Genomic DNA, 72089 nt, shown 5'->3' on the forward strand with positions numbered 1-72089 from the left:
TGACTTTCTTCTCACAAGGAAGCATGCATCCAGGTAAATTCTTTGTGCCTGGAAGCAAGCTTGTAGTACTGTGGCAGAAGATCCTCCAATACTGTTGAATATGAGAATGGGCAGATTATTAAAAACTTCTATGCCTCTGTTTCCTTATCTATAAAATGGGGATATAATGAGGTTATCTAGAAGATTTGACTGCACTAAATAAAGTGATAAGCACAGTGCTTAGAAGATAATAAGCTTCAATGTTGGTTATTATTATTACTACTCCTTAGAGTTCAGGCATAAAATTCTGCTCTAGCCCAGTTTACTAAGAATTCGGTAGTGGATTATTAAGAATTAGCCTAGTTATTATCCTAGCAATTCCTTGATTCCTCATTTGTTATTATTCAAGAGTGTAAACAACACGTCACTTGAGATCTTGATATACAGGAAAATAATTGTCCTGGCAGTATTTTGTGTTCCTAGGTTTCTTAAACAAATATTAACTATCAGTTCCTCAAATACTAAGACTCCAATTGAAGCATATGTACAATAGGGCTATAAAGCTTTATGACCTGGATTCTACTAAAATTCTAAGCTACGGCACCTAAAAATTTCTTTTTTAATAGTTTTTTTTTTTTAATTTCCTTAAAGATTTTATTTATTCACTTATTTTCCAGAGAGAGAGAGCGAGAGCACAAGCAGTGGGAGTGGCAGGTGGATGGAGAAGCAGGTTCCCCGCTGAGCAAGGATCCCAATGTTGGACTTGATCCCAGGATCCAGGGATCATGAACCAAGCTGAAGGCAGATGCTTAACTGAGTGAGTCACCCAGGCATCCCAATATCTTATTTTTTAAATTGAGGTATAATTGCGTAACATTATATCAGTTGCAGGTGTACAACATAATGATGCCATATTTGTATGTATTGTGAAATGATCGCTACTGTAAATAGAGTTAACATCCATTATCATACATTTATGTGGGTTTTTTTGGTGATACAGACTTTTAAGATTTATTGTCTTAGTAAATTTCAAATATGCAATACAGTATTATTAACTATAGTCACCATGCTATACATTACATCACCATGACTTAACTATTCTGTAACAGGAAGTTTATCCTTGGATCCCCTTCACCCATTTCTCCCACCCTCTACTCTGCACCTCTGACAACCACAAATCTATAATCTGTGTCAATGGGCTCGTTTTTGTTGGTGGTGTTTTTATTTTTTTTTTTAATTTTTTTTTTTTTTTGACAGAGAGAGAGAGATCACAAGTAGGCAGAGAGGCAGGCAGAGAGAGAGAGGGAAGCAGGCTCCCCGCTGAACAGAGAGCCTGATGCGGCGCTTGATCCCAGGACCCTGAGATCATGACCTGAGCCGAAGGCAGGGGCTTAACCCACTGAGCCACCCAAGCACCCCAGTGTTGTTGTTTTTAATTTTGCATATAAGCGAGATCATACAGCATTTGTCTTTCCCTGTTTAACTTATTTCACTTAGCATAATGCCCTCAAGTTTCAACCATATTGTCACAAATGGCAAGATTTCATTCCTTTTTACGACTGAATAGCATTACGTTGTTGTGTATGTGTGATATAGGTGGATGGATGGATGGATGGATGGTCCATTCATTCAATGATAGAAACCCAATTTTTTCTATATCTTAGTTATTGAAAACAATGCTGTAATGAACATGAGGTGCTAAATATTCAAATTAGCATTTTTATTTTCTTTAGATAAATACCCAGAAAGGGAATTGCTGGACCATAAGGTAGTTCTAGTTCTAATTTTTTGAGGAACCTTCATACTGTCTTCCATAGTAGCCACACCAGTTTACATTCCCATCAACAGTGTGTGAGGGTTCTCTTTTCTCCACACCTTTGCCAACGTTTGTTAATTCTTTTTTATTTTGATAATAGCTATTCTAACAGCTGTGAGGTGATATCTCACTGTGATTTTGATTTTCATTTTCCTGATTATTAGTGATATTGAGCATCTTTCCATGCACTTTCCGGCCCTCTGTGTGTCTTCTTTGAAGTGTCTATTCAGATCTTCTGTCCATTTTTTAATCGGGTTTTTCAATTTTTTGCTGTTGAGTTTTAGGAGTTCTTTATATATTTTGGATATTAACCCGTTATCAGATATCTATGATTTGCAAGTATATTCTCCCATTAAATAGGTTGCTTTTTCATTTTGTTGTTGGTTTCCTTAGCTGTGAGAAGCTGCTAAGTTCGATGTAGTCCCACTTGTTTATTTTTGCTTTTGCTGCATTTGCTTTTGGATTCAAATGGGAAAACTCATTGCCATGACTGATGTCAAGGAGCCAACCACCTGTGACTATTTTTCTAAGATTTTTATATTTTCATCTCTTACATTCAAGTCTTTAAGCTATTTTGAACTAAGTTGTGTGTATGGTATAAGATAGCATTCTAGTTTTATTCTTTTGCATGTGGCTGTCCAATTTTCCCAACATAATTTATTAAAGAAAATGTCCTTTGCCATTATACGTTCTTGGCTCCGTTGTTATAAATTAATTGACCATATAAATATGGGTTTATTTCTGGGCTATTATGTTCCATTGAACTATGTGTCTGTTTTTATGCTACTGTCATACTGTTTTGACTATTAGAGCTTTGTAATTTGGTTTGAAATCAGAGCATGTGATACCTCCAGCTTTGTTCTTTCTCAAGATTGCGTTGACTATTTGGAGTCTCTTGTGGCCCCATATGAATTTTAGGATTGTTTATTCTATTTCTGTGAAAAATGCCATTGGAAGTTTGATAGGGATTGCGCTGAATCTGTATATTGCTTTGGGTAGTGTGGAAATAGTAACAATATTGATTCTTCCAGACCATGAGCATGGAATACCTTTTCACTTATTTGTGCCTTCTTTAATTTCTTTCATTAATGTCTTATAATTTTCAGTGCACAGTTCTTTCATTTTCTTGGTTAAATTTATTCATAAGTACTTTATTCATTTTGATAAAATTGTAAATGGGATTATGCTCTTAATTTCTCTTCTGATATTTCATTATTAATGCATAGAAATGCAACAGATTTTTGTTATTGATTTTGTACCTTGCAACTTCACTGAATTCATTTATTAGTTCTGAGGTTTTTTTGATGAAGTTTTTAGAGTTTTCTATATCTGCAAATAGTAACAGTGTTACTCCTTCCTTTCCAATTTGATGTCTTTTACTTCTTTTTCTAATGGTTCTAGATAGGATTTCCAATACTATATATTGGAAAGTAGTGAAAGTGGTAATTTTTATCTTGTTCTTGATCTTAGAAGAAAAGTCTTTAGCTTTTCCCTGTTGAATGTGATATTAGTTGTGGGCTTGTCATACATGCCTTCATTATATTGAGGTACTTTTCTCTAGACCCATTTTGTAGATAGATTTTAATCATAAATGGATATTTAATGTTGTCAAATGCTTTTGCTGCATCTTTTGAGACAATCATATGATTTTTATTTTTCATCTTGTTAATGTGGTATACATATTTATGATTTGAGGATGTTGAATCATTTTTGCATCTTTGGAATGAATCCTACTTGATTATGGTGTACAATCCTTTACTGCATTATCGAATTTGGTTTGTTAGCTTTTTGTTGAGGATTTTTGTATCTGTTCTCATCAGGATTATTGGTCTGTAATTTTCTTTTCTTGTGTCTTTTTCTTGTTTTGATATGAGGGTAGTGCTAGACTTGTTAAGTGAGTTTGGGAGTGTTGCTCCTCTTCTATTTTTTGGAAAAGTTTGGGAAGGATTGATATTAATTCTTTGAATATTTGGTAGAATTTACCAGTGAAGCTGTCTGGTCTTGGATTTTTGTTTGTTGGTTGATTTTTTTAGAAGCTTCCTAACCTGTCAGTATCACCTGTCCTTTTCTGTAAAATGCATATTGACAGCAGTTAAGACAGAATCTGGAATTTGATTTACACTCACCAAGAGTAAGCTATCATCATTAACATTATCAGTTCCAGCCAGAGATTTTGACACTTTTTAAGAGATACATAGATATTTTAATTTTTACCTATTAAAACCAGAAATAAGAATCCAAAGAGCAAAACAGAGCCTCTATAACTCAGTGTTAAAAATTGTTGGTGATGAAAAAATCCATACAATGTTCACCCTACAGGCAAGTTTAACATTATACCACAGCAGAATGGATAGCCTTTCTGGGAATTCCGTGGAGTTATTGCAGAATTTTGGAATAATTTCCAAATGTATCTATACCAGGAATACCATGAAATCCATACTTGTGTCTATTTATAACACAATGAAACTGAGATACAGAACAAATTTTACAGAGGTCCTTTCATACACAGTGCACTAGATAGAGAACCTCAAGCAGCCATAGGATGTCACAGAGAGAGAAGTGTTAGAGATACACTCTGAGTTTCCTTACAAAAACTCACAGCTCTGTTTTAACTTATATAAAAGAACTATGGCACTTGGCATACAGTAGCTATGCAGTAAATATTTGGTGAGTGTATAAATGGGTGAGTGAATGAAAAAAGGACTAATTTTTTAAAAGATACATTGGTGACAAATCTCACATTCACATTTCCCTGTAAGTTGTCTGAAGTGTAATAAATTTTTAGTTGCTTCAACATGTCTTTAGGGCTTCTCCTTTATTTTGGTGATTTATAACATAGAACAGCAACAAATTAATTACCAGTGGAGTATGTATAATTAAAGTTCTGTATTAATGTTCTTGAGACACGAGAATATTTTTTATCGTTGTTTCCCCTGTGTTCAAATTTATTGATCACGCTGGTTGCTGTTTTTCTGTTTTGTTTTGTTTTTTGTTTTTTTGGGTTTTTTTTAGTATGTATCAAATGTGCATGTATTTTTGCCCACCATGATTTCTTGGTCCTAAGGATCATTTCCTACATGCATATTATAATTAGGTTAATGAAATTTTTAACCAATACTTTAAGCAATGTTTGAAGTGAGTACTTACCATAACTTTGAGATTCTAATAAATCCTTTATTACTTCTCAGGGCAGAGATCCTTCAAATTTATGTAGAATATAGCTCACTCAATCAAAAATACCTTGGAGATTATACTCCACCCCACATACTGTGTTGGGAACAGCAGAAATCAAGGCAAGTCGGTCCTTGACTTTTTGGAACTTACAGGCTTCTACCCTATTATTAAGAATCTGTTTCCGAAATAACATGGACCTCCAAATTCTTGGCCATGGCCCATATATTTTTTCCATACTTTAAAGGTTTTTTTGGTCTGTAGTCATTAAAACAAATTCTAGGTAAAAAGGTTGAAAAAAAGTCTCCCAGATATATGGAAATATATCTACTCGAGTTTCAGAAACAGATGGAGCCACAAACTAGAAATGAGGAACATCTTGTTTTCTCCTTTCTGTAGTCTAGTGACGGACATCAACCTGTTATACTTAAAATAAATTTATGATGCATATTTTAAAAGTTAGACTTTGAATAAATGCTGTGACTGCATTTTTACCCCCAATACATATCTAAATCATTTTTCAGATATGTATACTTACCTATGTTTACTGTATTTATTTTCAAAGTGGAAGTAGGAGTATATTTTCAAATGTGTATTTGACCTCAAATACTGTGACTCTCCCTGTTTTCAAATATATGTTTAACTGCTTCTCATCTATATAAGTCACTCATAGCTTTTATTATATACTCATGAATATGAGATCTTATACCACTTGAGAATCCCAAACACTTTTTGGAAGACTGTGTGTATGCGTGCATATAAGGGTAAGGAGTTGATCCCATGTATAGGAAAGAAAACATGACAGCGATATGTGAAGAATTGTCATAGTCAAATTCACCTCTTGCACACGGCTGTTTCAGCAAATAGCAAGAGTCTTATTTCAAAAAAATTGAATCTCCACTCTTAGTTTTGTAATATTCGCATTAGGGTACTTCAGAAAAACAATTAATTTTATATATATATATATATATGTTATATATGCAATAAATTATATTATGCATTTTATTTTATATCTACATCTACATATATACATATATACACATATATATCTACATCTACATTATATCTACATATAATATATGTAATTAATTACTAGTGGAACATATATAATATGTAATTTTTATATATTATTTATATATAATTATATAAAATATATAACTCTATATTATATATTACATAATTTTATTATATTTTATTATAATTATAATCATTATATTAATATTTAATTGTAATATTATAACATTTAATTCAAATTAAATATATGAATGTATTTAAAGATTTTATTTATTTATTGGACAGAGAGAGAGATCACAAGTAGGCAGAGAGGCAGGCAGAGAGAGAGGAGGAAGCAGGCTCCCTGCTGAGCAGAGAGCCCGATGCAGGGCTCGATCCCAGCACCCCGGGATCATGACCTGAGCCGAAGGCAGAGGCCTAACCCACTAAGTCACCCAGGCGCCCCAAATATATGAATGTATTTAATATAAATATAAATACATTATACTATTTAATTTGAAGTATAATTATAATTATTATAAATTATAGTCATATAATTTTTATTATATATTATATATAATTATGTAATGTATTATTAAATTATATATTTTAATAAATTATATATGATTATATATGTATATATTATTTATATATATAAAATATGATTATATAATTATATATAATATATATATTATAATCAATTGGCTCATGCAATTATGGAGGCTGAGAATTCTCATGATCTATCATTTTAAGCTGAGGACCCAGGAATGTTAGAGGTATTGTTTCAGTCCAAGAACAAAGGTCCCAGAACTAAGAGAACTGACTGTGTAAATCCCAGTCATTTGTGGGGACAGGAGTCAATGTCTCGGCTCAAGCAGTCAATGAGAACAAATTCTCCCTTTTGCCTTTATTCTATTCAGGCCCTCAACTGGTTGGTTAATGCTGACCCACATTTACCACATCTACTAATTCAAATGCTAATCTTATCTGGAAATACTCTCATAGACACACCTTGAAATAATGTTTAACCAATAACTGGCCACATTGTGACCCAGTCAAGTTAACATAGAAAAGTAACAACACAACACTCCTGTTTTCTGCTTATGGTTACCTTTGTCCTTTCTTATTGTAAACACCTTCACATGGAGAAAGATGTGGCCGCCATCATCCCCAAAGGGCAAGCTATGTGATTTGAATTTCCTTAGTCTCCCATCCAAATATTCCAGGAAGGAACTAATTAACCCACCATTGGTCAAGTGCCCCAAACTCGTACAGTCCATTGGCACTTAGATTGAGTCACCTTTTTTTTTTTTTCTAAAGATTTTATTTATTTGAGACAGAGAGTGAGAGAGGAAGCATGAGCGAGGGGGAGGGGCAGAGGCAGAAGGAAACGCAGACTGCCTTCTGAAGAAGGATCCTGACATGGGGCTCAGTCCCAGGATTCTGGGATCATGACCTGAGCCGAAGGCAGATGCTTAGCTGACTGAGCCACCCAGGTGCCCCTCAGAGTGACCTTTGAAAGGATGTGAACATTTCCATAGCAACTTTTAAAATTGGGGATCTCCTCAAAAATCAAAGATAGTTAACGTAGAAGGCATATGGGGAGTACTCTCTGAAATGGGTCTCCCATATAATTTGGGAACACCTCATATTTGCGGGGCTACATCTTCATGTTTTAATGATAACCATCAATTAGTATTTCTCTCTCTTTGTTATCTATATAAATTGGACCTTGCCCCTTTCCTTTTGCTTACCCTAAACCAATCCCTTTTGAATTCCCAAGTATAGCTGAAAGCACTTGAAGAACTTTCTTGCTGTCCTATAGAGTCGTCCACCATTTCTTCTTTTTTTTGTAGCTCATCATGGTATCGTCTTCTGTTGCTTCCACTACTAAGATATGTTTTGCTATATGGGGGTATATCATCCACTTAAAACCTTCATTAACATATCCACTGTTTTTGATGAGGCTTCTAATATCAGAGGTTCTCTTTTACACAAACTGGCTTTAGCACCATAGTGTCTGGTCTCTCTATGGTTTTGCCATTCTGTTCTTTCTCCCTGCCCAGAAACCATCCCTCACTCCTCCCATCTTATTCTGATACATGGGTAGATAAGATTCAAGGCTTATTTCATTTAACCTAACAAATCACTGTTTAAGGATCTGAAACATTAAATATAAAATAACCCCATAATTTTTAATGTATTTTAAGAGGTAACTTTTTATGCTTTATTTTAATTATTTGAGCAAAATCCACTTTCAGATCCATTAAGAATTACATAATAATTTGTAATATCACACATTCATAACTAAGTAACACAGAAGGGGTCTTTCAATAACATAAGGTAAGAAAAATAAATTTACAAAATAGAAATGCACAAATAAAATCAAACCAAGAAAAATGTCAATAAAACTGTTTCATAGCAATGACACTAAGAAGTTGAAAGTACCACAAAAAATTTTAAATTATGTATCTATATAATACATTACACAGAAAGGCAAAATAAAGCTACTTACTTTAGATTTTAAGAAAGCAATCATCTTCAAATTATAAACTAGAATAACCTAGAGCGGATTGCTAAAATTCATATATCCAAACCTGATGAGTGAAGGTTCTGAGTAGGACCATACTGAGTCCTGAGCAACAGGTCCATTAGAATTTGAGAAAATGCCTTGAGGGGTGCTGCTGAGCTCAGTTTGTCTGTTCTTTTCTTTAGTATCTTTACTATAATAGTTAGGGTTAAGCAACCCCTATTATCTATGTGTAACCACACCCAGACCTAATTTCCAACACAGAATTTTATGACTATCAAAAAAAAAAAAAAAAGTAATGTTTTGAATGACTAAGTTCCAACATCAGAATAAGGATTATTGTATACTTTTCTTTTTTGATCTGCCTTATGGGAGGTGGTCATTTCTATCTTGGAGTTCTGGAAATCATCTGTCTTTGAACTATATTATGACACTTCCTAAGGAGAGTAGTTAACCATCAGAAGATACTTAGGGATATCTATTTTTAACAAATAATGAGTAGCTCTGGTTAGATCCCAGGTTTTAGCACCGCCCCCCCTAAAAAAAAAGAGTAGATGATGCTTCTCAAACTTTAATGTGAGTGCATTTTCATCCCTGTGTCTTGTTAAAATGCAGATTTGGATTCAGTGGGTCTGGGGTGGGGCCAGAGATTCTGCGTGTCTAACAAGCTCCCACGGGGTGCAGATGCTCTCTGTCCCCATCAGACTCTGAGTAACAAGGATAGAAACTATATTCATACTATATGCTTTCAAGCTTATTTACTGTATGAGATTATTCCTCTGGCTGATGTTGGGGTAAACCTTACATGAATGTAATAAATTCTTAGACAAGAAGAAACTTTTAACTATAATAAGGCTGGGAGGAAAAAAAAGCTGAAAGTTGGAAGGCTGGGAGAGTTCTACCAACTTAAAAAATATATATATATATATACACATATATATACATATATCTATATGTATAGATATATGTATATATATAAAATTAATCAGTCTACCAGAGTTAGCTTTATTTTAACTAACTAATTTGGAGAAAAATGCAAAGAAATAATGTATGATAAAGGGCATTGTATTAGTTTTCTGTGTTCATAACACGTAACTATAAACTGAGTGGCTTAAAATAATACAACTTGAGGGCGCCTCTGTGGATGGCTTAGTTGGTTAAGCGTCTGCTCAGGTGGTGATCTCAGGGTCCTGGGATCGAGCCCCACATGGAGCCCTGCCTTGGGCTCTGTGACCCACGCTCACATATGTGGAGTCTGCTTCTTCTCCCTCTGTCTCTCCCACCCCTGTCCTCCCCCCAACTCATGCTTGCGCACATGCTTGCTCTCTCTCTCTCTCTCAAATAAATAAATAAAATCTTTAAAAAAAAATGCAACTTGGTCACAATTCCCTTGGGTCTGAAATCTGGGTCTCACAAGTTTAGGGTCTCACAAGTGAAATCACTTGGTCAGCTGGGGCTACATTCCTTTCTGGAGCTTGGGAACATCTTTTATTTTATTTATTATTATTTTTTAAAGATTTTATTTTTTTAAGTAATCTCTCTACCCAATGTAGGGCTTGAATTTACAACTCCAAGATCAAAAGTCCCATGTTCTACTGACTGAGCTTCCCACATACCCCTGGGATCCTCTTTTAAACTCATCTGGTGGTTGCAGGATTTGGGTTTTTTGGCTATAGACTAAGGCCCTATTCTCTTGCTGGCTGTTGAAGGTGTGCAGGAAGGGGACACTCAGCCTGGCCCCTCCCTCAGCCTCTCCTACTCTAAATATCTCTCATTTCTGCTTTCTGTGACCGCTCAACTGAAATTTGAAGCATCCATGTGATTAGGTCAAGCCTACTTGGATCATCTTTCTTCCAATTAGACAAAAGTCAATTGATTAGTGACCTTAATTATATAAGTGATATCCCATTATATTCATAGGCTCTGTCTGCATTCAAGGACAGAGAAGTACACAGGGTATGTTCACGATGGGCTGAGAATCTTGGGGGCCAGGGTAAAATCCTGCCTATGGAGAATGTTTTTATCTAAGAAGCAATAACATAATCACCCTCTCTCTCCCCACATTTCTTTAGACCTGATTGTACTCTAATATTTTTTCATAACCTTTCAAAATTTTTTTAAAACCTTGTACAAGGATAGATTAAAGGCATTGGCTGATTTATTTCCATCGAATGTATTTCAACATATTAACAGAATTTTTAAAGTGTTACCTTTCAGCTGTGTTTTTTAAAGATTTAATTAATTAATTAATTAATTAATTAGAGAAAGAGCATGAGCCTGACTGTGAGCAGGGAGGAGGGCCTGAGGAAGAGGGAGAAGCAGGCTCCCCACTGAGCGCAGAGCCCAAGGATGACAACGTGGGGCTCAATCCTAAAAGCTCAGGATTTTGACCTGAACCAAGGCAGACACCTAACTGACGCTCCCTTTGGCTGTGTTTTTAATGCGTCAGAGATCTCTAAAGTTAGTACAGCTTTCTCTCAGATCTTTGTCTGCATAATATCCATGATGGTCAATATTTTCTGAAGTTTATAATAGAAGAAGCCAATATAAAAAGTAACAATTTACATAGTACTTTACAATTTATAAAACATTTTTAAACATATTATATCTTCGTAATAGCAATATGAAATTGGTATTGTAATTTAAAGATAAGAAAGCCAGACTCAGAGATGAAGTGAGTTTTCCAATGTCCTTCCAGAATAGTAAATGATGAGTCCAAGTAACCTAATGCCAGTTTCTACTTCCAATCCCAGTGTTCCGGATTTAGTGTTACCTTTCACCTGAAGGATCTAGACCAAAGGGATTGGGTCATTAGATATAATGACTAGAATAGTTAACGTAACTGTTAAAGGTGCCCCAAACTGCAGGGAAGCTTACACACCTAAGAGAATCTGGCCCCAGTAAGAAAAGTGTAGTGTGTGGTGATAACATACAATGAGTGCTGTGAAGTGATCATGGTATAGCTGACACAGATTGATAGTTTAAGAGCTTCGGCCAGCCACATGGTTAGGAGCAGCTATAACAGGTCAAATAAAAAGGTAATTATTATATGCACTGGGAAAAATACTGTTGTGATATACTGTATCTTAAAAGGGTTTCTAGAAAAATATAGTTTTCATTTACCCTGGAGAAGATAATGAAATGGTATTTTATAAAAGGAATAAAAGAAGAGGTTTTTTTTAAGAGAGAAGGAGTGAAAAATATATGTTGGAATTTATAATAAGCATATAAGTATATAAATAACATGTATTAGCATTTTTATAATTTTATATGTATTAGCATTTTATAATTTTAGCCATATACCCATAATTTCACTTACTTTACTACAAATAAGAACATTATGTATTACTAAAAGCCCAAAATAGCATCACTGAAAAACATGAAAAGGAAAATATATGAATTATTTATTGTAAAAATCATTTTCTAAAACATAGAACATACAGTTAGACCTAATAAACTAGACCGATACTATTTTATGCCTATTATTAAAATTTTTAGCTTTTCTTTCATCACTGATGTTTTTATGCCTTTCTTTTAACCCTTACTATTTAATACATGAAACAGATTTGAACCAATGAGTACATAAGTTTTTGTTTAAGAACAGGCCATAAAAAAGCATATTTACCTTAAAGAATACAGTATTATAGGGGTAGTTTCTAAGAATAAAATCAAGCTACAATAATTTAACCAGAAGGCATCTTACATGTTGGTATTTTATACATGAGGTTATTTAGCTTAAGCCAAATTAAAATATTGATCTGTTCTACTAATGTAAGGATAATTTCAGTCAAAGATGAACAAAAAGAACACAATGGGAATTGATTGAAAATGCTAAGATTTGTGTTCATTTAAGAGGAAAATATTGAAAACTGCTGACTATGGTGACCAGATAAGGAGAAATGAAAGAACTATAATTAGTATCTGTTCAGAAGTGGCATAAAGGATGAACGTGCTCTTCCCCATTATATCCACTAGCTACTTCCTTCATGTCGGTCAGCTTTCCACTCAGATGTGCCCTCATCTGAGGCCACACTCACCCACCTGGCTGCCCTCACTCAATAACTGTATTTGAGTTATTTTAATGGCCCTCCCTAACACTCATATCTATTTGGCCCTCACTCCCACTAGACTAGAAGCTCAACAAATATGATAACTTCATCAATTCTGTTTCTCTCTGCAGTCACTGCATTTACTAGTTACTTAGTAATACTCACTGAAAGATTCAAGGGGAATTCAATTGGTTACAAATTGCTTAATATCAAACAAAAGCTGTTCAAATGCAGCAGAGCAAAACAGGCCTGAGTGACTCTCCATTGGCATCATTAGCAAATGGTGGTGACAAGCTATCTTGTATATTTTATGCATTCTCTTCACATAATCAAATTTCGGGTTTGGGTTATTTATTTATTTATTTATTTGAGAGATAGTGAGAGCAGGGTCAGGGGCAGAGAGTCTTAAAAAGACTCCTGGCTGAGCATGGAGCCCTACTCAGGGCTAGAACCCATGATGCCAGATCAGGACCGAAGCTGAAACCAAGGTAGGAGGCTTATCTGACACTCAACCAACTGTACCACCCAGGTGCTCCCAATTTTGATTTTTATTATCACATGGTATAAAGGCAATGATAATCCAGAAACATATGTTTTGACCTGGGCTTTCATGTTGTTAAGCATTAATTTAATGGCATGTAATTTTTTGATCATTTTTTTTAAGATCTTATTTATTTATTTGAGAGAGAGCTCAAGTGAGAGACAGAGCAGGAGTGGAGGGCAGAGGGAGAGGGAGAAGCAGGCTCCCTGCTCAGCAGGGACATGGGGGCCGATCCTAGGACCCCAGGATCATGACTTGAGTTAAAGGCAGAGATGCTTAACTGACTGAGCCACCCAGGAGCCCCTTTGATAAGTTTTAATCAACAAATTAATTTACCTTACATTAATAAATTAATAATTTATTGGTATTTATTTATTATTTCAACTTGAATAAGTCTATGTTTTAGCTCTTAAAAACTAATATCAAAATCTTATAAGGAAAAGTAGTTTTAGCTTTAGGATTCTGAAACTCTCAGCTCATTACCAAGTTTTCCCAATGAAATAATTATTTTTATGGGATAGTTTTTAATAATATATACTTAGAGTACAATATCACTTGGGGGCAAAATAAACTTTTAGGTATGGTGTCATCATGTTATAAAAATACAAGGTTATTGAATAAACAGGACTTCCTACTGTGAAATTATAAAATACTTTTCTTCTATACCATTGCTTTCAAAAGTTATATCTCCCTGATCCTGGCTAAATCTTAGGTAGATGAGAGGTTTTTCATTCACATCCTGCAGTAAGCAAATAGATTTATTCTTCAGATATTATGCATCCTACCAATCTAAACAGAAGTATATTCTTTCACCTGATTTAAGGAGCATTTTACCTCCTGTGCTTAGTTCTGAGTTAGGCCAGAAACCAGAAGTGGGGACAGAGATTTTTCTGCTCTTTTCTTATATTACCACTTTTCATTAACTAGGTCCTGTTTTTAGACCTTCCTCTCTAGGGGAAAGAGAGCAGCAGGGATTTTTTTTTTTTTAGAAATGAGCAAAAATGGCAAAGTGGTTATTCCATGCCTGAGGGAAAATGCCCACATTGTTGGCTCTGACTTCCGTGTGGCAGTTTTGTTCCTTCTTCTTAACAACCCCTGTACACCCATGGATATAGTTTACCTGATGTGTCCAATGTGCTGATGCCTCTTCCAACATGGGTGCTTACAGAAACTTCTCTGTCTTTGATTTCAGGTAATTCAGCACATAATACTATATTCTTTTCAGAGTTACCTGACCTCTTCAGGAGGGCCTCTGCAAAGGATTATTCTTATAACCACCCAAATCATGCTCCCTTTCTCACATCTCCTTAGTCCATGACAGCATTCAACATTTGTTGTCCTTGCTTCACCATCAATGGAAACCAGCTCTGCCCTATGATAGCCCTTTCCTGAAGATCCATTTGCTCTAGGACTTTTTACTGAAGGTGTATCAGTCAGGGTTCTCTAGAGAAATAGAACCAGGAAGAGATATAGATGTGTGTGGGTGTGTATAATATATAATACTTACTATACATAATACATAATATCTTCCAGGAAACCTCAATTTCTTGCTCTTTGGGCCTTCTAAGTGAATGGATGTGTCCACCCACATTGCCAAGGGTCAGCTCTTTTATTTAAAGTCAGCTGATTGTAGATGTTAATCACATCTGCAAATACCTTTTCAGAACACTGAGATTATTGTTTGGTTAAATAACTGGGGACTGTGGTCTAGACAGACTGACACAAAAAACTGACCATTACAGAAGGCGTCACACACTGCTCTCTGTGCTTTCCCCCAATTTCTAAGAACATATTCCAGATTCTTAATTGGCTTGAGGTGCTATGAATGCCTCCCCAGCCAAGAGGCCCATAGCACTCCAAAAAGCCCTACTATCAGCTTCTGTCTTCAATTCTTAGCTTTTTTCATATAGCTTAGAGAAGGTTTATATACCAGTGGATGTTGACTCAGTTATGAGCCCCTTCAAATACAAGCTCCACATAATGACCAAGTACCTTGTTTTAGAATATAACTGTATAACTCCATACATATTTAAGGGAAATTCCTTAACACATACTGGCAAATTAAGCTCAATTATATATAAAAAGATAATGTATTACATAAAATGGGATTTATACCAGAATAACAAGGTTGGATTACAATTCAAAAATTAATCAATATATTTCTCAGTTTAAGAAAATTCCACATATGAGTGATATCATATAGTATTTGTCTTCCTCCAATTAACTTATTTTTCTTAGCATGAAGTAGGTGATGGGGATTACAGGTACACTTCATTTCTAGATGAAGGAGGTGAAGAAGATTAGTACACTTACCTTATGAGCACTGAGTAATATGTGAAACTGTTGACTCACTGTATTGTACACCTGCGACTGATCTAACGCTATATGTTAACTACACTGGATTTAAAATTTAAAAAGAAAAGAAAGAATAGAAACAATAATATCAATTAGGAACAGAAGACAACTCCCTCAGCATTATTATAAAGGGCATTCCTAAAATAATTTAAGCTAACATCATAATTAATAGTGAAAGAAAGAACACCACCCTTTGGGTGTGGAAAAAGGAAAAATATCTACACTTACTTTTATTTAACATTTTGTTAAAAGTCTGAGTCTATATAATAAGACAAGAAAAATAAAGATTAAAGGCTAGAGATCAGACAGAAACAAGTAAAACTGTCTCTATTGAGACAGATGACATGATTGTTTATGATGAAAGCCCTAAAAAGTCCACAAAACTCTACTAGAGATGGTAAGTGTGTTTATCAAGGTCACACCTGTAAGTTCAATATACAAAAACCCTTTGCATTGTTCATATATGTTTAGCAAATCGTTAAAAAAATCAAAACATTCACTCTGCAGTAACATCAAAAAGGATAAAATATTTGGGAATAAATTTAGAAATGATTGGCAAGAGTTTTTTTCTGGATACTGCAAATCACTGCTGGGGACAGTTAAAGGTATCCAAATAAATGGAGATTCATAACCTGCTTATAAATTGGAAGAGTTAATATTGTTAAGATGCCAGTTTTGCTAAGACTTACCTGTAGCTTCATTGTAATCCTAATAAAAATTTCAGTAATCATCTGCGTGGAAATGGAGAGACTACTTCTTAAAATTTATATAGAAATGCAAAGGACATAGAATGTACAAAGTAATCATGATGAAGTAAGAACTTATACTAGCAGATTTTAAGACTTAATATAAAGCAACAATCATCAAGATCTCATGGTACTGACAAAATAGCAGGTATACAGAGCAACTGAAACAGAGATTCAAAAAATAGCCCACATGGTCATTTGGTTTTCAACAAAGATGTCGAAGTAATTTAGTAGGGAAAAAAGTTTAACTTTTACCTCACCACTCATGAAAAATTAATTTGAAACATGTCATGGAGGTAAACATGAAACAAAAACTTCTAAAAGGGAACATAGGATAATATCTTTGCAACTTGGGTTTAAGCAGAGTTTTTCTTAGTAGTAGAACTTAATAGAACACCAAAAGCAAAAATCATGAAAGGAAAAAAAAAAAATAGTGAGGTAGACTTCATCAAAATTAAAAACTTCTCATCAAAAGACCCCATTCAAGAAAGTGAACAGGCAAAAAACAGACCCATAGAAAATAATTATAACACGTTTGCCTAAGAAATACATCAAAATATATAAAGAACTCCTACATCAACAATAAAATGGCAAAAACTTCTCAATAAATGGGCAAAAACTGACGGACTTCACAAAAGTAGTTCCAGCACTTCTTTATAAAATTAAATACACACTTATTTCCTAACTCAATAATTTCTGTGTATTTACCTGAAAGAAATGAAAGCTAATGCCAACAAAAAGACTTATATAAGAATGTCTATACAGGTTTTATTCATAATATGGAATAGCCCTGACACTAGAAATAGCTTTGATTTCTATAAACAGAAATGGAAAAACAGTGTATTATGTTAACACAATGAAATACAACTCAGCAATAAAAAGAACAAACTACTGATATATAACAGCAACCTGGTTGAATCTCAAAACCACTATTCTGAGTGACAGAACCTTTACACCAAGAGAACCATACTTGCAATTTCATTTATATGAAATTCTAAGAAAAGAAAAAAATATATAGTTAAAAAAAAAGTAGAAGAGAATACATGGTAATTACAGCTGAAAAGGCAGGAGTTTGGGACTGGGAATGAACACGAGTGAATTTTGCGGGCTGGTATTTCAATAATTTACCAGTTGCACAGATGTATATATTTGTCAAAACTCATTGGCCAGCATACTTACGATTATAGCATTCTGCTCTATGTTAATCTTTCTGAAAAAAATCCCAAAATATTTACTTGATAATTATAAGCATGTTGAAGGGTTTAGAGATAGCAACATCTGCTATTTTCTTTGAAATTGATAAAAATAAGATGAATTGATGGTTGGGATGAAGAGATAAATGGATAGATATGTGATATGAAACAAAATATTGATTGTAGAATTTAAGGAGGGAGTAATATGGGTGTTTGATGACATTTTTGCAACTTTTCTGTGTTTCATAATTTTCCTAATAAAATATTAATATAAGGTATAGAGAAGAGAAACAGGACATGTTACAAACTGACTGTCATTTAAGCATAGCACTTATTGAAAGACAACATGCCTGGGAAGAAAAGGAATTTTATTTGTGAAGGAAATTGTGTATCATGCTTTCAACTCTTTACTATATCCTGTCATCTGTGGGAAAATATTAATGCAACATGCTCAGATCAAGTCAACTCATTTTTAAATTGTTTTTGCACCATACTTTCCATACTACACACTGCATATCCCATCTGTTAGATCCTAACAATGTTTAACTGTAAAAGAGAAAAATGTAAGGGATGTATTTTAATACATAGAAAACTGGAAGATGATGTTTCAGACATGACAGTGGATAAAGGACAAGGAACTTTGTGAACACCAGAATACATGAGTTGCATGGGCAATTTTAGGGAAAGAACTCCATAGTCAGTGTAAAGGATAGACTGGAAAGCTTTGCAAGCAGTCCAGGTGAGGAGAAAGTTCATGAAGGAAGTTGATAGTAAAACTGGAGAAGGACATATGGTAAATCTACTTACCATTAAATAATTCACTGTTGCTTAAAATGACTTGGGGGGCGCCTGGGTGGCTCAGTCATTTGGGCGTCTGCCTTTGGCGCAGGTCATGGTCCCAGTTGGGATCTAGCCCCACATCGGGATCCCTGCTCAGCGGGAAGCCTGCTTCTCCCTCTCCCCCCACGCCCCGCTTGTGTTTCCTCTCTGGCTGGCTCTCTCTCTTTCTCTGTGTCAAATAAATAAATAAAAATCTTTTTAAAAAAATATAAAAAAAATTTTAAAAATAAAATGACTTGGTTGGGTAGGCTGACATCAGAAACAAAGTGAGTGCAGGGAAAATGAAAATAGTATTAGAGTTATAAAAGTATTTAATAAGATCAAAGAGAAAGGTTGCTTGTGACCGCTATTTATCACATGGTGTTAAGGCTGGATTGTTGAAAATTTCATGAAACTGAACCCGAAGCTTAAAAGCACCATGGTTATCCTCACTATCATTCATTGCTAGCTGCCCAAGGTAATCTTTTTTCAGTCATTTTGCTGAATGGATCAAATAACTCAGACCACCCCAGTGAAGTCTAATTAGGATGAGCTTTTAAATTTATCTAGGGAAAAATGTGTTCAGAGCTAATGAGGCATTGCAGGGAAAATAGACCTAGCCATAAGCAATCTCCGTAAGAAGAGAACATTTCAACAGCCTAATTCAAAGACTGCATTGTGTGTGCATGTGTATTCGAGAGAGGTTTTTTTCTCTTCAACTTCTCACCCTTAAACCAAATTTCACTTGAAAGAAGTGAAAGTGTTAAGATGACACTTTAAAATTTTATTTTAAGAAAAGGACAGGCAACATTCTTCTATGAGAAGCCAGTAGCATTCTTTCTTCATAAATAAAGCCCCTCAAATGTTTGAAAATGTAACTACATCTTGTAGCAACTGAGAATAAACTGATGTTGAAAAGTGAAGAAAGCATCTTTAGTATATGCATTTTCATACTTATTTTGTATAGAGAAAAAGCAGGGTGGTTTTCTTTTTTCCTAGGTAAGATGCAGTCTGAAAGAATGCTGTATTTTGAACTGTGTTAACTGATTCAGACTATTTCAGGTAATATTTAAGGCTATGAAATACTGATCGATTTGGTAACATCTTAATGAAGGAGAGCTGCTCTCCACCACTAAATGGTGGAGATTCATTTGGAAACAACCAACCCCCCATGCTTAACAGGTGAGGTTGATCTTGGGCAGGTCTTCTACCCTGGGTTCCAAAACTTCCCAGCTGAAATACCTTCCCTTGTCCACAGTGGTGATTGACTTGCTAACAAACCCTTTATTAACAGCCCTCCTTTCCTTGAATCACTTTCTCACTTCCGGGCCAGTGTTTCCTGAAATCAGCTCCTAGGTACCCTACTTCCTTGTGGGTCTTTGTCTCAGTGCCTGCTTCTGAGGAAAGCCAGGGAAGACAACCACGGTATGTTAATTTTTAATGCACAGCTGGAATCCCTTAGCCAACATGTTCTTAAGGATCTTTCGTATCTTCATAAATGAAATGAATCTTTACTTTTATTTTCTGGCATTAACTTTATACGGTTTTTGGAATCAAATTAGAGTAGACTGATGAGATTTAAAATTATTACTGTGTAGTTGTTCGTAGTATGGTTTTGCTTTAAGGTATTTTGTGTCATGATTTTGCTCATTTGTTCCTATTTTTTTCTTGTCATAGGCCTATCTTCACAAAGAACATGTTTTTAAAATTTTTTTCCCTGTGGTTTTTCTATTTCATTGATTTTTCATTTTAGCTTTACTCTTTTTATTGTGTTTCATTGAGTTTCCTCAGTTCCCTTATTTTCTAATTTCTTCTGTTGAATGCTTAAGGTGTTTATTTAAACAATCTTTATATATTTTAAATATATATTTTGGTATAGTTAAAGCTGTTATTTCCATGTGAGGACAACGTTAGCTGTGTTTCATAGAATCTGACATATACATTTTTTAAATATCAAATAATTCTGAGTATATCTAATTTTTTAAAATTCTTTCATGATTTCTTTTCCAACCTAAGGATCGTTTAGTAAAATACTATGTTGTTCTTTAAAATAACACATTTCCAAAGCTACTGTTTAAATATCAGTTTCTAATTTTATTGTAATTTAGAGGGGCACTCTGTGGAATATGATTTTAAGGAATCTAATGAAGATCCTTCTTATGACTGAATACATGCTCTATTTTTATAATTTCTTAATGTGGGTATTTCTCTGTCCTTTTTGTTGTTCTACAACTTCTTTCAATCAGAAGATTTTTATATTTAACTGCAAAATGTTTTTTTTTCCATCATTTTAAAAATATTTCCTATTTTTACATTTTCTATCCTCCTTGCCTTCCCTTTCTTCTGGGATTTCTAATTTCAAGATGTTGATATTTCTACCTCATATTTCTACCTCTGCCTATATAAATCTGTATTTGTTTTGCTATGGCTCCTATAAAAAATTAACACAAACATAGTGGCTCAGAACAACAGAAATTCATTATCTTCCAGTTCTTGAGGTCAGAGGTCTGTGATTGGGCCAAAACCAAAGTGCCTAACTCGACCACACTCCCTCTGAGGGCTGAGAATTGGTTTTCTTGCCTGTTCCAGCTTCTGGAGCTTCATTCCTTGCCTCCTTGGCTCGTGGACCCTTCCCCATTTTCAAAGTCAGCAGCATAGCCTCCTCAAATCTTTCTGCTCTCCTCTCCAGGTCTGCACTCTGATAATCCAGGATAATCTTCCCATTTTAAGACTCTTAACTTAATCGCATCTACCCAGTCCCTTTGGCCTCCTACAATTGCTTAGCACTTTTTTCTATCTCACGGTCCTGTCTGGGAAAGTTGTTTATTCTTCAAGTTCACTAAGTTCGGTTTGGGTTATCTCCAGTCTTCTCATTCTGTCAATTATTATAGAGATTATATTTATCACTTCTCACATTCCCATTTGATTCTTTATATGACCTACTCCTTCTCTATTCTTGTATGTCTTTGAGTCTATTTATTAGGCTTATTTTAAATTATCGTTCTGTGAGGTCTCCTAACTCTCTGCTTCATGTCACATGTATTGTTCAGGTTGTCATATTTCACCCATAGCTATCCAGCCATTTTAGCTTATGAACTCATGACTTCCTAGGGGTAGCAGCTACTATTTCTATAAAGCATACTTGGGAATTTTAAAGGACAAATCTTACACTGTACATTTTCTGGAAAGTTTAAAAAAGATTGAATGAAATGCAGATAGAGGCTCCAGGCACCAGAGAACAATATAAAAACTCCTATATGATGCTGAACCACACACTAAACCCTTCTGTTTTTAGCTAGTAGAAATAGGTGACTTTGGCAGAGATGATTTCCTTGGGCTATAATTCTAGTATCCTAAGTGCTGGAGGGGGAGAAGGTAAGCCTGTCCCATTTACCTCACCCCAGCTTGGCTTTTGGCTTCTGTGGTGTTACCCATCCTCACTCTGCTGCTGCTATGGAGCCCTCAGTAAGGAGAGCCGTGATAATACAGAGCAATGCAGGGAAGGGGGAGAAGTGGAAATGGAAAGTTTTCTTTTACCTTATCCTCTTACCACCACTTCAGTTCCCATCTGTATCTGGTTGCAGCCATCTTTCCGTAAAGAGCCACACAAACCCACATGAGTTTCTGATAACCTTCAGTCTTCCCAAGGATTCTCAGTGTTTTGTTACTTCCTGAGATCCTTTGTTCTCTTCTGTTTCCATAGTTCTGCGTTTGCTTTGGAGAGAGAGATCCAGAAGGTTCTCTATACTAGTTCCCCATCTCCTCTGGCAGAAAGGAGAAGCCTATTTCCAGAATGGAGTTTGTTTTGAGAGCCTCAGATGTTGTATAATTCCTAATTTCATTCCTAAACGACCTCTGCTCTTCATTCCTGCGGCCTCCCTCGAAGCTAGTTCTAGCCCTGTGACCCAATGTGCCCAGTGAAATTAAGGGGAAGTGTGCTGTGGGACTTCTACACATCTTTATATTTTCCAAACTAAGGACCCACCACCATTTTCCTCTCATTTTGAATATAGATATGGTGCCTAGAAAAGTGACAGCCATTTTGTAATCAGCAGGGGAAAACCAAAAGACCTGCACAGCCTAACTCTGATATCAGTTACTGAGTTTCCAGACCTGTGCCTGCTCCTGCCTACCTACGGATTTTTTGTTATGTAAGAAAGTTTGTTATGCCACTGTTAATTGTGTTTTCTGTTACATGGAACATGCAAATGGCCACCTTCTTATTTTATATAATAGCTTTTTAAAAGAAAAATAATGAGTATTTAGGATACATACAAATCACACAATGGTTATGATAAGGTCTCTAAACAAATCATTCCAGTTAAACCTCATGGAAAGCCCACACGGAGTTACACACTTTCCATTTTTTTTTTTTTTTTTAATTAGAAAATTGAGGCTCATGGAAGTGGAAAAAACCTTGCTAAGGGCTAAAATTTAAAGACCGTTCTGTTTTTTCCAATATACCTTATTACCTACCCAATCCACCTATGTGTCTATAATAGATACGAATCTATTTGTGAGAATATGTGTATATGTGTATATATATATATGTGTGTATATTATGTATGTATGTGTGTGTATACACACACACACACACACACTTTTAACTTACCTCCTGTCCTGAAGAGACTTATTTTTGTAAATGATGTTCACTTCTGGTAAAATTATAACTCTCAATTCCTTTGGATCTCCAGGTTTTTTGTTTGTTTTGTTTTATTTTGTTTAGCATTGAGAATACCCTGTCATAAGGCGAAGCCCCTTGTGTGGGCAACATCTCAAATGTTTGCCAGCTAACAGATAATACAGTCTCAAAATCTAGCGCTGAGAGAATGGAACCCAAGCTAGGCCCTTGGTGATGGTTCTGAAAAGGGAGGTTAAAATGTCCCAAAGACCGCCTTTGTCTCCTGTGCTATTCTGAGACAGGCCCTGGGGATATTATTAGTCTCTTTAACATCTGTGAGGGAATTAAAGTTGGAACACAGGCCAGTGGCCTCACACTAGGGAAGTGAGATATAATGTGCAACCAAAGAAATCTAAACTGCAGAAAAGATGCTGTCATGCCTTTCTTTTAAATCCACTTTCTGTGTAAAAGAAACCAGGCTTTGTCACTGGCACTGACAAGGAACGGAGGCAGATCCAAAGAATATGTCAGACTACAGCAAAGGTATTAACCGAAGCACCCGCAGCGTTATGTGGCTTTGAGCTATAGGGAATAATGAGACTCGGTCTTGATTTGTTTTTGAACAAGAGGAACACTTAAGGAGATGGTAAATTGGCTTTGTTTTGAATTTTTCAGCTTCGTGCCTAGATCAAATGATGTAATCTCTATTCTCCTTAGAATATTTTCAGCTATTTCTAGCAAGGTACAGAATATTCTAATTTTGGAGCAGAGGTTATTCTTGTTTATTGCTGCCTTAAACAATGAAGGATGAAAACTTGACCATGAAAGACCTCAATAATTAACTCACAGAGAATCATAAAACTTTACCTCTGGTAAGGACCTTCGAGATCACAGAGTTCAACCTCCGTGCTTTACAGATGAATTAACTGAGATCCAGGGAGGTTAAATGACTTTGTCCAAGGTCACAGTGCTCATCTATGACTGCTCTGGGACTAGAACCAAGAACTCCTGAAATCGCTTCATTGTAATTCTTCCCACTCCAGGCAGCTTTCATGTGATAAACTACAAATAGGCACATTAAAAGGCCCCAAACTAAAAGATGTCCAGGTCATAACAATTCCCAAATCTTCCCAAATGTTAAAAGATTTGTAGAATGATCAGCATTGCAGTGGCACATTCTCAACACTCCCACCCCCCCGACACACAGTAACAGGGACCCGGAAACCTGTGTCATGCCTCAAAGACATGCCAAGGTATTTTTGGTGGGGTCACGCCTATGCCAGCATGGATCGTAAAGAAAGGGTATTCCAGTAGATTGATTTAGTCCAGGATTTTGTTCTTCTAAAATACATGGGTTCTCTTAGGAGATTATAAACTATATGGCTTTGTATACATTATAAATAACATATACATATTTTAATACTTCCATTAAGGGAGAATAGTAAATCATAACTGCTTTGCTACTGGACTTTAATGTCCATGCCAAAGAAATGCCCTCATTTTCCTGCTGTTTCTTAGGTTGTCCTGTATCATTTTCTTTGCTGGCATAATCACCTCAAATATAACCTTGGAAAAGTACCTTGCTTTTTCTTAGTTCTAACTATTGAAAAACATCTCCGGGTGAGCATGGTATCCTCATTTCTTTATTCTTCCAATCCTGATTCTCAGACTGCAAAGAGATGCCTCTAGATCAGACTTCTTTTTGGTCAAACTTCCTCATTTTCCAGGGTGGAAGCTATAAAGGTAGGGACTGACTGACCTCCACCTTCTATTGGTATTTTGGACTCAACACACACTGTCCTGAGCCACTGGAGACCTGTTCAAAGCTCAGCCAGTCCACCCCTCTCCCGCTGGAGAGAACTCAATGACAAAGGAGAGATTCTGTGACTAATATGAATAACAATAACAAGGATTTGTATTCATGGTTATGCCCATAGACTACAAAGAACCCTCCATGTTTGATCTCATTTGATATTCATATCAGTACTGTGAGGAAGATTTCCATGTTCAGTTTAAGAAAGTATGGTTATAGTATAATTTATTATTACTTATACAAATAAATAGTTCATATAAATTATTAATTATTTATGAATTAATTACTCTGAAAAATCTCAGAAGCAGTAATTGCGAATAACATTTTTTGAGTTCCTCCAATATGTCTAAATGAGAAAATCCTAGGACGAATCAGATATTTTCATTTTTTATGTGAGCAGACTAAAATTTAACAAGTGGTAAGCCACTTGTTCAAGATCACACAGTTAGTAAGCAGAGGAGCTATAACTGAATTCAGTCAGTATGAGTATATAGCCACAGGTTAAAAGTTCAGTTAAGCTGTGAAAATGGAAGTTAAAAAAAAAACAAAAAACACACACACAAAAGTTACTATTACTGCATTATTATTACCTAGAGGTTTCCTACTGGCAGCTAGGTTGAAAAGGAAATCATGGTGGATTTGGTAATTTCCTTTTTCAGATTTTATCAAGAGGGAAAGAATTTCAAAGAATTCTGCAAAGAATTTCAAAATAGAGAGGGACATGGCACTGGAATTGAATGATACAAGAATTTCTCTTTGGTGATCTAATGTCCACCTACATAGGTGTAGGTACTGGGTACACCCCACTCCTTTCTCTCAACTCCTTTCTTCCATCTTGTTGAGCAGCTGACCTTTACTAACCTTCTTTCATGTGTTTCTTTGCCCCCTACCTTCTGTTAGGTTTGTCCAGTGGAGGAATGGCAGGAAATGTGAGTTCTAGCTCTAGGACAGTGAGATCAGGGTACTTATTCTCCCCAGGTCCCTCTTGCTGGGTCACTATGAGTTGACTGTGTCTCTCTGTTATAGACTAGTTATTAGGCAGCTGCCTCAGAATTCTGCCAATTGTTCCTTCCCTATCCCTTCAGATGGAAGGTAAAGACTCCTACCTGTTGTGAGCCTGAGTACTATACTATCCCTCGTTGGGATTCCTTATCTCTGTCCACCTCTTTGTGAATAGTCCCTTTCTAAAGCTCTTCTCAACTTTATCATCCAGGTCACATAGTTTGAGTTCCTGGCCATACTTCAAATATAACTTGTCTGCTTCTGGAGTCTATAAACCTTCCATCACCACATGAAAATTATATCCTGCTATACATATTCCTGACTGATAAGAAAGGACTGTCCACTTGCCTTTTAAATGTGTCAAATGTAATCGATCTATAATAGGAGAGTCTCCTCGTATTCAGCTTTCCAGATACTTATAATTAAGTATTACTGCTTCAGTCACTGTGTTGGACACTTCATGTTACTGCATTTAATTTAGGAATGTTGAGTTTCTATAGCTAACAAAATCAGCAGCACTTTTCCTAAAGTTACCTACCTTCCCTGTGTACCTTTAGTCAACATTCATATTTCCTACCCTCAGCAAAAATTGCTTTATAGTCAGTCACTAGTAGCATTATGGTAAACGGTATACATTATATATCTCTGTATTTACAGTTCCCCCAACCTCTGTTCTGTTTTTCCTAAGCCACTTGATAAATACGTACTTTTATATGAAGTAGAAATTCTATGCATGATATTAAGCAATCAGTCATGCCAATTTTTAAATATTGTGGTTGTAGGATTCATAAAATTTTTCTTGGGACACCATTTCATGGTGCTTAATAAATAAATACTGGTTTGACTGTTTTAAACATGCTTGCCACCTTAACAAGAGATATCTTCTGTGTTTTCTTATTTCTGCCATGGTAAAAAGTCACTAGGAAGTTAAGGTCTTTGAAATCAAAAGTCGTATACTTTTAGTACAGAGAATCGTGTATGAGACATTCTAATAACAGGGGAAGAATCAAAGATGAAACAAGGTTAGCTCTACCACAAATTTTATTTGAATCTAGTTCTCTTTTGGCAGCACAGACTTAGAGGTATGGAATCTATGTCCTCTAAGCGTAATCACTAAAATAGATGTCACCGGCAATAGAATAGATTCTGCCACAGCTGTCTCAAACAGGTCCTTCAAAATCATGCTTGGTAATAAGTAAGGAAGCCCAAGAGGGAGGCTTACACAGAAGTGTTACTAGACAGATTCCTGACTTCTAAAAGTGTTATTAAGGAAGTCCCGCTCTACCAACTTCACCATAAATCAAATTAAAATTTGTCCTATTTAAGGTGAATCAATCTATGATCTCTGGACCAAGAGATTCCAATCTCAGAAATTGATGATTTAGTTGTAATTGTAATTTATAACTTGCAATCAACTTGTAGTTGATAAAAAATATTTTTTATTAAACAATAAATTGAATCAGGTTAATACGTACCCAAATGTGCTAAAATCAAGCAGAATTGGAAGAACCTTTTTGATATTCACCATCAAGAAAGTATTGCAGCAGCCTGTCCTATGCAGGCCAACTTCTACAACTCATAACTCGTGTGTGTGTGTGTGTGTGTGTGTGTGTGTGTGTGTGTGTGTGTGATTTGCCTTTCTTTTGAGCTCCTGCTGTAATGTCTACTTCAGATCTTACTCAAAGGTTTTCTTAGGTTAAAGAAACAATTGATGTAAAGTTGCTGAGAAAACCTCAGGGGTGTGTTTATATGTGTTTGTGTATGTGCAACTGTGTATATGTCAATAATTTTGTGAAAGCCACATTTTCATCTTCAGGGTTCAAAGTAAAATAGACCACTTTAATGAAAAACATAACAAAAAACCTTTCCGGGGTCTCGGTGGCAACACAACTTAACCCTTTTCTTATTCAGTTACTGTTTGCTCACTCTAGTCCCTGGTCATAACCTTTATGTTCCTCTTATATAATAATAATGTCATCATTTTCAAGGAAGATACTGGAATCAAATAGCCAAACTTGAAGCATATATTTCCCACCTTCAGATTCTGTGCAGATCATGAGAATATTATTCCCCCACCAGTCCGTGCCTTTAAAGTATCAGTAAAGTAGGATAAAAATCAGTTAAATCCTACCACCTCAGAAGATCAGTGTTTTAAGTAAATTTAAAGGAACAATGGCTATAGGAGACTTATTTTAGTCCCTGATACATGGTGAGAGCTTAATAATTGGTCTTCCAAAAAATACATATTATTAATATCTTTTCTGATATAGTGTCCGTCTCTGAAATGCTGAATTTTATTTTTGTTTTTTTTTTTAAATCCTTTCTAAAAGTAAGAGTCCACTCTACAACAGTTTATAGTACCTTTTCATGTGAGTTAATAGAAGTGGTTTAGGGAAAATTATGGAGTGATGTTAACCCTCATCTCTCCTTACTTAGCAATCTTATAATCTATTACCAATCACCCCCACTCCAAAATACATACTATGAGTATGATGCTTATTATAGAGAAAGAATTTTTTAAAAATCATGGACATTATCCTCAGGCTCTGCATTATAATGTATTCTAGAATGCTATATGTCTCCATCCATTTAGTTATAGTTATCATAATTTATAACTGTATATTAATTTGGGTAACTTCATATTCCAGTTTTCTATTGTTGCCTAACAAAATGCCAAAAAGTTCGAAGGCAGATATGACAAAAATATTATTAGATTTAATTTTATTATTTTATGGGTCAGAAATTCGGGCAAGGCTTGTTGGGTGTACTCTTTTTCTGCTTGCTACAGACTGGGGTCACTGAGTGGTATTCAATTGGTATTATGGCTAGTCAAGAGGACACAAGATGGTCAATCACATGACCAGTATCTTAGAGACAATGGATGGAAGAGTGAGCTCAGCTGGACCCCCTTCTACTCTGTGTAGACTGAGCACCCCTCAATAAGTCTATCCTACAAAACAGTAGGACTTTTTGCATCGCAGCTCAGAGCTCCAAGAGAACAAGATCTAAGTAATCTAGTATAGTGAATTAGGTGTATTAAGAAATGGATAAATATTTGTGATCTGGCTGAATATCTTTCCTGGAAATACTTTCATTATACTAGATAACTGAAAAGAAACTCTATAATTCCAAGTATGGTTGAAGAATTAAATTAAACCACATGCACTGAATCATTGAGTATGGGATTATAGATGAGATACTATTGCTTCACTTAACCTGGCCACAGAAAACTCTCCATTTGAGCACTGGTAATAAAAGTGTTTGTATACCAGTCACATACATTACCTTCTTTTGGTGGCTGCAGATGATTTAAGAGCAAAAGGGGACTCAAAGCTTCCCATATAATAAGCTATATGAAGACAGGGACATGATACATTGCATGGTGTGCAGTAATTTGTTGGGTAAATAAATGAAACCCACTAAGTATAGATTTTCTCACAGTTGAAGAGTTAATGCTATTACAAATAGATATGTTGTCATTTTTCTTTTAATATATAAAGTATTGGAGCACCTGGGTGGCTCAGTGGGTTAAAGACTCTGCCTTCGGATCAGGTCATGGTGCTGGCGTCCTGGTATCGAGCCCTGCATTGGGCTCTTTGCTCAGTGGGAAGCCTGCTTCCTCCTCTCTCTCTCTCTGCCTGCCTCTCCACCTACTTACTCTCTCCACCTACCTAGTACTCTGTCTGTCAAATAAATAAATAAAGTCTTTAAAAATATATAAAGTATTTTATTGTTAGGGAAATATACAAATATTCTAGCATATAGTCTTTCCTACTGTTCTTCTGTGTATTTTTATTAGCTGGTAAATTTAGGTGGTAATTAATTCATTTGATGTCCTTGGTGAATAGTAACAATTTAACTTCTTTACCAATTTGGATGCCTTTTATTCCTTCCTCTTGTCTTTGCTATGGCTAGGACTTGCAGTACTATGTTGAATAAATGTGGTGAGAATGGATATCCTTATCTTGTTCCTGACCCTAGAGGAAAAGCTCTGTTTTTCACCACCGAGGATGATGTTAGCTGTGGGTTTTTCATATATTGCCTTTATTATGTTGAGGTATATTCCCTCTAACCCCACTTTGTTGAGCATTTTTATCACGAATGTGTGTTGAGTCTTGTCAAATGTTTTTTCTGTATCCACTGAGATGATCATATGATTTTTATCCTTCATTTTGTTGATGTGGTGTATGACGTTGATTGCTTTGTGTATAGTGAACCATCCTTGCCTTCCTGGAATAAATCCCACCTGATCATGGTGAATGATCTTCTTAACATTTGTTACATATGGTTTACTAATATTGTGTTGAGGACGTTGCTGAATGTCCACAATAGCCAAACTATGGAAAGAACCTAGATTTCCAACATCAGATGAATGGATAAAGAAGATGTGGTATATATACACAACGGAATACTATGCAGCCATCAAAAGAAATGAAATCTTGCCATTTGTGATGATGTGGATGGAACTAGAGGGTATTGTGCTTAGCGAAATAAGTCAATCGGAGAAAGACAACTATCATATGATCTCCCTGATATGAGGAAGTGGAGATGCAATGTGAGGGGGTTGGGGGGTAGGAAAAGAAAAAATGAAAGAAGATGGGATTGGGAGGGAGACAAACCATAAAAGACTCAATCTCAAAAAACAGACTGAGGGTTGCTGGGGGGAGGGGGGACGGGAGAGGGTGGTGGGGATATGGACATTGGGGAGGGTATGTGCTATGATGAGTGCTGTGAAATGTGTAAACCTGGCGATTCACATACCTGTACCCCTGGGGATAAAAATACGTTATATGTTTATTTAAAAAATTAATTAATTTAAAAAATATTATGTTGAGGATGTTTGCATCTGTGTTCATCAGAAATATAGGCCTGTAAGTTGTGTGTGTGGGGGGGAATGTCTTTGGTTTGGATATTGGCCTCATAAAATATATTTGGAAGTTTACCTCCCTCTTCTGCTTTTTGAGTAATTTGAGGAGTGTAGGTATTAACTCTTCTTTAAATGTTTGGTAGAATTCTCCTGTGAATCCATCTCGTTCTGAGCTTTTACTTCTTGGTATTTTTTGATTACTGATTCAATTTTGTTACTTGTAATTGGTCTGTTCAGATTCTCTATTATTCCTGGTTCACTTGGAAGATTGCATGTTTCTAGGAATTTATCCATTTTTTTCCACATTGTCCAGTTTGTTAGCATGTAATTTTTCATAGTATTATCTTATAATCTTTTGTCTTTCTGTGGTGTCAGTTGTTACTTCTCTCTCATTTCCGATTTTACTTATTTGGGTCGTTTCTCTTTTTTTCCTGATGAGTCTGGCTAAGGGTTTGTCCAGCAAAGGCTTTGTCAATTTTGTTTATCATTTCAAAGAACCAGCTCTTGGTTTTATTGATTTTTCTCTACTGTTTTTCAAAAGAAAAATAAATGTAAAGCATAATGAAGTGATTTGCAACTTTGAATTAAAGTCATAATAAGATATAAAATAAAGTCCTAAAAAGAGTAAAAGGGGAAATATTTGTGCTTCATTGATCATTCAAAAACTAAAATTAAAATCAAAACCAAAAGTAAAACTAAACACATCAGTTTATGTTAGAGATAATTAGGAAAAAAAGGCAAATTACATTGTGAACACTCACAAAGCTAGTATCTAAATAACAATGCCTACCACTTATTATTTACGATGAACAGAGTACAGAACTATGTTGTGTAATTCACTTTTCAAAAGAACCAGTGAATTATTATACCAATCTTACAGATGAGGAAACTCTGAGTCCTATAGTTGTTAACTAGTTTTCTTCCAATTCATAGAGCTAATAAGTGACAAACTAATATTTGAATCTAAGTCTGGTTAGGCCAGAATCAATGCACTTAACCATTTTAGTGCACAAGTGCTCTATTCCTTTATTTAATCAACAGATAATGATTGGGTGGTTACAAAGTATAAGACATAGTTCAGGTGCTGGCAATAAAGATAGGAACAACCCAGATAAAGTCCTAAATACTTCAAAGCTAACTGTCTAGTTTGGTAAGAAATAAGATATGAATAGAAGTCATATTGTAATTAGAGTTATGAAGAAAAAAAGAGAAAGTGAGGGAGATATGGAGTATCCATATTGAGATTGATATTAACATAGATCAATGAATAATATCTTTGCTGCAATATTTAAAGCATTTTTCACTTGTATGCTTTTAGGACCTTAAAATTCCTTTAAGAAGACACCATGTTGTCAATTAAAATTAAATTACTATAAAAGAGCTTTGAACCCATTTATCCCTCCAGGTACAAAGTAGTTTTATTTATTTATTTATTTTTAGATTTTTATTTATTATTTATTTGACAGACAGAGATCACAAGTAGGCAGAGAGGCAGGCAGAGAGAGAGAGGAGGAAGCAGGCTCCCTGCTGAGCAGGGAGCCAGATGTTGGGCTTGATCCCAGGACCATGAGATCATGACCTGAGCCAAAGGTAGAGGCTTTAACCCACTGAGCCACCCAGGCGCCCCTACAAAGTAGTTTTAAACAAGGACAGTGAACTCGTAACATATATAGTGATAGGTTTGTAACTCCCACGAGACCTAGGATATCATTTTAGATATACAGAGTGCTAAAAACACAGGAAGTGAGAGGTTTTTTTTTAATTTATTTTATTAACTATCTTAAGGGATGAGTATGATCAAATGAAAATTACTTAACTAATGTAGAGGAGAACATGGTTGTACATTATAGGTTTGGGCTTCCTATTGGTCATATACTTATATACATATATGAAATAATACATAGTATTATATCACCTATTGATAAATATTATATTGGTCAATGTAACTTAAAAAGAAATTAATTGCTTCAAGTCAGCTTAAACTCAAAACTAGGGTTAGCTCACAAAACCAAAAGGTGAAGATGAAGCAATTCCAGGTATCCCACTAGATCGGTGTGTGGTCCTCCACAGGTGACATTAATATGACTCAGTCTCAGGCCCATATTTTGATGTCTCTTATTAGATTTTCAGACTGTTTAGAGAGAGACCATGAATGGCCAAGCTTACGCCAGGAATCTCCACCTCTGGCCCAGTTCATGTTGGCCTGGAGGATTGGGTAATGTTGCAGAGACCTGGCCAATTGGAGCATTGTTTCTGATGTCTAATTCAATGAGTGCCACATTATTTGTTTTCACTCACCATAATTTCTCTAATGCCCAGCAGAGTGCCTGGCATGCAATGGACAATTGATAAGTAGAAGGTATACACCTGTTTATCAGATCTAAAGGTCACAGCCTATGATGAGGCTATTATGAGCACTGGCATATAAGAGTATAATATATTTATGCTTTCAGAAAGATTTATTGAGAGTGCCTGGGTGGCTCAGTTGGTTAAGCAACTGCTTTCAGCTCAGGTCATGGTCCCAGGGTGCTGGGATCGAGCCCCATGTCGGTCTCCCTGCTCAGTGGAGACCCTACTTCTCCCTCTCCCTCTGCTGCTCTGCCTGCTTGTGCTCTCTTGCTCTTTCTGTCAAATAAATAAATAAAATCTTTAAAAAAAGTTTTATTGAATCAGGTAGTCCTAGAAAAATTGGTAAAAACCAAGTAAGAGTCCAAAGTATTTAAATGTTCAGCATTGTCTAAAAATACTTACAGTTCTTGATGCCTTTATCAATTTATTGGAGATTTTCAATCAATGAATTAAATGCATTTATTAATTGGCTAAACACAACAATCAATATTCATGTTAACTATACAAAACCAATAGTGAAGCAGATTTACTGGACGTATATAAAGATATAAGTATATAAACAAAAGATGCTTGAACAGAGGAACACACACATATTTTGGTAATTTGTCTACTCTATGAGATCAGTCTTGGGATTCAGTTTCCAAATGCATTGTGCAATGAAAGCAGAAATCTGTTGCACTGGATACTGTATATACTGGATCCTCAGGAGTCCAGACTTAGGAGAACTGCCATTACCTATCAATATAAGGACCACCAAAAAATTATAAAGAGAGCTGTGAAAAGAATTATAATAATCATTTATACTTTTATTTGGCTTTATAACTATTTTGATATTTTCTTTGTAAATATGAGAAAAGGCTAGGGACAGGAAATCTGACCCAATTTATAGGTGAAGAAACTGGAGTCCAGAGAAGCTCACTAACTCCCCAAAGTAAACATAAATGCTCATCTATAGAACTGATGTTCAAAATCTTGCCTGACTTCGCTCTGAAGCCCATGTCCCTTTCTTTTTTTTTTTTATATTTGATTTGATTTGATTTGATTTTTACAGTGTTCCAAAATTCATTGTTTATGCCCACATCTAGTGTTCCATGAAATATATGCCCTCCTTAATACCCACCACCAGGCTCACCCATCCCTCTACCACCCTCCCTCCCCAAACCCTCAGTTTATTTCTCAGAGTCCACAGTCTCATGGTTCCCCTCCCCCTCCAATTTACCCCAATTCACTTTTCCTTTACATCTCCTAATGTCCTGTATGTTATTTCTTATGTTCCACAAAAAAGTGAAACCATAGAATAATTTACTCTCATTCTTGACTTATTTCACTCAGCATAATCTCCTCCAGACCTGTCCATACTGATACAAAAGTTGGGTATTCATCCTTTCTGATGGAGGCATAATACTCCATTGTATATATGAACCACATATTTATCCATTCATCCATTGAAGGGCATCTTGGTTCTTTCCACAGTTTGGCAATTGTGGCCATTGCTGCTATGAATTTTGGGGTACACATGGCCCTTCTTTTCACTATATCTGTATCTTTGGGGTAAATAACCAGTAGTGCAATTGCAGGGTCATAGGGTAGCTTTATTTTTAATTTCTTAAGGAATCTCCACACTGTTTACTAAAGTGGCTGTACCAACTTACATTCCCACCAACAGTATAAGAGGGTTCCCATTTCTCCAAATCCTCTCCAACACTTGTTGTTTACTGTCTTGTTAATTTTGGCCATTCTAACTAGTGTAAGGTGGTATCTCAATGTGGTTGGGTTTTTTTTGTTTGTTTGTTTGTTTTTTCATTTTTTTTTAATTTATTTTCAGCATAACAGTATTCATTGTTTTTGTACCACACCCAGTGCTCCATGCAATACGGGCCCTCTCTAATACCCACCACCTGGTTCCCCCAAACTCCCACCCCCCCCCCACCTCTTCAAACCCTTCAGATTGTTTTTCAGAGTCCATAGTCTCTCATGGTTCACCTCCCCTTCCAATTTCCCCCAACTCCCCTCTCCTAACTCCCCATGTCCTCCATGCTATTTGTTATGCTCCACAAATAAGTGAAACCATATGATAGTTGACTCTCTCTGCTTGACTTATTTCACTCAGCATAATCTTCCAGTCCTGTCCATGTTGCTACAAAACTTGGGTATTTATCCTTTCTGATGGAGGCATAATACTCCATAGTGTATATGGACCACATCTTCCTTATCCATTCATCTGTTGAAGGGCATCTTGGTTCTTTCCACAGTTTGGCAACCGTGGCCATTGCTGCTATAAACATTGGGGTACAGATGGCCCTTCTTTTCACTACATCTGTATCTTTGGGGTAAATATCCAGTAGTGCAATTGCAGGGTCATAGGGAAGTTCTATTTTTAATTTCTTGAGGAATCTCCACACTGTTCTCCAAAGAGGCTGCACCAACCTGCATTCCCACCAACAGTGTAAGAGGGTTCCCCTTTCTCCACATCCCCTCCAACACATGTTGTTTCCTGTCTTGCTAATTTTGGCCATTATAACTGGTGTAAGGTGATATCTCAATATGGTTTTAATTTGAATCTCCCTGATGGCTAGTGATGATGAACATTTTTTCATGTGTCTGATAGCCATTTGTATGTCTTCATTGGAGAAGTGTCTGTTCATATCCTCTGCCCATTTTTTGATATGATTATCTGTTTTGTGTGTGTTGAGTTTGAGGAGTTCTTTATAGATCCTGGATATCAAACTTTTGTCTGTACTGTCATTTGCAAATATCTTCTCCCATTCCGTGGGTTGCCTCTTTGTTTTGTTGACTGTTTCCTTTGCTGTGCAGAAGCTTTTGATTTTGATTATGTCCCAAAAGTTTATTTTGGCTTTTGTTTCCTTTGCCTTTGGAGACATATCTTGAAAGAAGTTGCTGTGGCTGATATCGAAGAGATTACTGCCTATGTTCTCCTCTAGGATTCTGATGGATTCCTGTCTCACATTGAGGTCTTTTACCATTTTGAGTTTATCTTTGTGTATGGTGTAAGAGAATGGTCGAGTATGGTTTTGATTTGAATCTACCTATTGGCTAATGATGATGAACATTTTTTCAGGTATCTGTTACCATTTGTATGTATTCTTTGGAGAAGTAGCTGTTCATCTTCTGCCCATTTTTTGACATGATTATCTGTTTTGTGTGTGTTGAGTTTGAGGAGTTCTTTATAGATCCTGGATATCATCCTTTTTTCTATGGACTCTGAAAAACAATCTGAGGGTTTTGAAGGGGCAGGGGGTGGGAGGTAAGGCTGGTGGTGGGTATTATGGAGGGCACGTATTGTATGGAACACTGGGTGTGGTGCATAAACAATGAATTCTAGTACAGTGAAAAGAAATTTAAAAAATAAATTTAAAAAATCATACTATACAATAAAATCAGGGGTTAAGAAAAATAAATAAATAAATAAATGTATTTGAACCAGAAGCTAGAAGAAACAATGGACAACAGAAATAAACCACCAAAGCTTCCAGACACGGACACATTTATCTGCTTACTGTATTCGAGAAGATAAAAGAAAATATTGAATTCTAGGAGAAAATTTTAAAAAAAATAAATAAAATACAAGGAGACTCTGTACTGCAAACAAACAAACAAAACTAGAATTACCTATTCTGTTACTGACAAGCCACAGCCAAAAATAGAAAGCTGAAGATAATCTTTCATGTTCATGAAACCAGTATTTCCTCTATGCACCTGGCTAGAATACATCCAAACTTGCATAAATTTATGAATTGACCATGAGTAGTAATAGCAGATAATTTAGAAAAATATTAGTTGATTCTAAACCATCAGTTTGGGTATTGTAGACATTGCTGCTTTTTTTACACTGGGGTGCATATGACCCTTCTTGTCACCACATCTGTTTCTTTAGAGTAAATACCCAGAGTGCAATTGCTGGGTCATAGTGTAGCTCTATTTTTAACTTTTTGAGGAATCTCCAACACAGTGGTTTCCAAAGTAGCTCTACTAACTTGCATTCTCACCAACATTGTAAGAGCGTTCTCCTTTCTCCACATCTTCTCCAACATTTGTTGTTTCTTGTCAGTTTTTGCCATTCTAGCTATTGTAAGGTGGTATCTCAATGGAGTTTTGATTTGAATTTCCCTGATGGCTAATGATGATGAACGTTCTTGCATGTGTCTGTTAGCCATTTGTATGTCTTCTTTGGAGAAATGTCTGTTCATGTCTTCTGCCCATTTTTTGACTTGATTATCTGTTTTTGGGGTGTTGAGTTTGAGAAGTCCTTTATAGATCTTGGATACAGACAAGCAGATCTTGTCTGTAGTGTCATTTGTGACTATCTTCTCACATTCTATGGGTTGCCTCTTTGTTTTGTTGACTATTTCCTTTGCTGTGCAGAAGCTTTTGATCTTGATGAAGTCCCAAAAGTTCATATTCATTTTTGTTTCCTTTGCCTTTGAAGACATGTCTTGAAAGAAGTTGCTGTGTTCGATGTTGAAGAGGTTACTGCTTATGTTCTCCTCTATGATTTTGATAGATTTCTGCCTCATGTTGAGGTCTTTTATCCATTTCGAGTTATCTTTGTGTATGGTGTAAGTTAATGGTTGAGTTTCATTCTTTTATACATAGCTGTCCAATTTTCCCAGCACCATTTATTTAAGAGACTTTTTTCCACTGGATATTTTTTCCTGCTTTGTTGAGGATTATTTGACCATAGAGTTGCAGGTCTGTATCTGGGCTCTCTACTCTGTTCCACTGGTCTATGTGTCTGTTTTTGTGCCAGTACCATGCTGTCTTGGTGATCACAGCTTTTGTAGTAAAGCTTGAAATCAGGCAACATGATGCCCCAGCTTTGTTTTTCTTTTACAACATTTCATTAGCAATTCAGGGTCTTTCCTGGTTCCATACAAATTTTAAAATTGTTTGTTACAGTACTTTGAAAAATACCAGTGGAATTTTGATGGGAATGGCATTGAAAGTATAGATTGCTCTGGGCAGTATAGACATTTTAACAATGTTTATTCTTCTGATCCATGAGCATGGAATGCTCTTCCATCTTTTTGTGCCTTCTTCAGTTTCTTTCATGAGTGTTCTATAGTTCGTTGAGTACAGATCCTTTACCTCTTTTGTTAGGTTTATTCCAAGGTATCTTACGGTTCTTGTGCTATAGTAAATGGAATTGATTCTCTAATTCCCATTCTATATTTTCATTGTTGGTGTATAAGAAAGCAACTGATTTCTGTACCATTGATTCTGTATACTGCCCCATTACTGAATTTCTGTATGAGTTCTAGTAGTTTGGGGGTGGAGTCTTTCCGGTTTTCCATATGAAGTATCTTGTCATCTGCAAAGAGAGAGAATTTGACTTTTTCTTTGCCAATTTGAATACCTTTTATTTCTTTTTGTTGTCTGATTGCTGTTGCTAGGACTTCTGGTACTATGTTGAACAACAGTGGTAAGAGTGAACATCCTTGTTGTGTTCCTGATCTCAACAGGAATGCTATCAGCTTTTCCCCGTTGAGAATGATATTCGCTGTGGGTTTTTCTTAGATTTTATGAAGCTGAGCAATGTTCCCTATGTCCCTATAGTTTGAAGAGTTTTAATCAGGAACACATGCTGTATTTTGTCAAGTGCTTTTTCTGCATCAATTGAGAGGACCATGTGGTTCTTCTCTCTTCTCTTATTGATTTGTTCTATCACATTGATTTATTTGTGAATGTTGAACCACCCTTGCGTTCCATGGATAAATCCTACCTGGTCATTGTGGATAATCTTTATAATGTACTGTTGGATCCTATTAGCTAGGATCTTGTTGAGAATCTTGGCATCCATATTCAGCAGGGATATTGGTTTATAATTCTCCTTTTTGAAGGAGTCTTTGACTGGTTTGGGAATCAGGGTAATGCTGGCTTCATAGAAAGAGTCTGGAAGTTTTCCTTCTGTTTCTATTTTTTGAAACTGCTTCAAGAGAATACCTATTGGTTCTTCTATGAATGTTTGTTAGAATTCCTGAGATAATCTATCAGGTCCTGCGCTTTTGTTTTTTTGGGAGGTTTTTGATCACCGCTTTAATCTTGTTATTAGATATTGGTCTATTGAGGTTGTCAGTTTCTTCCTGTTTCAGTCTTGGAAGTTTATAGGTTTCCAGGACTGCATCCATTTCTTCCAGGTTGCTTAATTTATTGGCATATAACTGTTGATAATAATTTCTGATGGTTGTTTCTATTTCCTTGGTGTTAGTCATGTTCTCTCCCCTTTCATTCCTGATTTTATTAATTTGGGTCCTTTCCCTTTTCTTTTGAATTAGTTTGGTCAGTGATTTTTTGACTTATTAATTCTTTCAAAGAACCAGCTTCTAGTTTCATTGATGTGTTTTATTGTATCTCTAGTTTCTAACTCATTGATCTCTGCTCTAGTCTTGATTATTTCCCTTCTTGTGCATGGGGTTGGCTTAATTTGTTGTTGATTTTCCAGTACTTTATGGTGTAAAGAGAGTTGGTGTACTTGGGATTTTTCAGGGTATTTTTTTAGTGAGGTTTGGATGGCTATGTATTTCCCCCGTAGGACTGCCTTTGTCATATCCCATAGGTTTTGGATTGATGTGTCTTCATTCTCATTGGTTTCCATGAATTGTTTAAGTTCTTCTTTGATTTTCTTGTTGATCCAGACATCTTGAGAAGGAAGATCTTTAGCTTCCAAGTGTTTGAATCCCTTCTTTTTTAAATTCCAAACTTTTTCTTGTGGTTGTGTTCCAGTTTCAAAGTATTGTGGTATGAGAATATGCAGGGAATAATCTCAATCTTTTGATGTCAGTTGAGCCCTGATTTGTGACCCAGTATGTGGTCTGTTATGGAGAAAGTTCCATGTGTGCTTGTGAAGAATGAGTTTTAGGGTGGAATGTTCTGTATATATCTATGAAGTCCATCTGGTCCAATGTGTCATTTAAAGCTCTTATTTCTTTTTTGATTTTCTGCTTAGATGATGTGTCTATTACTGACAGTGGCATGTTAAAATCCCCTTCAATTAATGTATTTATATCAATATGACTCTTTATTTTGGTTAATAGTTGACTGCTCCCATATTGAGGGCATAAATATTTACAATTGTTAGACCTTCTTGGTGGATAGACGCTTTAAGAATGTAGTGTCCTCCTGTTTCTCTGACTACAGTATTTAGCTTAAAATCTAATTTATCTGATATGAGAACTGCTACCCCAGCTTTTTTTTTTTTTGAGGCCCATTGGCATGAAAGATGGTTCTCCATCCTTTCACTTTCAGTCTGGATGTATCTTTAGGTTCCAAATATGTCTCTTATAGATAGCATATGGATAGGTCCTGTCGTTTTATCCAGTCTGCAGCCCTGTGCCATTTTATGGGAGCATTTAGGCCATTCACGTTGAAAGTGATTATTGAAAAATAAGTTTTATTGATGTCATGTTGCCCATGAAGTCCTTGTATCTATAGATTGTCTCTGTAAATTTCTGTTCTCTGTCACTCTTGGGTTCTTTCCTCTTTTATAGAATGCTCCCCTCCACCCACCCCCCGCCCCAATACTTCTTCTAGTGCCAGCTTGATGATCACATAATCTTTTAAACTTTGCTGGTCTTGGAAGCGCTTTATCTTTCCATTCATTTTGAATGTCAGCCTTGCTGGATAAAGTATTCTTGGCTGTATGTTCTTCTCATTTATTGCCCTAAATAGGTCTTGCAAGCCCTTTCTGGATTGCCAGGTTTCTGTGGACAGGTCTAATGTTATTCTGATGTTCCTTCCTCTGTATGTAAGGAATCTCTTCACCCTAGCTGCCCTTAAGACCTCCTGTCTGAAATTATGATTCATGAATTTCATAATTAAGTGTCTGGAGGTCTTTCTAGACTCATTGATCTGAGGGGTTTCCTTTCTGCCTGTATGATATGAGCACTTGTTCCATTCCCCAGATTAGGAAAATTTTCATCCAGGTTTTGTTTATCTTCTAGTATTCTCTCGTTCTCCACCCCCTCAGGATCCCAATAATTCTGACATTGGAATGCTTCATGGCATCATTTGTTTCCCTAATTCTGTTTTCATGGCTTCTAAGCTGTTTGTTTCAGGACTTCTCTTGATGCTTTTCTATCAGTTTGTATTCTAGATCACTAATTTGATCTTCTGCCTTGGGTACCCTAACTGTTAGAGTATTTAGATTAGATAGGATCTCATTGACAGCATTTTTTAGTACTGCCAGATCAGCCCTCACTTTTGCCCTTAGAGGTTCTGTGTTGCCACTAATGGTCTTCTCCAACCTAGCCATTGCCTGGTTAATGGTTACCCTGAATTCCCTTTCTGACATATTGTTTATATGCATATCCAGTAGTTCTGTGGCAGAGGTCACAGTCTCTGAAATTTTCCCCTGCTTGGTGTTCTGCTCCTAGTCATTTTGGTGAGAGGTGGTTGAGGGGATGTATAGTTGAATATGTCAACCACGATCCAGGCAAGTTGCACTCTGGAAAGTTTCGGAGCACTCAGAAGTCACCACAAAAGAGAAAGAGAAAAAGAGGGAAGAAAAGAAAAAATCCAGCTAGAATGAGCCCAAAAGTAAAAGACAAGATATAAAAAGAAAAACCCAGTCAAAATCCCAAGAATAAGATTTATATAGTACAAAACCAAAAAGAAATACACAGAAACACTGACAGAAGAATAAGATGGGAAGTTGGTTATAAACCCTCAGTATGGGCAAGGAAGCTTATTTCGTTCTTCCTGGGTGTATCTTGTTATCTTTGTTAGAGGACTGAACTTCCCAGAGATACAGGGAAATTAAAACTGGTTTATATATAGGGGTAGTATTGAATAGGGAAAAAGGATTACCTTGAAGCTCATATCTACATATATATTAATTTAAAAAAAGGAAAAGAAAAAGAAACACAGGTAAGTGTTTAAAAAAAGTTCATGTTAAAAACTTATTATGTAATATGTTGTATTAAACATCTAGTTGTAGTGGTAAGTAGGTTAAAAATAAAAGAAGAAGAATTGTGAGAATGAATTTAAAAAAATAAAGTTGTATCTATGAATATACAGGCGTGGGGGCAATAGTGGGGGCTTAATATATTGTTTTCCCCACTGTTGGGGCTTTACAGTTTTGTGGGGACCCTGTGGCTATTGTCCTCTTGTTCTTTTGGCTTGTCTTCTGGGGGAGGGGCCTGCCACATTTCTCCAGTCAGTCTTGCTTGGGTTGAGATGCCCTGCAGGTTGCCAAGGGGCTGGACTATGTGGAAAACTGTTTTTCAGGCTTTTGTTCTTTGGAAGTTTTTGTTCTTTGGCTGTTTTTTGTGGCTTTTCACAGGGTTAGTGCAAAGTAAACTGTCAGCACCCAGACTTCCACCTCAGAGAGAAACCTCAGTCTGCTCCCCTCTGGATGGTCCAGAACACACAGACTCCCACTTTGCAAACTCCGCTGAACACCACAACCTCCCACAGGTGGTGTGCGCTCCAGCTACCATCTCAGTGGTTGCCCGAGGCCCCGCTTGTCTGTGCACCTCCATGCAACTAAAACTGTGAGTGATACTGGTCTGGAGAGCCCAATTCTGGTGGCTGGCATTGCCAGAACTGCTCTCTGGAGACCAGGTCCACGCCAGGTGCACTCATACCTGGCAGCAGCCTGCAGGTTGAGGAAGGCTATGGGCCCAGGGACCATGGACTGGAGCCACTGCCAGGTTCTCTCAGGCACAGGTAGGTGCCAGCTGTGACCATCCTGGGACCATGGGCTTAGGGCCATACCTGTGGAAACCCGATTCTACCAGTTGCCCCTTAAGACCCTTTGTTCTTTTTGAGTGCTTTTAACCAGACCAAGTTAATGCTGGTCCCCAAGCACAGGGAACTTTTGTATTGGGGTATTACTTTCCAATGGGTCACCTCTGGTGGCTCCCTCCCCCTTCTGTTTATCCTTAGATATCAGTCTGAGGGATCCCACTCCATGTTACCTCTCCACTGATGTCTTCTGCCCCTGTCGAGATCCAGAAGTGTATAATCTTACATCTCGGGCTGGTTCATGGGTGTTCACAGTGTTCTGGTAGCTGTTTAGTTCACTTAGGGGGACTAGTTGAAACAGGGTCTCCTATTTCACCACCATCTTGCTCTTCCTCCTCCCATGTCCCTTTCTTTAAATCATTATGCTTCCAAGTACATTTTTAGAATGGGACTTGAGATGTTAATATATGTCTTTAAAATAGTACCAGGAGAAGTGTCACAAAATCAATTTGCTAGCAGTTGAAAAGAGGAGGCTACTGAATAACTTGAAACCAGATCATCTGTTCGAGGAGCAAATCCTAGAACCTAACATTGACCTCCATTCTGCAGTTATATACACTCCTGAAAAACCAAAAGAAATTATTTATACCAATGGAAAAAAATTAAAAAGTTGCCCAAATGTTTACAAAAAAAAAATCATCAAATTAAGCTGTAACTTTAAATAAAATATTCTTGACACCTGCACACTAAATTTGAATTCTTGTGACAAATATTTTAGGTGATAAGCAATCTAACAATAACCTCAACCACTATGACTTCATCCAGCAAATTCATTCTTTAGAAATTTTGCAAAAGACATTTTCTAATCGTGTAACCTTCTGTTATCTTCTTTATATAGAAAGGTGAAGAAACTGTTGCGTGGTTGATAACCTAGTTGAGAACACAGACAATGTATTTTACATTGGGTAGAATAAAGCTAGGATCTACCATAGTACCTAGTATATAGCAAAATATTCAGCAAATGTGGAATGAACACTTTTCCATTTTGTGGGATGGACTTGAACTAATCAAGTCACCCTGTTGTGCCCTGTCCCTGATAGAATTGAAGAACTAACTGCAGAAAGCCACTGTACAGGTAGTGTCCATGGAGCTGTCAGAAACTGAGTGGCCCCAGGAGGGGATTTATCTGTGGCTACACAGCACACTGGCAATACTGCCATGGCCTTCAGGATGTTTTACCAACTAGCTTAGGAATGAAGAGAACTTGATCATAGAAGTAACTGGTAGTGTAACCCAGTTTGAAGCATCTTCAAATGTCAGTAGTTAATATGTTAGCATGTATTTCCCAAAATCATGATTCCATTAGAATATCTCTTTTAGCCCTTTGGTAACATGGCCCAAATTCTGTCAATGAATCTTCAGTTTTATGCATGGTAGAGTATTCTAAAAATTTTGGATTTTATCTGTAACTGATTCTGCTGAATCATCTCTGCATTCTAGAGCCTTCACCCCAGTTTTTCCCATGGAGAATTTGAGAAAGCAGGGGTAGACCAGAAAGAGTACTGAGAAAGGATTCTAAGGACCTAAATAACTGCCCTCTGACCTTAGGGAAATAACTCAAGTTCTCTCAACTTTCATTTACCTACCCCTAAATCATAGTTTAGCTGGGAGGATCAAATAAGAAGAAGTGCTTCATAAACAGTCCTACAAATGTAAGCTAATCTTATTATGAACATCATTTCACCACTTTGATGCTCTTATGGACATGAACAGTAGATTCCTAGATGAATCTCTATTTTTACCACAACATTTATACCTTATAGGTATTGACTTATGTATTTCTTCGCTCCGGTACAGAAAATGTGGTTTAATATTTTAGTGTCCCTGCAAATGCTTCTTCTGTTAATCTACATGGCAGTCTTTCAGCAAGTATTACTAAGATCCATAATTAAGTGTAAGTGATGCCAGAGGATGGGAATACAATGGTGGACTAAATGCCTTATCCCTTATGCTCACAGAATAAACACACCATTAAAATATGGCAAAATCATTCTTCCCATTCAGTACTTCTCAGTGGAGACAGTGTTTGGAAAAATGAAGAAACTGCATTATAGTTGAAGAATAGTCAAATAAAGCCAGTCTCTAGGAATTTCTCCCTCCAAGAACTATTTTTTCTACTTTGTTTGCACATACTCATGAGATTAAAAAAAAAAAAATTGGTCAACCTAGATGTTTTGCCTAACTCTTATTCAGATAGCCTAAATTATAAAAACAACATTGCTAGGATCATCTGAATTTTGTAATTATTATTAAATAGCCTAATATCATATGTGGGACACATTATGAACCTACAGATCAGAAAGGGATTCACTATGAAAGTTTACGTTAAAATAACTACCCCACTTTTGTTCATAGCCAAAAATGTGTAGTCATATGTACATGCCCAAAACTCTTGGTTTCAAAGCAAGATGAAAATTCCTTCAATTCACCTTGATAGAGAAACAAATTGGCCAGAAATTTTGTCCTCCCTGGAATATGAAGGGCAACGATAACATTAATGATATTCTGTTGTATGTCAAATGGATATAAAAGCTGTAGACCTCTGACAATAAGACTCCCATCCCTAAATGGCAGAAATTATTGAAACCACGGGGCATAGGACACTCTCTCTGGGAACCTTTGTCAGGGAACAGTTGGAGGTGGGCTTTTTGGAGCAGCCTGTAGTTAGCCCTCTATTCATGCTGGCCAGGTCTTTTACCAAGGGAGTTTTGCTTTCAGTGTTTATGTAGTGCAGCAGGCAACTGTTTACCTCAGGGCATGAGAGTCAGCCCAGTGCTTCAGAATCTGTGTGCCGGGGTGGCTCTGTTGCCCATGGAAACAAGTGCTTCTTTGGAGGGAGGGAACTCTGAAAGGGGCAAGGCAGAAGATAATCCCATCAACTGGGCCAGTGCCCTGTTTGAAGGTGTTCTGCTGCATAAACAACAGCCCTTAAAAAATTGTACAGGATTACAATATTTTATAATCATTTAAGAACTTGCTTTTGACAGCTCTAAATTATATATGGTAATAGGTTCACACTCTTTTGAATGAATTGGTTTTAAGTTAGATGAAACATTTAACTGGGAAGAACTTTCACGCTTTCTCCTCCCTCGGCTAAGAGAGGGAAAATGTCGGTGCAAATTCTTGTCTAACCTGTAGGGGAAGGTTCTTAGATTGTGTTATTAAGAAGAAAGCTTTGGACATGGATTAGGCTGGATGGACCACAGTGCATGGTTTAAAATGACATGCAAGTGGCTTGGACTAAAAGCTCACAAATGGCTTCTTTTCTCAACATTCAAAATGTAAATTAAATCTTATGTTAGATTTCATTAGCAATAAACATTTCTGAAGATTAGCAGCCTGACCTTTTTAGCGGCCTTCTAATTAGCTCACTTTGTGCCCAGATAGCCGAATGGAAGATGGATTGCAAAAAAAGTGGAGAATGAGAAACCTTTGAAGACAGCGTGGCAGTCATCTAGTGAATACTATAGAAGGCTACAGGAGCAGGAACAGAAAAAAGGAAGGGAAAGAGGGAGTGTGAGAAATTTGTATTTATTGAGCGCTTGCCCTCCCTCTGGGCCAGAAACTTTACATAAGTTATCTCACATAAACATTGTAATAAAACTGAAATACCTATGTCATTTTCCCTGTTTTAGATACTGGGAGGTTGCAGAGAGACCTGTGGAGATGGACTTAGGTGTTTGAATGAATACGAGTGAAGGAAAGTAACTTTTCAAAACTGTTTCTGAATATTCCTAATGAGTCAAGTTATACCTCTTTTATTTTTTTAAATTACTGTGCCTATAGTACTGAGGGCATGGATAATAGAGTCATTTTTTTTAGTGAATTATGTTATTCATTGAAATAAAAATATGACCACCTACATTTTGTAATATGTTCTGGGCATAACATTGAGCCTTGTGGAGATTGGGTTGTGAGAATTTTGATTCGTTGTTATTCTTAAACATTTTTATAATGTAATTTCATCTTACTTGAAATTCAGTTTTCATATCCCCAAAAGGAATACAGTAAACCCATCCCTATTTTGCATCAAAGGAATATCTATGAAAATGAATAAGGCATAAAATAAGACTTCATTTTCCTGAGATTTATACAGTATGTGAAAAACCTGGTGATTTCTTGGTATGGATCTAGTTATGGGACAGGCAGTCTCCCTGGATACAAATCTGAGCTCTGCTTCTTACTAGATGTGTGACTTTGGACATGTTACTTAAAATTTCTGCAAATCTGTTTTCTCACTTCCAACCTGGGAATTCTACTATCTCCCCGATAGAGTCGTGATTAATAAGATATATCAGGCAAAACTGTTTTAATCACTACCCTAGTTGCATGTTGTAGGAAGAATTAACAAAAGTCTCTGAAGCATTGAAGAATATGGGTAATAACAAATCATATATGCACTCAAAGTGAAGCCAGTAAGATGCATATATTGGTACCTACTGTGTGAAGTATGTGATGACACATAGATCTGCAAAGATAGATCAGGCATAATCTATGGCCTTGAGTCGCTTATCACCTAGTGGAGAGAAAGTTATTTTAATACAAGGTAGTAAAGCTATTGGAGCTATACATAAGATGTTGCAAGATGACAAGAGAGAAATAGTTTTGATGAACTATAGGCTTCCTGGAGATAAAAACCAAACTGAAACTTAAGAAAGAACACATTAAGAAAGACAAAACTTTTAATAAATGCTCTGTAGAGCATTTAGGTCCAAATATAGGTCCAAAGTCAACCTGAAAGAGATCTCAAACAAAAATGTACAGAAATATAAACAATATAGTTTATATAAATGTTTAATACCAAACCAAAGAGATTGTATTTCATCCTATAGATGGTGAAGAGCCACTGAAAAGCTTTAAAAAGGAGAGTGATTTGGTCATTTTTTCTTTTTTTCTTTGTCTATTTATTTATTTTTTATTTTTTACATCTCTCTGGCTGCAGGATGGGGATGGATTGATTGGCTGTGAGGTGGGAAGGAAAGGGCACACTGAAAATGAAGAATTCGGTTAATTGGCTATCTCACTATTTCATGCTAATGAGAATGAGAACCTGCTTGGACTTGGTATCAGATGGTTGTAGCACAAAGTAAGAAACAGATTTCAGAACAATTTAGGAGATGAGATCAAAAGGATTTGGCAGTAGGCTGGATGCGATATTAAGGAATAGGATTCGTTGGTATTTCCAGGTGGATGGTGATGCTTTTTACAAACCTGTGCAATGCGGGGGGGCAGAAAAGGAAATCTGGAAGTCAAAGTCACAAATTCTTTCAAAAGAGACCTGTTAAGTAGCAAGTATTTCTGCAATGTTTGGGTGGAAATGTGCAAAAAGAAGTTAGATTGCCTCAGAGCAAACTGGAGTAATTTGCCTTTCACATACATATATGGGCAAAGGTTTCATCTAAAAAAGAAGAGGATGGTATCCAAAGAGACTAAGAGTTAAGGTGAGCAGAATCATAGACCATGAGAATGGAATACAAGAAATCACCACAGTTTAAGTGGTATGCAAAAGAGGTACTCATTGGAGAAACTTAAAGTAGAGATCAGAGACGGTAAGAAGATAACTGGTCCCACAGAAGGCAACTAGGAGTTTCAAGAAAGTCAAAGAGATTATATATCCATCCAGTAAAAGTTAGTGTTTTTATTCTAGGCCTTTATTCCAAGAATATAAAAGTTGAAACATGTCCATTGGTTGTTGACCCTTGCCAGAGCAATTTCAGTTTGCTTGGCACAAAAGCTAATCCCTGTGAGTTGCATTATAAATGAGAAATGAGGAAGTGGGGACAATGAGTGTAGATGACCTCTTCATGGAGAAGAGGGCAATCAGGCTGTGGCCATAAGGAAGTAAAAGGTCAAGAGAAGCAAATTTAGGATGAGAGAGAGCCCAAAGGACATTTAAGAAAAAAACAAGAATGGAGATGTTTGGAAAAAAAGTGATAGTGGCAAATAATAAAGGTCGGAAGGGACAAAAGGGGTTGTATTTGAGAACAACAGGATAGGCAGGAGGAAGAGAGATATCTCACCATTGAAAATAAAAATGGCACATAAACACTATGTCCAGTTGTGCTCGTGATATCAGACAATTCACTAAATCGAATTCCCACTAATATTGTCTCCCCACATAGAATAAGTAGTTTAAATAGGGCAGGTAAGTAAAACACAGAACTTTCAATTAATATTAATATTGATTGTAAGTGAAAATGGACCAAGTAGTACTGTGTTGTATGTGTGTGATGGGAAGAAGAGAGCTTTCCTCAAATTGATTTCCTTGAATTCCTTAATGTCGTCAGTGAAATGTCCTTTCCCTTTGCTTCTCCCTTTGTCCACATTCTTTGGGATAGAGATGTATTTCTAGAAATTTCAGTTTTACTCAAAATTTACTGATCATGTGTTGTATTCAAAGCACTCTACCAAGGGAGGATGTTAAAAAGTTAATGAAGACGGAGACCTAATCCATTAAAGCTCATGATCTGGTCGGGTAGGGAGGTAGATATAAAAATACCTAAAGGGTAAAAATATTGTCACCTAAATTTGTATTTTTTATCTCTTTAAAAGCAAAATAGAATACTTAAGTTCTGAGATACTTGGAACGCTTGAAATGTCATTTGATGTGTAGATACATTCGCCATACATTAAAGAAGAAGTAACCTAATAAGTTTGTCAAACCAGAGACAGTGTGACTTTCGGGCCTGAGAGGGATGACGGAAGCCATTGGAATGATTTATTGATAAGTGATGATGTGCATTGTAGTTCAAAGAAGGGCAGAATCAGCTCTGAATAATAATAAAAAAAATTCCATTCCAAAGGTATCTTGCATTTTTTTTTATTCATTTCACAGGCAAATATAGGATGTAGCCTGGGAGAATTGCTTTCCTTGAAACAAGAACTTTTACAAAGTGAAAAACTTGAAATTAGATCATACATCAGCATGAATAAGATAGCCTAGCATGTTCTCCACTTGGAACTGTGGTTTCTTGGTAATATGGCTGGCCTTAACAGAGCTGTTTGTGGAAAAGTAAAGATTGTCTTCCTCACATGGCATTGTTTCATGCTTGGACCTGTGAGGGTGAAAAGTTCTTTATTTGCAACTTGAAGATTATTTTCAGATTAGTAAAGAGCAAGTCTGAACACAAAGCTATGCAACTGAATTATGGAATATTTAGGAAAAATATTGTGTATGAGAATCTTATTCAATATGTCTTGATGGTACAGTTTATTTCCAAAAGATGTGATTTCTAAATGTATAATACTTAAATGCTTCCTTTTACCAGATTTATTCCCGTAAAACACCCAAGTATACTTACCAAACACTGAGTTCTAAAATTATTTGTGAAAAATAAAGTTTGATATATAGAATCTGATTTTCAGTGGCTCATGCAGTAAAATAATCAGAGCAATAGAAGGAAGTACCAAAGTAAAATCAAAAAGATTTAAAACTATAATGAAAAAATTATAGATCTATAAAATACTTATAAAAATTTACCTGTGTACATCTGATTTGTAAATTTCTGTTAAGGGTTTTGATTTCAGCTTTCTAGTTAATCCATGAGAATCCTATCTTCTACATAGAAAGGCATCCTCCCTTCCAAAAATATCTCTCTGGTGTCTATTGAACACAGTTCACCTACAAATCAAAGAAAGACTGAGGGTCATAGCAACTTCTCTGTCCTCTACAGGGGACAGAACCTGTACTTATTGGAGAAATGTGTCCCCACTTGCTGATATCGAGAGTGCTAAGCTTGGTGGTTTGTCATAGATGGAAGGATGGCAACCCAGGATCATGTAGAAAATTGGGTTAGATATGTTTCTGGAAATATTTGGGGAACCCAGGGGAAATTTAATTCAACTTTGTTCTTTTTCATCATTTCTCTCTGTTGTGGACTGAATGGGTCTGCCCCCAAATCCTAAGTTGAAACATCACCCCACAGTGTGATTCTATTAGGAAGTAGGGCCTTTGGGAGATAATTAGGTTTAGATGATGTTGTAAGGGTGGAGCCTACATGAATGGGATTAGTGCCCTTGTAGGAATCATGAGCACGATCATCCGATATCTGTTCTCCACCACATGAGGATACTAGAAGTCCATGGTCTGTAGACTGGGAGGGGGCTCTCAACAGAACTGAGCGAAGTTGGCATCCTGATTTCAGACTGCCAGTCTCTGAAAACATGAAAGATGATTATATATAAACCATCCAGTCTATGGTATTATAGTATAGCAGACTGGAAGACTAAAACACTCCCATACTTTTCTAATTCTTCTTGCATTATCCAGGCTTTTGGGGACTGAATTCTTATATACATGCATGTGTTGAATTCCAGATCATCCTGCAACAAAATTGTTGGTTTTCTTTCTTTTTAGGCTATTGAATTTAATTCAGTTGACCTAAATCAATTTGGATTGTACCTAAGATTTGTGGATTAAGTGTCTCTGATACAAGGATAAAGTATATCTTTCCTTGAAATCACCTCAGATACAAGCACTAGACAAAAGCTCAATTTATGTCTTCATCCCATTTCTCTGTACCTTAATACATTCAAATTCAGGTAAGATCTGTATTTAAATATTAAGGATAAATATTTACAGGGAGACTAGCTGGTATGCTGAGCAAAGTTCATAATGTTTAAGCTGAAGGGGGGAGCTTTTCAACAAATTCAAGTATAGTTTCAAATGACAAAAGTCATACATTGTTTTGTATATATTGTTGGTATCTCTTATCCCTAAGAAAATAAATGGTAGTGACAAGGCTGTGTGTGTGTGTGTATGTGTGTGTGTGTGTGTGTGTGTGTATTCAAAGGCAGAGTGGATTTAGTTGATCCAGCATGAAGCATAGTAAGAGAAAATATCAATATTCATATAACTCTATAGATACTTTTTCTTTTTTTTAAATTAACATATAATGTATTACTTGTTTCAGGGGTACAGGTTTGTGATTCATCAGTCTTACACAATTCACAGCACTCACCATAGCGCACACCCTCACCAATGTCCATCACCCTGACACCCCATCCCTTCCCCCCACCCTCCACTCCAGCAACCCTCAGTTTGTTTCCTGAGATTAAGAGTCTCTTATGGTTTGTTTCCCTCTCTGGTTTCATCTTGTTTCATTTTTCCCTCCCCTCCCCTATGATTCTCTGTTTTATTTCTCAAATTCCTCAAATCAATGAGATAATATGATAATTATTCCTCTCTGATTGCTTATTTTGCTTAGCCTAATACCTTCTAGTTCCACGCACATCATTGCAAAGGGCAAGATTTTGGGTGTTGATGGCTGTATAATATTCCGTTGTATGTATAAACCACATCTTTATCCATTCATCTATTGATGGACATCTAGGCTCTCTCCACATTTTAGCTATTATAGATATTGCTGCTATAAACATTGGGGTGCATGTGCCCCTTCAGAACACTACATTTGTATCTTTGCAGTAAATACCCATTAGTGCAATTGCTGGGTCATAGGATAACTCTACTTTCAACTTTTTGAGGAACCTCCATACTGTTTGCCAGAGTGGCTGCACCAGCTTCCATTCCCACCTACAGTGTAGGAGGGTTCCCCTTTCTCTTTATCCCTGCCAACACCTGTCATTTTCTGACTTGTTCATTTAAGTCATTCTGACTGGTGTTGTGTTATATCTCACTGTGGTTTTGACTTGTATTTCCCTGATGGCAGGTGATGTTGAGCACTTTTTCTTATTGGCCATTTGGATGTCTTTGCAGAAATGTCTGTTCATGTCTTCTGTGCATTTCTTGATTAGTTTATTTGTTCTTTGGGTGTTGAGTTTGATAAGTTCTTTATAGATTTTGGATACTAGTCCTTTATAGATTTTGGATACTAGTCCTTTATCTGATAGGTCATTTGCAAATACCTTCTCCCACTCTGTCAGTTGTCTTTTGGTTTTGTTGACTGTTTCCTTTGATGTGCAAAAGATTTTTATCTTGATGTAGTACCAGTAGTTCATTTTTGCCTTACTTCCCTTGCCTTTGGTGATGTTTCTAGGAAGGAGTTGCCATGACTGAGGTCAAAGAGGTTGCTGCCTGTGTTCTCCTCAACAATTTTGATGGATTCCTGTCCATCAAAGACATTTAGGTCTTTATTCCATTTTGACTATTTTTGTGTATGGTGTAAGGAAATGGTCCAGTTTCATTCTTCTGCATGTGGCTGTCCAACTTTGCCAACACCATTTGTTGAAGGGACAGTCTTTTTTCCGTTGGACATTCTTTCCTACTTTGTCAAATTAGCTGACCATAGAGTTGAGGGTGCACTTCTAGGCTCTCTATTCTGTTCCATTGATCTATGTGTTGGTTTTTGTGCCAGTACCATACTGTCTTGATGATGACAGCTTTGTAATAGAGCTTGAAGTCTGGAATTGTGATGCCACAGGCTTTGGTTTTCTTCTTCAACATTCCTCTGGCCATTGGGGGTCTTTTCTGGTTCCATATAAATTTTAGGATTATTTGTTCTGTTTCTTTGAAAAAATTGATGATCTGCTTTTTCTAAAAGGAGTGGAATAGATTTGAATTTATAAACCATAATGACTGTTTACCACAGATCGTTACTTAGAAGCTCTTGTTACCCACTTCTGCTTACCTCCTCTAGTTCCCTTCCTAGGGAAGCATGGATGTCTAAGACTCCCATGTCACCGCCACTTCCTTTTAGATGAGGCTATCACAGATATGATTCTGCCTCTGTGTCAGACAGTAATAAACATAAGTTTCTATGCTTCAGAAAAACAATCCTCCTTCACAATTAAAATTGTAAACACTCTGAAAACCAAAGAAATACTGGTTGTTGTTTTTTCACATTCTCAGTAGTACTAAATACATGGGTCAGTAAAGTCATACATTCAAAGATGCAATCAGTAATATATTGTACTACTAGATTTTTGTACTAGAGCTAGTGCTGAACTCCACACAGGAGATGATAGAACAGGATACACAGGAAAGCGCCCAGGAAACAGAAGCCAGTTAGGAAAAGACCTAATAAAGAATGGTATAGAATGAATACCAAAAAGTAATGGTTTACACACACACACACACACACACACACACACACACACACTCCCTGATTCCCCAACCGGAGATCATAGAATAGCACGCTATTGCAAGTTATATGTGTATATCCCCCACTCCTTCCCCCTACACTGCTCCTTTCCATCTGATTATCAGCCTTCCCCTTTCCCAGTTCTTGAGAGTATAGCTCCTCCCCACCGTATGCATATTTATGTTCCTACCTGATACACATTAGCATATTTAGCTGGAATTCTGAGTGTGGCCACAGATGCTTCACAATAAAAAGGGAAGTAGGACTGTATTAAAGTTGAAGGGATGTCCGTGAGATGACCACAGCGGGCTGTGATGGTGGAGCTGGAAGGCTGGTTTGGGATTGGCACTCACATGGCATACAGCTGCGCTCCCTTCAGATTCAACTTCTCTTCCCACTTCAACATCAAGTAGCTGAAAGGCTTAAGCTAGTTTTTCTGTTCTGGTTGCTGAGTCCAAAGGACAGGAAATCATTACAGGGAAAACATTTCTAGCAAAGGTCACTTTAATAGAAAATTACATCAATCACTGGAAAGAAAAAAAAATACATTTCAATTGATGTCATCCATCCATGGGATAATATCCGTTTTAGTTTCTGACTTGAGTTTTCAAAAGTTAGTCTAACTTTTGGAGAAAGCACATTAAAAATTAACCATGTCTTCAACAGTGATTTCCATCTTTTAAAAAGGAAGAGATGGTTATTAGCTATTTCATGTCAGAAGCTAAATGGTTACCTACTTAGAAGGGGAAGAGAATTTTTTTTTTTTTGGATGTTCTCCCAATAGAATGCTAAAGGAGCAAATCTTTCAGAGTCAGAAGATCAAATGTTTACTTTTTTAGCATAGTTTCTTACATGATTGAAATTTGGCAGATGTATACCTCAAAGGTTTTTTTCTATGTATTTTAAGTATATGCCATTTATTTCCTAAAAATGCCATGCTTATTTTGCTTGAGAGTTTATGTAGAAGGAAGGAAGAGAAGGAGGAAGGAAACAGGAAAATTAGGAAGAGGCAAGTATATGACAAGCGCAAATGTTGCAACTGTTTCTGGTTGTCCTTCAACCCTATACTAGAGCTGCCTAGAGTCCCCTGCCTGAAATGCTCATAGTTCAACACAAACCATTTTCCCCTTTTATGCCCCAAATGTTTTCATGGCTAAAATGGCTTCTCAGTCATCTCCTATAAAAATGATACAGAATATTTAAGACTAGTATTAAGTATAGATTTGTAATGTAGGCAGATTGCTGCAAATGATTCTATCTGAATGACCAGGCTTACGAGGTCTTGGAGCCTCTAGCTCCTAAACTACACACATATTTCAGCCTTGGTCTCTGAGGCTTCCTCTCCCTTCTAGGCCACTGAAGTGCAAATTCTGAACATCACACCTGGAAATGTTCTTACTTGAACACTAACACTTCTATCTGACATATTACAGTGGTTCTTTTTTTTTTTTAAAAGATTTTATTTATTTATTTGACATAGGAAATAGAGACACAGAGAGAGCACAAGCAGGGGGAGAAGCAGACGCAGAAGGAGAAGGAGAAGCAGACTTCCCGCTGAGCAGGGAGCCCAATGCGGGGCTCAATCCTGGGACCCTGGGTCCTGACCTGAGCCAAAGGCAGATGCTTAACCGAATGAACCACCTAGGTGCCCCTATTATGAGGAGTCTTAAAATGTGGTCCCCAGAGTAGCAACATCAGGATTACCTGGAGAAAATCTCATGTCAGACACAGTGAATGAAAAACTCTGGGAGTACAGCCCAGAATTCTGTGTGTCAGCAATTCCTCTAAGTGATCTGGAGAACCACTGGTTCCTCATTGGAACAAACAAAGAATGGGTCCACCTTTTACTTCTCTGCATAGTAGCCCGGATTCCCTGGATCTGATGAAAATGAAAGAGATGCCTGACAAAATGTGATAGTAGAAAAGACTGGAGGTTCTAGGGCTCACCTAAAACTTCTATTTTCCTCAAACAGGCTGCTTCTGATTCCCAAGACCAGATTTAGAAAAATCAGCAGGCCAGTGGCCATCAGAGGCAAACCTCTAGCAAACCTGCAAGTATTTATTCTGGGGAGTAAGTCTGCCTTCTATAGTTATCTGGAAGTACATTAATCATTATCATCTGGCAGGGTGTACACTGAGCATGGTGGGCTGTTTGATCACAGTATCTCACATTGCTTCTTTGGAGCCTTACCTGGGTACACTATATTCACCAAGGAAGAGGTAAAATGAGGCAACATTCACCAAGGAAGAGGTAAAATGAGGCAACATACAAACTATCCCATGGATGGCCTCTTCATATTCTCACCACATTGTTTTTCTTCGCCTGTCTTGTGGCCAGGGGAATCAAGCCAGAGCAAACCAGTTCATACTTCTATTATAATAGAGAGTTGAAGACAGTTGGTAAGAATCACACCCTTTTGGCATTTAGTAGTTAGTAACCTCCCTCACTGGAGAAGCATTCTGAGAATTTCTCCTTTCATTACAAACATATATTTTTATTATAAATTTCACTCCTGCCCCACCCTTCCTCATGGAGAACCTTACAAATAAGAGACTGTGATTTCCTCAGTTTTTAGAAATCTTGCTCAAAATGTCTTCTCTTCAATAGTAGGCTTATTTCTCTTCTCTACATTTTTACACTTTGACTAGATTGTGTGGATGTTTTCTCGTGTGATATCCTTTTAGGTCAAAAGCCGACAAACCAAAAGCTTTAGCAGAATTATAATATGTCCACCTAAAGAAAAACTTCTGTTGTAGTAAATTTGTCCCCCATGTTGGAAAGGAGTGAAAATGCTACTGATAAATCTCAGTGCCAAAGAGATACTATAATATGTGCTGTGGTGGGGTTGCATTGGTTTTTCTGGGGCTTTACAAGAATGTATTTCAGCTTGTCAAACTAAGCAATATCATTTCCCAAACTAACTAGTACCCCCCCAAAAATAAAAGCATTCCAAACAAAATGGAAATTCCATTTTGGTGGCCAAAGGAGATGCAGAGCCTTGGGTTTCTCTTCTGTTGGATCTGACCTAATGCCACCTTTATTTCTCTTATTGGGTTGGGGATGGGGTTGCTAATGATAAGGAGTAGACTATGCCTTTGTAAGGGAGAGGAATGATTTTCCTTCTATCCTTATGAGTTCTTAGCTGAGACCCCTGTAGCAAAAGACGGATTAACCAGAAAGAACCAAACAGAAGTCTATTATCACATATACCTCCCCTGGGGAGATACCTGGGAAAAAATGGATACCTCCCCAAAGTAGCATAGAATTTGGACTGCAATACCATCTTAATACTGAAAGGATAAAGGGGATGTGGGCCTCTTAGGGGAGAGTAAATGGTGTTTAGGGAAGATGGATGGGCCTTACAAGAACAGATGGGAAGTATGACCTTTCATGATAAATTTGACTGAGTATGGTGTCAACTTCTAGTCTCTCTCCAGTGATAAGAGTCTGTATTCCCTGTTGATGTGACAAGTAAGTTCTTTTTTAAAGGATCTTCTTTAGGCAGATCAGAGCATTTACAGAAACCTCTTCCTGTATTTGCTGGTTTTCAGGTGCTAGAACTCAAGATAATCAGTATTCCAAAGCATATATTGAAGCCCTATAGTCATACTTTGGGGTGGCATATTCTCCTAACCCTTGACTTTCCAATCCTGACTTCTCTTTAGCTGGTAGAAATCTCAAGACATTGTTCTTTCCAGATCTCTAAATGACTCTTCTATGAGGTTTATTCTCTTTGGCCTCTCAGTGGGGACGTTGATCCTTAGGGTAGGGTGTCCTCTTTCTAGATTCCTTCTAAAGTTCCAAAAATCCAAATATGTAGGGTAGAAATAATAGTGTTAATGAGTGTCAGACAAATCTCTCCACTGCAGAACAGGTGGCTGAAGACTTTAACTCATAGGCAGACTAGAAAGTCCCGGCCACCATTGTCTTTCTCCATCTATTGACTATGTATGTGAGCTAAAATCCTGGACTACCCAGGGGACCTCTATTTCAGACGAGATTGGGTGTGTTCAGGGTGGTATGGCCATAAAGGTGACCTCTATTTCAAACCTTGGGTAAGAGGTCATAAATACTGGATTATGTCCTTTAAAAATTTAGGGAACTTTTTTCTAGAAAAGACACTGAAAACATTCTACTGCACTGGTCATGTCAAAACATCTGCATGAATAACTGGGTGTTCTCCCTTCACCAAGGGGGATTGCTACCAATCTTACCTACCCAAAGGCTTTGGTGAGACTGTGTTGGGATCGCAGCATAACTTTGAAATTTAACAAGAAATGCTTTCCTGTGGAAATATTTGTAGTCCTAGTAGATGACATGGGCTTTTCTTCCTTCCACACTCAGCCACTCATGCCTTTGGAGAAATAAGATAGCTATCAACTGAATATTAGTCTATTTTCCTTGACATCAGATAAAGGACTAGGTTACCTGAATCAGACACTTCAATTCCATAAGAAAATTCCATGTCCTTACCACTCCTGGGCAATAAGTATTAGGATTTAAAATACAGCATTTCAACAAAGGAGCCTTCACTTGTCTTGAAATGCTGTGAAAAATCCACATATAGAAGTAAGTGAATATTTTTACTAAGTCTGGTTTGCAAAGAGGCTATCTTCTGTGCTTTCCTTCTTTTCTAAATATGTTTTATGCTGGCTCCTAAAACCCCATTAGAAAAGAAAATTTGTGAAAAACACTTTATAGGGGTTGCTGTGTTCTCCCTTAGAAACAAACAGAAAGTGAAAATCATTATGGTTACTCAACAATCTTAGTGTGGTGAGATAATATTCTGAGATACTATTCTTTCTCTGTCCTGTATTATTTTTCTTTGGTTCCCTTCCATTTTAGCAGTTAGCTGGTTCTGTTCCAACATTGCCTTGGGTTATGTATGCAGTAAGTAGCAAAAGTAACATTAAGAAGACAACTTAGTGGTTAGACGTGAGCTCCAGAGTTAACAAGTCCTCATTTGAGTCTCACGTTGCTATTTAATAGTTGTGTGACCTTGGGTAAAATTTTTAACTCTCTGATCTACCGTTTTTCATCTGTTGAATGGAAACAATGATTTAAATAATAAAGTTTTAGTATTGTGATACTATATCGAAGCTGATTAAAAATTTAACGATGGGGTGCTGGTTAGCTCAGTCACTAGAGTCATGTGACTCTTGATCATGAGGTTATGAATTCAAGCCCCATGTTGGGCATGGAACCTACTTCAAAAAAAATTTTTTTTAAATGGTAATGATAATTATTGACACTTACTGAGCACTTCCTTTGCATCAGATACTGTTCTAAGATACATAGTGACTCATTTAATACAGACAGAGATGCTATACTATGGATAGTATGTTACCACCACCACCACCATTATCTTCCTCCAACAGATAAAGAACAAGGGGGGACCACCATTAATTGGCTGTGGGTCTTGATGTTGGGTGGAATCAGATAACTCCACTCCCAACTGCTACAAGTGTTTATTCTTGAAAAGGTTGCTACCGGGAACTTCTACTTCTCATGATAAATCATAAGAACACAAGAGAAAAAGCCATATTCAACAGCATGTTTAAAGTCTGCTGTGTCTCATCACTATCAAGACCAACAGATACAGGTGAAAAAGTAAAATCTAGTTGTCATGAAACCATGACAAAAAGGGGGAAGTATAATGTTAATGAAAGAGAACTGAAAGCAGGAATCCAATCTACTATAGTCATCTAACAGAGAAAAATAGATATGCAAAAAAGTATTTATCATATAATACAAAGAAGTCACATTTAAAGTGAAGGTTAAGCTGCAAAGTCAGTGAGTCAGAGGAAAATTATTGAATAGAGTTTTCAAATTTCCCAGAAAACTCTTTAGGAAGACAACTTATCGAAGACTGAGTTGTTCATTAAATCCTATTTGATCAGACTCCCCTTCAGTCTTGGAACAAACAGTTGTTCTATTGTTAGATTATCAGATCAAGCATAAGCCTGTTTGGGGTCATATTGAATGAACCAAGCATAGTGGTGAGATCTTACCTTCTGAGATCTAGGTAATTGAGAATAGCTCAGGGAACCCATCTAGGAACTCATGCTCATTTAGGATATTTGCTTTAAATGGAATGGGATATGGTTAGGGGCTTTAAAATCACCCTCTATTTAAAATCTCTCTCTCTGGCACATGCACACGTGCTCTCACGCTCCCCAATCCCAATCCATGCATACCTAGGTGAATCTGTATTATTGAGTACATTTCTAATGCAATTGCCGGGGTTGCATACTAGAAGGAGGAATAATTATGCGCTGGACTACAAATCCTTCCTGGAAGAGAGAAAGTGAATGGATACTTCGTGAATAGCTACAAAGGTAAGGCACTGGCTGGCATACATTCTATAAATGACAATTGTCTTGAAACTTAAAAATGATTGGGATTTAAATAGACAGAGATAAGAAGGAAGGGTATTCCAGGTGGAGAGAACAGTTTGAGGAAATGCACAGAGGCAGGAAAATTAAACAACCGAGACTAATCCCAATTCATAATAAGTTAAAGAATGAGTCAAGAATCAATTAGCAGGGGGTTACTTTTACTGAAATATGTAATGTCATTCAGAGCTGATATTTACAATGGTAGAATGCTATTAGCACAGGAATTTGTTTAAACAATCATTAGGCCAAATTCTCTTTAATTCTCAAAATAACAGTTTTAACAATGGCTTAGGAAGTTATTTTCAAAATAACATCCCTACTTAAAAAATATACTTTAACTGACTAGGATATCTGACAGTGTGTCATCTATTTAAATTACAAGTACCATTATTGAAAACAGATAACATTCTAGCAATAAATTGGCACTTTAGAAAAACAAAAAAGTCAAGTTTAAAATAATTAAGGAAGCAGTCCTGGCATTATTATAAACTGTGAGCTAATATAAAGGAAAATTACAGTTGCTATTTTATGGTCAGATAAATATAAAGGGCTACTTGTATATCATTATTATAAACAAAAGCCAATTTCTCTACATGATTTGTATTTTACCTAAAATTTTTGAAAATCAGCTGATCCTAACATTCAGTCAATGTCACTTTATCCCACGAGTCCAATAATTTTGCCTCTGCCGCATATAAAAAAAATAACAAGGGGGTACAGAGCTGAGCCCTGAAAATTCAGAAACTTTTATTAAGAAGCTAACATGTAGTCAGGCACTGTCCTAGGAGCTAGAAAATGAGAATGATCCAGTTTATGCCCTAAAGAAGCTGAAGAAAAGCTAAAAGGGGGAGAAAAATGAGTCATAATGGAGACTAAACAGTCATAGGGTAATGGTGAAACTGGCTAATTAATAGAGGTACTTCAGAATGCTAAGATCACACAGACCCTGGGGGTCATGGAAGGTGCCATTAAAGAAAATAATATACAAGCTAGAATTTAAAAAAACAAAACAACAACAAAACTTCTCCAGGTTGACTAGCAGTGAAGAAAGACAGTTTTCTCAGATGCTAAAGGAACACTGCAGTTTTATAGGCAGAATTCCCACCCTTCTTAACCCCCAAACCCCATAGCCATTATTTTTCCCCACCCCCCCTCACAATATCTCAGCAGAGGATGATAACTTAACATAATACTGTAAAAATCCAACCATGAAACAAAAGGAAAAGCACACATTAGATGTGAAACTCATCTTCCCTGTGAAGGTTTGGGAAATTGCTACATGGAATATTTTCCCCCCTAGCAACTAGACCACTGTTCTTGTGAATTTATAGTTAAATTAAACACAAAATCATTCAAGTCAAGCAAATTTAGTATTATTTGCATGTGCTCCCTTCTTGTTTTGGAGTCTCCTCTGTAGTCTCAGATTGGGGTTAATTACTGATGATTTCTCCCTTTGTATTCATAATTTTTCTCCGGCAGTTTCACACTGTTATTATTGGGACTTTCTTTTGTCCTGCTTAATTAAATGCTGAAAAGCTTCCAGTTGATTTTGCAGTCTGCTGAGGTAGCTAGATAATTTGCAATCTAAATAAAGTGTTCAGCATTGACTCAGCTCTCAAGACCCACTCTCTTGCAGGTGATGTGTATGAGATGATGCTGTTGGTTTTATTCAACAGTGACTAAAAACAAACAAACATTGGCTTAGAATAAGGTTCACTATCCTTCCAACAGGACATTGCTTCTTGGATTTGGGCTCTGTTTTCTCTATAGTTCATTCAGTATTGAGAACTAATTGTCATTGTCACATCGAGCCACTCATACTAGAGGAAGAAAATGCAGCACTCCTTGGGCAACAATAACTAGGCCCAAAGCAGCAGGCAGCTGCATGTGTGAAGCAGTTGAAAAAGGCTTGTGTCACCGAGGAAAATGGCCCCTTTGCAACAGGACAGAAATCTCACTATATGCATATAAGAATCCGTGCTCTGAGAAGGCAGTTTAACACACAGAAACCTGTTTCTGTAAGGTCAGCTTGAGAAGGCATTTCTCAGGGTAAAAATAAATAAATAAATAAAAAGGGGGATGCTAGGTAGCATTTGGTGGGCATTTATGTAATAAATAACACTGCATGTACTCATGCACACTTGCATTATTGTAATAAATGGCCAAAGCCTAGGGATGAAATTATTTGAAATAAAAAAGCCATAGTGCAGACCTATGAAATATACATGGGGATGTACTGTGGCTTTCTGACCACTTTGGGGTCTGTAATGCACCGCATAAGGCTAATTAAAATAATAAAACGAAGCCCACAATTCCCATTTCTGTTCAGAAGAGGCACTATGGGAATAATCAGAACCTATATTTTCCCCACCAACCTTTCCTGCAGATTAGCCACACTGCTGCTTTCTCTCCACAAACCTTTTTAATCTGTGGACACTTTGAGAGCCACTTCCTCTTGGTGGTGGGGTGGGGGTAGGGGGTGCCTGTCCTGCTGCATGTCCTCTACTTGAATCACATGCCAAAAACAAAAAAAAGAGATGGACTATTGGGGTGTGTTGTGAAGGAGGTCAGAATTCTTTCAGTGGAAAGATTACTATCTCCAAAGCCGTTTGATCTTCAGTCTGGTTACATTAGGGGTTTTAAGAAATCTTCGGATGCCCCCTTCAGCTTTTATGGAGAGCTAAACCTAAATCATGGAGTATCACCCTGTTAAGTATTCACTGAGTAGTTTCTCTGATCCCAGGCACACCAGGCTTTATGAGACAGAAAGAAATACAAAACTTGGTTCTTGCCTTCAGACAAGTTATAATTGAGTGAGAACAGAACTACAACAAGATAAAAAATGAATATACTGATTTCAATAGTAAACTTCATAAGAAAACTACAAGTTGGGACTGATTAATAATAGAGCCACTGAAGCTTAAAACCACTAAGGAAGGATGAAGTCTTCTACTTTAAGTGTGATCCAGAGACCAGCAGCAAGACCGGGAGCTTGTGAGAATGCAAACTCTCAGGCCATGCGCCAAATCTATATCAAAGATTGGATTTTAGCAAGATGCAGGTAACTTGTATACACAATAAAGTTTGAAAAACATTGGACCAAACTGTAAGGTTCAAGAGGGCAGGAATCCTAGCCTGGCCCCATGACTCATCTCCCAGCATTGATATGTGATAAATAAATATTCATTAAAGAAGACAAGCAGTCCAATGCTAAGTACATAGAGCACAAGGAAAAATTAAGTGTACATATCAAGATAAAAAGAATGTATATATATTTTAAATACCCAGCGAACCCCACTCTGGGCATAAAAAATAATATTTACATTAATTCAAAATCTTCATTTGCTTTGGGAATATCGCCTGAATTCCTGGGGAATATTTAAAATGTCATTTAAAGAAAATGTATTTTTATTTATTAATTTCTACTAAATAACTAAAAATGATTTATGATACTTTAAATAAAAAGCTAGCTTTTAGTATGCTTGTATAAAAATAGAAAAATTCTAAGTTTATGACTCCAGAACATAAATTAGACTTTAAAAATATTTTGCTTTCATCTAATTATTCTTTATTGGTATGATTCTTTGAAAATGTTCTTTATATTAAATTCTCAAAAGAATTAAGAAACTCATGACATTTCTTACTAGGCCCATTATCGATTAAATGCAAAGTTAGAACTTTATAATAGTCAGAATGTAATCAAACAGGCTTTAAAAGCATGTCTGTCTAATTTTTACTATCAGTCTTCTATAACTAGGCATAACTGTAGTTTTTTTAATTGCTGAAAAATTCCAATGCAAAAATCAAACAGAAATGCACAAAAATGCACAGAAAACATTATGTAAAAACATCATATTGGTTTCTGAATTATGTTTTAAACTAGGAAGGGACTGGTCTAGATCAGTCATTCTCAATAATGGCAATTGATTTTAAGAGCCTGGATAGATTAGCAAAATTACTAACGGCCAGGGCCCACCCAGTCCTTTTATGTCAGAATTTCTCAATATGAGGTTTCACTATGTCTTAGGTGAAAGAGGTCTGGCTATAGCTTATCATATATAGCTTCTTTTATAATTACTCTTCTCACTTACACACCTCCTATTTTGTTATCAGTATTCATATTTTGCACTAACTTTACTGACATAAGTCCTACAAGTACTTTGGCTAGGAATAAAGAAAAGGCCCATTGCGATAAAATTCAAAATCAATCTATACTTCATTTGTTTGTTGACTCTTCAAGAAAGACAATAAGGATACAGAGATTTTAGGTCTTTCTTAAACTCTGTGAGCACTGCCTCTGATTCTACTCTTGAAGGTAGATAAAGAGTTGATGAAAGTGGGTCAATGAACCTTTGCAAAAACCCACCCCCTCTATATAACTCACTCCATTTTAGGAATTGATTAGTCATTTCCTTTGGGGCCACAGCTTTGTGTGTCTGCATAATTCTTCCATCAAACCAGAAGTCAAAAATTAATTCTAATTTACTCAACACTATTAGCCAGACATTTATTGAAGGTTTACTATGTATGAGGCTGTATTCTACACATTGGGATATAACCGTGAAAATGGCAGACATGGTCTGTATTCACAAGGAGCATACACTTTCAATATAGGAGACAGAAAATGCACAGCAGCAAATAAAATAACTTCAGGTAGTAAGTACTATGGAGAAGGAAAAACAGACTACTATGATTCTCAGTGATAGGATGGGGTAGATGGTCAGGGCCTCTCTGACAATGTCACATTTGAGCTAAGATTTAATTGCAAGCAAGAACCATGTATAGGAAGATTTGGGGAAGAATAGTTCAGGCAGAAAGAATAGCTTCTTGCAAAATCTGTAAGGCAGGGATGACCTCGGCATATTCAGAGACCAGAACAAAAGCTTATGTGACTAGAGCAGAATGAGCAAGTATTTGAGTAATAAGAAATCATGTGAAAGAGGGTAAGTAGAATCCACATGATATAAGCCACCTTACTGGCCATGGTAGGAGTTTGAATGAAAGATCTTATATGTTCGAGGTAGGGTAGGAAGAGGAATGGCAGGATGAAGCAGTGGTCAAACATGTCTTGGATAATGAGTATCTGGGAATCTCTCTTGATTTTTACATAGATTTTTATGGAAACATTCTTTTTATAAGTATTTTGCTTTATGTTGTATTTTCTTGGAGCATATCATTAAAATACAATGTGAAAGTTTTGCATTATTTTATATTCAGTGAAACAGAGTTCAAAGAACTTGCCAAAGGCCACATAATTGGTAAGGGGTAAGACTTGGAACTAAGTTCAAGTTTAAAACTTGGGAGTTACATGTTCATTTCTGGTGTTAAAAATAAACGAGAATAAAATAACAAAAACAAGAAGACGTAATAAACAACTTTTCCTATTTAGCAAATATTAAAATGTCTAATCTGAAGATCTGTACTCTGAAAATGTCTTATAAGAGTAACGTGCAGGAAAGCTGCAAAGTTCAAAATGTGAGAACTTTCAGTTTAAGGCAGCATGGTGATCATAATCTGTGGTAACTCCCGTCCTAACTCACCATTAAATTATCCATTCAAAATGAAGAAAAAGGCAAATACTGTCAACAGATTGCACTGAGGCCAACCAAAGTGACCCATTCTCAGAAGTCTAGGAGGCAGCCTGAACAACTCTTGATGGGCAGAGCTTCTCAAGGCCCCAGGGAGGTGGGACAGGAATGAGTAAGGAGCACAACATGGGAGGAAATTTAAGGATGGGTTGGGTTACCTGCAGTGGTGAAAAGTTCATTTATGGAGGTTCTTTCTTTGAATTGCCTCTGAACTCTCATTAAAATATTAAAGTTATTGTCTAGGATCCTATGCATTTGGGGAATAAGAGCATTTCTGATGATTAGTGAGAAGGAAACAAGTAGAAGGTTAAGTTATCTCCCCAAATCAGACTGGGGTAATGAGGCTCTCAATCAATGGAAATGTGTCCCCAGCGCAACTGGCAATGTCCAGGGAAACTCTCAGAACCAGCTGGAAAATGGTGTTGGTACTTTCCTAACACATGAGAGCTTGTGCCACCATTATTTGGATTATATGTGGATCTTGGGAGCAGTATTGGAATCTGGAGCCAGACTGCCTGGGTTCAAGTCCTACCCTTCTACTTACTAGTTATGTAATCTTGTATGAGTAATATCTCTGTGCTTCAGTTTCCTCATCTTTAGAAATAATAATTATGTGTGTTTCATAGAACTAACATGAAGATGAAGTGAACTGAGTATACTCAGGGCACAGAAAAGTACCTAGTATGTAATAAGTGCTCAGTGAGTGTTGACTCTGATTAATATTGTTAGTTCTTAGTATTGCTGTTGATGCAGTGTTATAGCTTCTAACACAAAAGTGGCGGTGTTAGTGTGCATCAGATAAGGAGGCTGATGGAGATCAGAAACTCCTTCTGTATCTGCATAGTGTAAATAGCAATTTGCAGTTTTTGCATTTAATCTATTTTCAATATGAAAAGCATAAATACACCTGTAGGTTGTTGATGAAAACATGCATACTTTTCTATCTAAAACTCTCAGTGCTCATTTACAACAAATAAAGTAAAAGGAATGAGGTAAAAGACTACATATAAGCACACTAAAATTATGGATAAGAGGTCTTCAACACGACTCAACTTATTTATAGAATCTTAAGACTGGATACTATACACAAGATTTATCATTAAAAATATTGACACGACAATGTATAATTGATACTATTTCCTTTTTCCAGTCTTACTGAGATATAATTGACATTCAGTACTATGTAATTTTGAGGTATACAGCATAAGGCTTTGACTTAACATATCATGAAATGATTACCACAATAAATTTAATTAACATTATCATCTTATATTTGATTTTTTAAATAGATTAAGAGCCCAACATTAGGGAGAGACCAAGATCAAACATATTTAGTAAGGGAGTCAATGGACATATTTAAATACCTAACCAGTCATGACATGAATTCTGGAATCTTCCATTCAGGCCTAAACATCCTCCTGGTTCAGCGATCCTGCCCACCCACTCAGACATTGTAATTAAGTGTCTGTTACAAGTAAAATAGCACCCAGAAAAAATTCTAAACCTTCAAAATGTGTATAGCCCTTATGTGAAATGGTAAAGATAGGATTTGAGAAAGGAAGATAGACCCTTTTTTCCTCCTTTCTTACCTTGTACAACCCTCTTTTCCCTGAGTCACAGAATAGTTGGACTGTCACACCTCAGCTAACTGCCTGCTGCTGACCTTCATTCTTCCACACACCTAGTTATCCACTTTCCAACCTGGGCCAAATCCTCCTACTAATTCCAAGCCTACTGGTGAAGTTGGCAGATACTTTCCTCAGTCGACTCTCTTTCCCACCTGACTTCTATTTTATGAATTATCTCAGCATGAAACATAGCTCTCTACATGACCCTTGCCCTCAGCTCTAGAGAATTTCCATAACCTGTTAGCCCTATGTCAGTTTTATTCACTGTGTGATACACATTACTTATGGCATTATCTGTGGGCATTCTAGGACATGATCCAGAAACTGGGAAATCAACACTCAAAATGAGTAGCCATGCCTTGGAGGATCTCATAGTTTAGCTAGGAAACAATATGCATGTAATCATTACAATATTATATGTGAAATTAAAAAAAAAAGTATGTAGAGTACCTGGGAACAAAGAACAGAGATGCACTGGAGAAGAGATGGGGCCATTTCCTAAAAGTTGACATTTGAGATGAGTGTGAAAAGACAAGACAAAGTCCATCAGCAGAAAAAGACACGGGATATAGTAGGTGAGATGAGAAATGCATTTTAGGCAATGGAAATAATATTTATAAAAGCCTAAAATATTACCAATTTCACCTTAATTTTTAATACCTTTTACCTGCATAGATTCCCTACTCTTCTATAAGCATCTCTTTCTCATTTAGCCCCAGCACAATTTAGAAAATTAACACCTACTTCTAGCCCCTAATTTTTGAGTTCTCACACCATCACAATAAAATATCCAATCAAAGCACAGCTCCAGCAAATGAATAATTTAATAAATTGTACTCAACTAACTAGTTAGACAGCTGAGACATAAAAAGAATGCGGAATACATTTCAGATAGATTTATATTTAAATATAAGAAAGGAAACTATACAAGTATAGACATAGAAAAAAATATGAGAGAGTATTTTTTATAATCTTGGAACAGATATAGCCAAAATGTGATCTCAATACCAGACACTATAAAGAAGTTTAACCAATCTTATTTTAAAAATTAGATGTGAATATTTGGCAAAAGGGAACATGAACAAAAATTAAAATGACACTGTAGTTTTGCCCCTTGAGATCTAATTCCATCCTTTTTTGAATCTACTCTCTATCCCTGTGTCTGAATAGACCTCTAAGGCCTATAGAAATCATTGAATTTGTCTGAATCAGTAGCTCCTGGGGATTCTTTGGTTTCCCTTGGGCTTTACTATGGGAAGCCCCAGCAAGCTTGATGATCACTTGATCATCAAGCAACACTTGATGTGTTGCTCTGTCGATGTCCACTGTTATTACCAATTTCCAGAAATCTCTTCCTCCCATTGTCCTTTTACCTTAGAGGTGTCTACTCTAGGTTACTGCATAATCCCCTGTGGTTTCCTCCCTTCACCATACATTTTAAAACACGGTGCTACAATCTTCATAAATCTTTCTCAAATTATCCTAATTTGATTGGGCTAGATGTTTTCTGTTGGGACCCTGACACATATACTAGGAAAGAAATTAAAATGTTTATAACAGACAAAGATTACTGTTTATAATATACACTATAAAGAAATCATTGCAACATTAACAGTAGTTGCTATTTAGTGAGTATTTATGCCATTTACTTTGCAAGATCTATTCTATTAACCCATTAATTCTCATAACTATACTAACTATACTAAGAAGATTCCAAGATAAGTAAACTGAAGCTCAGAGAGATGAAGTCACTTGCTCAGTCATAAGGCCAGTAATTGCAGAGTCAATGATCAAATCCCATCTGATTGCAGAACCCACGTTCTTAACTATAATGCTATAATCAGAAAAGAAAAAAAAATAAGATTAAGTGATTTGAACAACAAAAACAGTTACTATTTAAATAGCATTTACTAAATGTACAGAATTTTCTAAACATTATATTTATATTAACTTATCTAAATCCTCAGAAAAACCTAATGACGTAGAAGGGCTAATTGATGTGTTCAAGGTTTTTTAACTAGTAAGTAGTTTTCCAGCATGGATACACAGATTTGAGAATCTGAGTTTTATCTACATACTTCACTGGTTCTTAGTGGTGAATAGAAAATCTACTCGAAAATAAATACAAATGAATATGCTTAATATATCAAATAATCAAAGAATTGAAAATAACTTGAGATATTTCTGTTTGTCTGTAAAATTGGCCAAAATAGTCAAGATTTTTTAAAAGCTAATTTGGATGATATTGAAAGAAACAGGGCACTATCCTGTGCTACTAAAGGAATAATATTTCCTGAGAACCTAAGTATTTATCATTAGAGTATCCATTAAACAAATAATGGTGCAGTTGTAAATGGGATCAATTCCTTGATTCACTTTCTTCCACCATACACAAAAACTCAAAATGAATGAAAGGACAAAATGTGAGGCAGGAATCCATCAAAATCCTAGAAAAAAACACAGGCAGCAACCTCTTTGACCTCAGCCATAGCAACTTCCTGCTAGACACATCTCTAAAGGCAAGAGAATCAAAAGCAAAAATCAACTATTGGGACATTGTCAAGATAAAAAATTTCTGCACAGCAAAGGGGAATAGTCAACAAAACTAAAAGGCAACCTACCGACTGGGAGAAGATATTTGCAAATGTATTATCAAATAAAGGGCTAGTATCCAAAATCTGTAAAGGACTTAATCAAACTCAACACCCAAAAAAACCAAAAAATCCAGTGAAGAAATGGGCAGAAGACATGAACAGATATTTCTCCAAAGAGACATATAAGTGGCCAACAGACACATGAAAAAATGCTTACCATCACTCAGCATCAGGGAAATATAAATCAAAGCCACAGTAAGATACCACCTCACACTGGTCAGAATGGCTAGTTAACAACTCAGGAAAAAACAGATGTTGACAAGAATGCAGAGAAAGGGGAACCTTCTTACACTGTTGGTGGGAATGCAAACTGGTGCAGTCACTTTAGAATACAGTATGGAGGTTCCCCATAAATTTAAAAAATAGAGCTACCCTAATATCCAACAATTTCACTACTAGGTATTTATCAAAAGGTTACAAAAGTAGCGATTCACCTGCACCCCAATGTTTGTAACAGCAATGTCCACAATAGTCAAATTATGTAAAGAGCCCAGATGTCCATCAATAGATGAATGAATAAAGAAGATGTGGTATAGATACACATGAAATATTACTTAGCCATCAAAAATAATGAAATCTTGTCATTTGCAATGACATGGATAGAACTAGAAGGTATTATGCTAAGTGAAATAAGTCAATCAGAGAAAGACAAATGCCATACAATTTCACTCAGATTTGGGATTTAAGAAATAAAACAAATGGACATAGGGGAAGGGAAGGAAAAATAAAATAAGAGGAAAATTGAGAGGAGGCAAACCATAAGAGATGCTGAACTCTTGGAAACAAACTGATGATTGCTAGAGGGAAGAAGAGGGGGAGGGATAATTGGGTGATGGGCGTTAAGGAGGGCACTTGATAGAATGGGGTGTTATACGCAACTGATGAATCACTAAATTCTACCTCTGAAACTAATTAACTAAATAGATGATAGAGAGATAACAAATAATGGGACCATGCAGCTCTGACAAAATTAAGCTTCATAGATCTACCCATGGACAGGGAGATGAAACAGAATTACAGCTTTCAGGTTTAGGAAAAGCTTACAACACAGTCTGCCCAATGTGATTCTGTTTACATAAATTTGCCTATGCCATAGAGTAATATCTAGAAGATGTTCACTAAAGTACTCACAGTGATTACCTCTGCATTGGACCTGTGCCTGTATAAATTAAACATGCTCTTCCCCTTCCCATGACCAGAGGGAGCAGTCTGTGTGGGCTAGATGTTAGTTTCCTTTGGACGTTTGAACCAGATACCTACATGGCTACATAACTTGCCAGTGTATGTGGCACCTGCCTCGGGATGGTGTTAAACTTAAATATATTTTATCAGAAAAGAAAAATGCTCTTTTTAGTTTTAAATGCTTTTTTTACTCTTATGAAGTTTTCCTACCCAACCCATGATTTAGTTTGTAGTTTAACTCTCTGATTCTAATCCACAGTAATAAATAATAGTTATTGACCTCACCAATTATTTACTTATTTTTTAAATATTTTATTTATTTGAAAGTGAGAGACAGTGAGCAGGGGTGGGCGGTGAGTGGTTGCAGGAGAGAGGCAGAGGGAGAAGGAAAAGCAGACTCTCTGTTGAACAGGGAGCCCCATTCCAGTCTTCATCCCAGGACCCTGAGATCATGACCCAAGCCAAAGGCGGACACTTGACTGAGCCTCCCAGACATGCCATGGCCTTGCCAGTTTAGAATACTGGATTGATCACTTGAACTATTTCCCACAAATCTATTCAATTATGCTTTTATGCCAGAACCTCCCTAGAATTCTCTGGTTCTTAATCAATTTCCAAACTTCTCTCATCCAATCTTACCGCCAACTTACTGAGCTCTCTTTAATATCATACAATTGTGTGGATAGTTTTCAAATTCAGTGGGTGTCAATCTCACCGTATTAAAAGATTTTACTGGGGCACCTGTGTGGCTCAGTGGGTTAAGCCTCTGCCTTCAGCTCAGGTCATGATCTCAGAGTCCTTGATCAAGCCCTACATTGGGCTCTCTTCTCAGTGGGGAGCCTGTTTCCTCCTCTCTCTCTGCCTGCCTCTCTGCCTACTTGTGATCTCTCTGTCAAATAAATAAAATCTTTAAAAATAAATAAATAAAAATAAAAATAAATAAAATGTCTTTACCATTCTTGTGTCAGACATGACAAACTTTCACCATCTTCT

This window comes from Lontra canadensis, unplaced genomic scaffold (genome assembly GCF_010015895.1).
Source record: "Lontra canadensis isolate GAN:19392208 unplaced genomic scaffold, GSC_riverotter_1.0 scaffold33, whole genome shotgun sequence".
Taxonomy (NCBI): Eukaryota; Metazoa; Chordata; class Mammalia; order Carnivora; family Mustelidae; genus Lontra; species Lontra canadensis.